At 35.7% G+C, this 72,089-nt stretch overlaps 3 protein-coding genes across 3 annotated transcripts in view; all 3 read right to left on the reverse strand.

The window, feature by feature from the left end:
- Positions 1–22,533: 22,533 nt before the first annotated feature.
- On the reverse strand, positions 22,534–23,774 carry LOC122583256. Its single transcript, XM_043755680.1, has 2 exons — positions 23,223–23,774; positions 22,534–23,040 (listed from the first exon to the last, which is right to left on the reverse strand). The coding sequence occupies exons 1-2, from the start codon at positions 23,772–23,774 to the stop codon at positions 22,534–22,536; spliced, it is 1,059 nt and encodes a 352-aa protein (XP_043611615.1).
- Positions 23,775–41,131: 17,357 nt separating this feature from the next.
- Positions 41,132–55,451, reverse strand: LOC122582325 (GDSL esterase/lipase At5g45670-like). The gene is made up of 5 exons (XM_043754694.1): positions 55,192–55,451; positions 54,963–55,087; positions 42,005–42,256; positions 41,673–41,898; positions 41,132–41,552 (listed from the first exon to the last, which is right to left on the reverse strand). The coding sequence occupies exons 1-5, from the start codon at positions 55,430–55,432 to the stop codon at positions 41,308–41,310; spliced, it is 1,089 nt and encodes a 362-aa protein (XP_043610629.1). The 5' UTR covers positions 55,433–55,451; the 3' UTR covers positions 41,132–41,307.
- An 8,086-nt stretch (positions 55,452–63,537) lies between these two features.
- LOC122582807 overlaps positions 63,538–72,089 on the reverse strand; it is a 10,668-nt gene continuing 2,116 nt past the window's right edge. Inside the window, exon 2 of the mRNA XM_043755242.1 lies at positions 63,538–64,012. Within this exon, the coding sequence (XP_043611177.1) occupies positions 63,848–64,012 (165 nt within the window). The 3' untranslated portion in view covers positions 63,538–63,847. The remainder of the gene's footprint in view (positions 64,013–72,089) is intronic.

Below are 72,089 nucleotides of genomic sequence, written 5' to 3' on the forward strand. Positions count from 1 at the left end.
AGACGAAAGAAGACATTGCTAGACAAAGTTCGATGCAGCTTGAGGCCTCGGAGATTCACAACACACAGATTGCTCAATTAAAACATACGCCATCTCCAGACGAAGCAGCTAGCTAGTTGAACTTTTTCAGTCGCGCTCCATCTACAAATTAAACGATATGATTGGCGTCACTTATTCACAATACAAGGAATATACAAAGGCTGCATTAATAAACTGCATATAAGGAAAATACAATTATACAAAGGCATATAAGGAATATACAAAGGCTCCTGGTCAGATGCATATTATTAACAATACTAGTGGAGTAATATAGATCTGCATGAATTGAAGCCTTTAAAAACCACGTCCAAAAGAGTACGCAGCATGCATTAATAAACTGCACACATATGAAGCTCCTATCCACTGTACGTTGGGCCACCACTAACTCCGCTAGGAAGGCAATTGGCTGCACTATGGCGTCGAAGGACGGATCCATCATGGGATCATGGGGTCAGCTGTCCCTACTTCCATTTTGGTACAATGTAATTTTTCAAAATTTAAATGGTATATGTGTATTTTTTTTTCTCAAATTAAGAAAAAATATAGGAAATACATACAAAAATCTTCATTGCCGTAAGTTTGTTCTTTGGAAGTCATTAGTCATCGAAACATTAATTTTGATATAAATTTTCCATCAATAGAATAAAAAACTTGAGTTGTTTTAATTTTTAATAATCATAATAGTATATAGAATATATATATATATACAAGCTAATTACGTCATAAAAAATTATATTTTTTGGGTTTCCTGCATTATTGAAGAAGTTTTAATTTAATAAGACCTTGTCTGGCACGCGTGATCTTTAATTATTAAATATAACTTGTGGTTTTTAAATATGAGTGTTACACCCGGTGTGAGGAAATAAATTCTTTTAAGGATCCATTTTCTATATATTCCGAGCTAGGTTCCAATTCTTTTACATTTTTAGATACAATCCTTGTAACTTTTAAAATCCCCCTAGTAAAAAAGAATTCTGGCTCCGTCTTTGATGACGTCCTTAATCCATCATTAGCTGGCAATGGAAAAGATTATCTACCGTATGGAAACTATGCACACGACGATATATGGCGAATGCTCAACCGGGAGTCAAATATATTTTAGCATTTATTTCATGGCATATGCATGCTAATATTTACAAAATATATAACATGCATACAAGGTTACATATTCTCATGATTTAATTAGTCATTCTCATGGAATTAGTCAAAACAATGACACGTCAGCTTTCCACTAACCACTCGTTTGAATGTTTGACCGTTTTAAATTCACTTATTGCAGCGAGGGTCGCTACAATAAGTCTGTCGGGACCCATTTTCCGAATAAGAGCGGTCCACCCATCCATTCCATCATTTTCATCCGATTTTCATCTACAATTTCAACCAAACCCATCCACCATAACACCTCCGGCTACTAACAATCCGGCCACCACGACACCACCAAAACACCTCTTATTTTAACAATCCAGTCCCCTTGTTGTAACAATCTGGCTACCACGAAGTTTCGGGATCATCACCTCGCCAGCCACCACCGCCAGCCATCACCGTCAGTCTTACATGGAAGTAGTATTAGTAGCGACATCTGGACTTTTAGGAGCCCGCTATTTCCCGGCCGCCGTTCGATTTGTATAACAATGTTTAGTGATTTGTTAGGAGCCCACTAATTTGTTAGGATTATTAGTTTACTTTAGGATTTTAATAGGTTTGTTAGTATAGTTAGTTTTGTTTTGTTGATAATTTAGTGATTTGTTAGGAGCCCACTAATTTGTTTTGTTAGTAATTTGTTAGAATATTTAGTCATTAGTGTTAGGTGTTTTAGTGTTTGGTTAGAATATATTGTTAGATGAAAAATTACGTAGATTAAAATTTGTTAAAAAATTGATTAAAATAAATAGTCAAGATTATGTTAAAAATATATGTATCGAACTAAATACCCAAGATTATGTAAAAAAATTGATTAAAAAAAACCTACTTAAAACGTATAAAAAATTAGTTTAACAAAAATATAGATAAAACTATATATAAAAATTAAGTTAAAAAATATGACGTGTAAAAAATTTAGTTAGTTAAAAATATATTATAGAACTAAATAGCCAAGATTATGTAAAAATATTGATTAAATAAACTACTTAAAACGTATAAAAAATTAGTTCGAAAAAAATATAGATAAAACTATATATAAAAATTAAGTTAAAAAATATGACGTATAAAAAATTTAGTTAAAAAGTTAATATAAAAACATAGATATAAGTAAAGTATATTTAGTATAAAAAGAATATTAAACATTACGTAGAAAAAACATATAAGTAAACTATATTAGTATACAACACAAGTAAATATATAAGTAAAAAGAATAAGAATAAAATTAAAAGTATAAAAGTAAATATATACTGTATAAACGAAGTTCTAAAAATTATTATAAAGTAAAAAAGATATATATAAAAGTAATAAAAAAATAAGTTATAAAGTTAATTAAACTTTTGCATAAAAAGTATATAAAAAAAATATAATTGAAAAGATATATATAAAAGTAATAAAAAAAAACCTTGATCATTTTGTTATATGTATATGTTTTAATTTTGTTATATGTGATAATTTTGGATCTTTTCTTAAACCTTCATTTTGTTACGCGTTGAATAAAATTTTTGATAATTTTGTTATATGATTTGTATTTTGCAAAAAATGTATAATATGATTTGTATTTTGCAGTATAAATGGCTACTTACCATGGCGGTGATGGTGGTAATGAAGACCCATGTAAACCATGGTGGAGGATAACATGGGGCTGCAAAGGCAGCGGCGGTAAAGAAAATGGTTGTTTATAGTTCATATTTTAATTTTATACATTTTTACTAATTTTTTTTTTAATTTTTGGTAGCCCGAAGAAAGGGAAAGGGGAGGGGGCCTTGTCAGAACTTAAATCTCGAGGCTGAGTTCGCTAAAAGAGGTCGTCTGTCGATAGACTTTAACACCCGCAATCTAAAAACGTGGCAGGCGATCGGCCCAAACTATAGCATGTACAAGAGCCTCATTGGCACACTGGTCCGCCACATCCCTCAGGCCTACGACTGTAAGGACCATGTGCCTGTCGAAAGAAAGGAGTTTATCATCCCGACATTAAACGTAAAATATTTATAATTTATAATTTCTTCTTTGATGTTTGTATAAAATTTTAATTTCGCTAACTATTACTTTTATAAATTGCAGACGAGGTTCAAATTGGACCACTTCATTCAGATTCCTAACCCCGAGGATCCTATCAAGTAGGGATTTAAGTTGTGTGTTGATAGAGACTGCTCAGATCAGTATCGGCTCCGAAAGAGCCAGTTCAAGAGAGCCCACTTTTCCAAAAAGGGGGCCCTGAAAGCAGTTCCCCAGTTAAAACAAGCTGTTCCCCTAGAGGGTATGTCGCAGGAGGACTGGAGAGCTTTGTTGGGGTACTACCAGAGGGAGGACCGGGTCAAGAAGTCGGAGACAAACAGCACGAACAGGGGCAAGCAAGTTCTTGCGGGGACCCATGGTCGTAAGTCTTACTCTCAGTACGTCCACCAGGAGAAGGTTAGTTATGAAATATATAAGTATTAAATATATATATACTTGTTTTTAAAAGTATAAGTTAAAGAATGCATATTCTTATGATAAATTGATGTGTTTACAGGTTGAAAATAACCAGGAGGTGGACTTGGTAGATTTTTCGAGATTAAGCACAAGAAGAAGAAGGATAAAAAGTGGGAATACCCCATGGCTCAAGAAATACATGTAAGTGTCTCTCTTTAAGGTTTTTTATTTTTTAGTATTAAATGTTAATTAATCAACCTTATGTATAATGTAACGTTTTTTACAGACTCAGCTCAAGAAGAAAAAAGAGGAGGCTGAACAGGACCCCGTTCCAACACCACAGCCTGACATTGTCATGGAGGTGCGGGGACCCCAGGCGGGGCATCGTCGAGGCATAGGGCGGGTCATCAGGCAGATGGGTACCCAGGCGTATGACTATACACATCTTACAGAGGGACAGGCATGTCCAGAATTCGACTTGAACAATGACCCACTTCAGACTAGCCAGAATTCCTCCTTATTTGAGGAATTATTTAACTATGCTAGTTATGCACAGACTCCTGATCCTCTTCAGCCGGCCCAGCAGTTGCCCACAGCCCCTCAATTCTCAGCCGGATCGTATCATGTCAACTTGGATAATGATTGATGATATATCCATACGGAGCTCTAGCTCCGTATCCGAAGTAGAAGCAGAATACGAAGTCACCCTCGTACACGTAAAGTTACTTATACATATAATGGAGCTTGAACTCCGTTCAGCATAATCATTCCGGAGCTCTAAAGGAAATAATTACCTAGCTCCGAGGAGATGTACAACAAAGGGTGGATAAAATCTATTCCGTAATTAAATATATATCGAAGCTCCGATATACTCAGACACGGCTTGGTAACAAGATTGCCACAAATCTCCTCAAGAAGGAAACAAGATATTCACAAAGGAGGAAGAGATTTACCCTAATTCTCTTACCCTTCTCTCCAAGTTATCTACCCTCTATATAAATAGCGGAGGAGCCTCACGGCATATTCATATTCATCCACACAATTTGTATCCATCATACGAACTATACACTAAAACCCTTTCACGAGTTTATTCGACCTCCGGATAAACCCTAAACAAATCCTAATCAAAACCCTAAGTCGACTTAGTCATCAAACCATCCGGCGTAAAGCGGTCTCTCCGACCCTCTGACCGTAAGGGAACCGCTGATAAACACCTACAACCCAACTCACACCTCCGGTTGAGCCATAGTGTGATTATTTGATCAAACAAATTGGCGCCATCCGTGGGACCCGCTTGAACGCAAAATCGAACCCGCCGTCAATCAAGAAAACTACATATGGCCGACCGAGATTTGGAAGGTACCGTAAATCACAGTGGCAGCTCACTTTGGGCCCTCCCCAAAATCGGCAGTAAAAGGAAGGATGCCGAGGGTGGCGTTGCTGACATAACCTTCGGTTCTAAGGAAGTCGGCAATTTCTCAGAAGATCCACTGGTGATACAGATCGCAGTCTATGATATCCTGGTCCATAGGGTGTACATAGATGGAGGAAGCGAGTTCAACGTTCTTTACGAACACTGCTTCATGCAACTTCCTGATACAGTCCAGAGCTCGATAACCTCCCCGAAGGCACCTTTAAATGGATTCGCAGGAGAGCGAACTTGGCCGATAGGCGAGATCCGCCTGCCAGTCCAAATTGGCCGCCCTCCGACGGTAAGGACAAAGAATCTAGACTTCGTTATAGTAAGGTCCCCTTCGCCCTATAACGTGCTACTGGGAAGACCTGCTATGAAAAGACTGGGGATTGTTGCGTCTACAATTCACTCCGTAGTCAAATTTCATACCCAGAAGGGGTGGGGACGATAGAGTCCCTCCATGGCCCCGGGAAACACGTCCATGATGTGAAGCGGGCCCGGGAAGAAACAAAGGTCAGCATCCTTACAATCACGGAAGAGGACAAGGATGAGGGTATTGCCATAAACCCGGTCTTCCCGGAACAGCTAATCATGATAGGGAAGCAGTTGCCTCCAGAGTTTAAGCCAAAGCTCCGAAAACTGTTAGAAGACAACATGGATGTCTTCGCATGGGAGTACTCTGATATGACGGGGATACCTCGGAAGATACCAGTCCGGGGTAAGGAACTTATAACAGAACACAGGTTGAACGAACATAAGCACCTAACCCCAGTCCATCAAAAGAAGAGATCCCTGGCGGCGGAAAGAGACCAAGCTGCATTAAAGGAAGTCGACGAGCTCCTGAAGGCCGGGATAATCAGGGATTCAGTATACCCCACCTGGGTAGCCAACCCGGTCATGGTAAAGAAGAGCGACGGAGGATGGTGAATGTGCGTGGACTTCACAAACATAAATATAGCAACACCAAAAGATTGCTACCCCCTCCCCGAGATCGACTGGAAGGTTGAATCCGTAGCGGATTTCAGGTTAAAGTGTTTCCTTGACGCATACAAAGGGTACCACCAGATACAAATGGCCAAAGAAGATGAGGAAAAGACATCATTCTACACAAGCAAGGGAATATATTGCTACACAAAAATGTCGTTCGACCTCAAAAATGCAGGAGCCACATATCAGCGGCTCATGGACAAAGTCTTTCATCATCAGTTAGGCAGAAACCTAGAAGCCTACGTGGATGACATGGTCATCAAAAGCAGAAGTGAAAAAGACTTGCTGACGGATGTGCAGGAGACCTTCAATACGTTTAGAGGAATCAACATGAAACTCAACCCGAAGAAATGCTCCTTTGGTGTGGAAGAAGGGAGATTTCTAGGATACTACATAACAAAGAAAGGGATCCAGGCTAATCCATCAAAAGTCAACAAGCTTTCGTAGCTACTCCCGCCAACTTCGATAAAGGAAGCACAAAGCCTGAATGGGAAATTGGCAGCGTTAAGCAGGTTCTTGTCTAGAGGTGCTGAAAAACAGCTTCCATTCTTTAAAATACTCAAAGGTTGCATACATAAGAAGACTTTCAAATGGACCATCGAAGCCAGCGAAGCATTTGAGCAGATGAAGAAGTATATCGCGGAGCTTCCAACTCTGACGTCCCTGATAGCAGGAGAGACTTTGTATATATACATTGCGGCATCCGAAGAATGTGTAAGCTCCGTACTACTGGCGGAAAGGGACAAAAAGCAAATCCCTATCTACTTCGTTAGCCGGATTCTGCAAGGAGTTGAAGCGCAATACCCGGAGCTCGAAAAACTAGTCTTGGCATTAGTCCACACTGCTAGAAGACTCCGACGATACTTCCAGGGCCACAACATTGTGATTCTGACAGACAAACCAATAAAGCAGGTGCTCCTCAAACCCAAAAAATCGGGAAGGATGGCCAAATGGGCGATCGAGCTCAGAGAACACGACATAGAATTTCGTCCTCGAAGCTCCATGAAAGGTCAAGTGCTTGCAGACTTTATAGCAGAAACCCGGCATAATAAAGAAACCGGGGTTACAAGTCATTCAAGCACACTTACCGTCACCGAAGAAAGTGATGGCAACAAATGGCAGCTATATATGGACGGAGCGTCAAGCAAGAGTGGCTCCGGAGCAGGTCTGATATTGATAGGACCTGATCAGAAGGAATATACCTATGCGTTGCGATTCAAGTTCAAGACAACAAATAACGAAGTAGAATACGAAGCACTACTAGCAAGGCTCCGGATAGCAATGGATATAAAAGTCAGACACATACACATGTATGTAGACTCGCAGCTAGTAGCCAAGTAGGTTCAAGGGGAATTTGAACCAATGCAACCAACGATTAAAAAATATTTAGAAAAAGTCCATGAATTGATAAATTGCTTCGGGTCATTCGAAATAGAACACATAAGAAGGAACCAGAACCAAAAAGCGGATGCGCTCAGCAAATTGTCATCCCTGACATTTTCTCATTTAGCTAAAGACGTCCTAATAGAAGTTCTCGAAGATAGGTCAATAGAGGGAAATGAGGTACTAGCAACAGTTGCCGAAGACCCGAATAACTGGATGACACCCATAAAGGAATATCTAGTAAGTGGGCTTCTCCCAGAGGACAAGAACGAAGCACGGAAAATAAGAATTAAAGTGCCCTAGTTCAAATTAATGGACGGAGTCCTGTATAAAAAAGCCTTCCTGACACCATGGTTAAGATGTGTTGGGCCAAATGAAGCAAACATGATAATAACAGAAACACACGGGGGGATATGTGGGCATCATGCCGGACCAAGGACAATAGTAGCAAAGATACTACGACTCGGCTACTACTGGCCAACTATGCATTAGGACGCATCAGCAACGATACGAGTATGTGTAAACTGCCAACTACACGCAAATGTCAGTAGGATGCCCAAACAAGACATGACCTCCGTTATCGCAACCTGCCCCTTCACACAATGGGGAATAGACATAGTCGGACCATTACCAGCAACACCATCAGAACATAGGTTTTTAATTGTCGCGATCAATTACTTCACCAAATGGGTAAAGCGAAACCGCTGATAGAAATCACTGGGAAGAACGTCGAAAAATTTGTCTTCGAGCATATAATTTGCCGATTCAGGGTGCCACAAATCATCATCTCTGATAATGGGAAGCAATTCTCAGAGGGCACATTCCCAGATTTCTGTTGCTGGTTAAAAATACAGCAAAACTTTACCTCCGTATAGCACCCCCAAGGTAACAGAATGATTGAAGTAACAAATTGCGATCTAGTCAAAGGCATCGAGAAAAGACTGGGACCTACTCGAAAAGGGTGGGTCGACGAAATACCCTTAGTATTGTGGGGACTAAGGACCACACCAAAAAGGGGAACAAAAGATACCCCCTTCAGCTTGGTATACGGGTCAGAAGCAGTCTTACCAACAGAGCTTCAGGTCTCTACCTGCAGGGTATCTAACATGGAAACGGAGAACAATAACGAGAATCTCCGAATAAACCTCGACATCCTGGATGAAAGAAGGGAAATAGCGGCAATCCGAACAGCTTCCTACCGACAAAAAGTAGAAAATTACTACAACAAAAAAGTACGGAAGTCAACCTTCAAGCCGGGAGATTATGTGCTCAGACTAAATAGTCAGAGCGGAGAAGAAGACAAAGGAAAACTTGGCCAAACATGGGAAGGACCATACAAAGTAACCCAGACCTACGGAAACGGAGCATACGACCTGGTCAACATGGAAGGCAACTCAGTCGGAAGGCCATGGAATGCAGTAAACCTCCGTCGTTTCAATCACTATGGACGAAGCTCCAAAAAACATGTTATCATCCAATTTGGAGCAAGTCTTTTAATATAATAAAAATTTCTCTTAAGCGAACAGGGTCGCAACCCTTCGCAAATAATACTTATGAGTACGTACAAGTAATTAAAAAATACCTGAATGTTGGAGTAAGAGGACGCTTGTAAAATCCAGCATAACCACATCACAAATCTATATATATAAGTATAGATAAAAGCTTGGTTAAAACTTAAGCACGCAGATATAAGTCTTTAAAAGATATAAATCAAAATGTGCAAAGAGTTTAACAAACAGAAATATTAATGTTTAAAGACATTAATTACGATGAGCAATGGGGTTTCTTCTGGAACAATTCTTCAACAGAGGCAGATTCATCAGCAGAGATATCTTTCATGAAAGGGAAATCCATGCGGGCAAGAGCATCTTCGGCTGCTAGCACTTTTCTCGCAGTCTGGTCAGAAAAATCGGGCGCCAGGGAAACCAACCCATCCCTGGCTAATTGAGTCAGGATCGATACCCTCTCCTGAGCACGATTGGCATTTACCACCTCCGCCAACAACATGCCAGCCTCTTCACTTCTGATCAGCTCGGTACAAACATAAGGGATAACCTCAGATTTAACCCTTTTCGACTTCAACTCTGCGGCAGGAGCCCTTTGATTAGCCCCCGACAGCTGGCCCTCAAGCTCAACAACACGTGCATCCCTCTCGTCTACGGCCTTCTTACTGGATTCACAGTAGGCACCCATATGATTTATCTTCGCTTAAGCACCCTGCAACTGTTTTACAAGAGCAACAGATTGCTCTCGCTGCTCAGCTAGCTGCCTCTTCAACAAAAGTTGATCATTTTGTAAACGGTTGATAAAAAATTGCTCCCCATGACAAGAATCACAAGCAGAAGATCCCTCCTCACGATTGCGCCCCCTCAAGTTAGCCAACTACCCCTCCATATTCTCTTGTTGTTGAGCCAATAAACGAAGACGAGCACCTATAACCGTCCCGACCACAGTATTCATATAAACAAGCTGGTTGTGAGAAGCCTGAAGATTCCCTGCATCTAAAGTCATAAGCTCTCGAATCCAATCCTTTGGAACAAAGTGTAGTAAAGCATTCTCCGCTACATCAGGCTCAGGAACATCTGTCATGCAACACAATTATGAGCACAACCTGAGGATATAAAAATAACAACAAAAAGATACTTACTAAGTTTTATCTCCTCAGGTCGAAGTTAACCTAACAGCAAAGTATCAAAAATAGATTGCGGTTTCGCTTTTCCCTTTGAAGATTTGGAAGATGACCTCGATGAGACTTTTCTCTTCTTGGAGGGAGTAGCAGCAGGTGGAACTCCTCTTTCAACATCAATAATCTCATGCTCAATGGTCTCCGCAGATGACAGATTCGCAGCAATCACAGACTCAGCTACCTACGAACCAGTATAAACTCTAACAACGGACCCTTCACAAACTCAGCCAATGTAAACTCTAAAGAAGAATAAAGAGCCATATCAAGAGATATTCAACTTAAACAAAACCAGTAAAAAGGGAAGGAATAAAGGCACTTACCAGTTCCTTCAACATAAATTCTAAAATCGACTCCTTCAGGCCAATGTTTCGGTATGCCGGCCTGTGCAGCACGACGTCAGGATAGCGGTCCAATTTGACCGGATTCTGTAGAAGTTGATGATACAGGGGCGATTCAAGGGCATGAGGAGGAGCTGCCTCCTTAAACTTCGTTGGCTTCTCACCAGCTATCAACGGTTCATAAGCTTCAGGAATCACGGAGCACTTAATAAAAACAAATTCATTCTTCCACCCCCGTACATCAGTACTACCAGGAAGAAATATCTCTACTTTGGGTTTCATCTGAATAGTCACCCAATCACCATCATCACATAAATCAAAACAGGCAGAAAAGAGATCTACGGTTGGCTCGCTATCGTTAGCGCGACAGAGGATCTCAAAACCAATAATACGGGCAATGCCGTTTGGATGCATATAAGAAAAGGGACAGTTATAATGGCTAAGAACATTAAGGAAAAAGGGGGAGAGAGGGAACCTCATATTTCCTCAGATTACATGGGCGACATACAGACCCACATAACCTTGAGGCGGGTCTGTGACAATTTGGCCAGAGGACGGTAACTGAACCGCCTTATCACAATCTGCCAAAGACGTGGTACAAAACCACCGCAACCTCTCATGGGTAATAACGGAAGACAAATCATTCCGCCCTACCTTTACCATTAAAGCGATAAGTTCAGAAGAAATAAGAAAGATCGTGTGAGTTACCTGGAAACGAAGGAATATTAGGGCAGAGCGATTAAGGGCGATTGGGGAAATGATCGGATCATAACATACAGGTAAAATACAAAGGTATTCCCCTTCACTATTTTAATTTTTCATTTTTAACTCTCGAGATATTTTGGAGTCTAACAAAACTGCCAGCCGCTGCCTCTTTCTTTAGATTGGGGGGCTTGATGATATACCCCTACGGAGCTCTAGCTCCATATCCGAAGCAGAAGCAGAATACGAAGTCACCTTCGTACAGGTAAAGTTACTTATACACATAACGGAGCTTGACCTCCGTTTAGCATAATCATTCCGGAGCTCTAAAGGAAATAATTACCTAGCTCCGAGGAGATATACAACAAAGGATGGATACAATCTATTCCGTAATTAAATATATATCGAAGCTCTGATATACTCGGACACGGCTTGGTAAAAAGATTACTACAAATCCCCTCAAGAAGGAAACAAGATATTCACAAAGGAGGAAGAGATTTACCCTAATTCTCTTACCCTCCTCTCCAAGTTATCTACCGTCTAAATAAATAGAGGAGGAGCCTCACGGCATATTCATATTCATCCACACAATTCGTATACATCGTACGAACTATACGCTAAAACCCTCTCACGAGTTTATTCGTCCCCCGGATAAATCCTAAACAAATCCTAATCAAAACCCTAAGTCGAACGAATCGACTTAGTCATCAAACCATCCGGCTTAAAGCGGTCTCTCCGACCCTCTGACCATAAGGGAACCGCCGATAAACACCTACAACCCAACTCACACCTCCGGTTGAGCCATAGTGTGATTATTTGATCAAACAATAATGATGATGATGATGAGGTCGATGATGCTCATCATTAGTATTTTGTGGTTATGAACAATTTATTTTGTGACGTATGAATTATGCTTGTGGTGTATATGTGTTTATCTTTTCGGATGTGTTGATGATGATGTTCATAATAACAAAAAAAACGTAAAAAAAAATGCCTCAACTATATAAATAAATAATAGCAAAAACAGCAAATATAGTTATAGAATACGTCAACTATTATTAGTAATCATGATAACAAATATAAGTAAAAAAATACATCAACTATATCTAGTAATTATAATAACTAATATTACATACATTAAAGAATTACGAACAAATAACTATACAATATAAGTAAACTATTCAAGGATCTCATATCCCATAGGTGCCTTATTAGCTTGAATGTGTCTGTGGTACTGAGTCAAACGGTCTCTGTACTTCGGATGTCTTACCCAGGCCTGCGATGCAGGTTTATCATGTCCCCAAGCTGAGGTGTAAGGCATTGGGCAGTCCTTGTCTAAAAAAACCGTAACAAACTGTGTGGACCCCGATACCAGGGCAATGCATATCGGGTCGTCTATGTATAGCTCGCCTGGCCCCTTCCAAAAAGGAAAACATGTGATGTTCTCCTCTAGACTTAAACAGATAATTATTACACCCAAAGCATTAGACAGAAGCATAGCGCAATATGGATTCATCATCCAATAATCTTGTGGGCGACCATTTGGATAAGACTTTGATAGCAAACTGTGTTCGTCACTTTATTTTTTACACCAGCTAAGTTGGAATTTGGTTGTCGTTTAATTAACACATAACCAAGCTGCAATGCTGTACTTTTGGCCCAGTTGAACAATTCTTCGTGTGAATCGAACACCGAAATTAGTTTTTTTTTAAATTATCATTAAATTGCATACTTATAAATATCTAACATTTTAAATATGCAATATTATATTAAGTGGGAAAGTAAGTGATTATAAAAGTTAACAACGATACCTGATCGGTGTGGAAAACCCTGGCGTCGTAGTCAAAATGAGGGGCCGCATCTGGTATCTCAAATTCTTCATCTAGCTCTTCTAAGTGAAGCTCAAAACCTTCCGCACCCATTTCGTCCCATATACTTTCAAAATCCATCTGAAATATATATACCTATACGTAAACAGTATGAAAAATTCAATGCTTAAATTTTTTTAAAGATTATAAACGAACCTTTATAACTAGTAAATATATATATACTTACTATATTTAAACACATATACATATATATATATATGTATATATATTTGAAAAAAATACATATATACACCTATATATATTGAAAATCTAATATATATATATGTATATATATATGTATATATATATCTATATCTATATATCTATATATATCTATAAACATGAACATTTACATATATATATTGAAAGCCTATAGAGAACATACCTGAAACGAAAAACGATTGTGGTTTGAAAATGATGCTACGCGAGTTTACATGTATAGAACTGCTCGTACATTGTGGACAGTCCACAGTGTACGGGTATGTATGATGGAGTTTTTGCAGCGACCCTCGCTGCCAAAAGTGTGGTCAGGTTACTAAAATACTGGTTGGGTCACCAGGCGCCTTAATTAATTGCATATGTTGGTGCATAATAAGCACGTGGATGAGGAAAATTCCAAACATATTTTATTATGGGATCTGACTCTATAAAAAAGAAAGATGGAGAAATTCAGCTACCTACGAGTAAACGAAAAGATCGTTAGCGGAGCTCAAGAAAGTCACCACCAGATAAAAAAAAAGATACGAATATCTACCGACAACTCATAGATATTATCGCACAAGTCATATCCAGAATGGAGATAATTGCGACATAGATAAAAGCTCTCCAGTATCCTGCTATATCTGCACAAGTTACGAAGGTTATACTTATGATCTTCGGTACAAGCTAGCCTCTGACCGAAAATATACATTCAAGATGTATTACTTGAGTTCGTTCAGGAGGAACATCACAAATATATCTCACAAGCTAATGCACCCAGCCGGTCCTGAGGATTTGGATGCTCAGGGCTTGAAGGTCGAAAATATGCCCATTTCAAAAGCTTCCAAAAAAATACAACGCATTTTTTTTAGGGTTTGGAGCCTAGTCAAGCTAGGGAGGCCCGGTGATTAACAAGTGCAAGAGGCTCAATTGAGCAGGGCACCAAATTTCATACGGGCACCAATTTGTGAGATTCATGTGTATATTTATATTTGTAGTCTATTTTACTTGAGTTTAATGTCGATTCTTGTGTATAAAGCCCATAGCTGATTTTTTTATATATAACTTATCTTATCTTCTAGTAGCTTTTAGGGATTTTGAAATTCTTCAGAATCTCTCTTTGTAGTTTCACTTACTAGTAAGTTAAACTTCTTCTATTATTATTAGTTTCGCTTTCAAAAATAATACTAAATTTGTTAATTGTGTTAATTTTAATTAAGTTTTATTTTTTTGGGTTTATTTTTAGTTTCACTCTTCAAGGTTTGTCTTCCTTTAGCTATAAACCAAATGAAATTTTTAATATCTAATCGTGTATAGGTATCACGAGACTAAACACTTATGTTAAACCATTGGATAATAGCAGTTAACAAAGAAACATGGGCTCGAGACAGAGATGCTCGAGTTACAAGAAGTGCTCGACTTACAAAGGGCAAGCATGAAGTACACTGAGATCGAAATCGAGCATCCGAGATATATATATGTATATAGAATTTCAAATTAAAGGAACCTACTTACTCAGGATAGGAATCCTCGAGATAGAAGGATACCCGAGATATAACAAGGAGCTCGAGATGTGACAAGAAAAGAATGGCTCTGGATGTGACGAGAAAGGAATGGCTCAAGATGGTGGAGCTCGAGATCAAGATACCTTTCAGTTGATATACATATCGAGATCTAATACCTCAAATATATATATATATATCAATATTCAATTCCAAATTAAAGGGCAAAGCTCGATATATGGAGGAAGGGCTCGAATGAGAAAGGCATGAGATATAACACATTGGAGAGCTCGAGATACGGAAATATATGTATATACATATTTAGTTTAAATTGGAGACTATACTTACATAAGATGTATGCCCTAGATGTGGAAGGCTCGAGATATGACAAAATATGGGAAGCTCGAGATGTAACAAGGAAGGAGGAGCTCGAGATATGGTAACTCGAGATATGACAATCACAAAGAGGGCTTGCTAGGAGATGCCTCGTCGTCGACGACCTTGCTCAAAATATATACAATTGAGAGAATGGGGCGGCTGGTCATATTTGAACCTAATGGGCCAGACTTCTTCATGGGCCAATATAACTCTTCTAAATCCCTCCTGCCTTTTCACGCCCTGCTCGAGATATATCAACATATACTCGAGATATGACAATGCATCTTTACTTAAATATATGTTGCTCGAGTACTTGTTGCTCGAGTAATGTATGAGACACACTAAAATGGTTGTTAGGCCTTTCTAACACATGGGCCTGGCCCAATTCACTTGCAATTCTTATACATTATATCTTACTTGATATATATGAGCACATTTATAAATGAACAGGTTTACAAATACGTACACGTTACATTATTACTACAAAAGTGATATTTACTGTACGTGAATCTTAGAAAGAGGTTTTTCACCCTCCTGATTATTCCTATATAAATACTCATGCAAGGAATTGTTAGGAAAACATTCAATTCAATCGAATTCAATGCTTACAGTCAATCAAGAACCAATCATATCAAATTCATCACACAATCACTATCACCTTAGACTCGCTAAGAGTTTGTTAGGTCGTACTGATTTATCAGAAGTCATAGTGATTATTCGTCACTGAGCCCAATTAATTTAGGTTCAAACATTGGCGCCATCCGTGGGACTCGTTTGTTGAACGGATTCCATTACTGTTAAAATCAAAATCACCATTTCGTTTCTCTTTTTCTTGGTCTTGCATGGCCTGGGAAGAAACTCCACTCTCAAAAATAACCTCACCTGGGTACCGAGTAGATCCGAGTAATCTCCGAGTTCTCGCTACAAGCTAGGGTGCCAAGTCGACCGATTACTCCAAGTACTCTCCGAATTGGTCACTTTGACCCCTGAGTACTCACCGCATACAACCGAGTACTCTCAACTCGCTTGTCAACCGACCTGGGAATGATTAACGACTTCTGCAACCTTGGCAAGTGATGGTGAAAAATCTCAAAAAGATACCACCATTACTCCTCCACCTTTTGTAACTATGTAAAGTACTAGTAGTGAGCAAATCCAGGGTGAAAAAAGAATTTCCAATAAAAATTTATTGGATGTTAGATCGAGACTCCAATATACCTCTGAAGACGTAGTTAATACAAGACCCACCCTAAATTCGGGTACCATAGGGTCAATGTTCTCAGTAAGAGGAACATCATCCTCATCAGCCACCTCATTGGTAGGCACAAGTGACCCTGTCACCAACACCCAGGGATTGTTAAAAAAGAAGGGTTATGAGGCTCAAAATATCATTCCAATAATTTCTCCACTTGCTACACCCTTGCCTATCACATCCTCTTCACAAGAAAGCCACTTGGTTGAATTGCTAAAGCTTATAAGGGAGTCCACCCAACCACCTCCTCAAACACACACCTCTCTAGCTACAACACAACCCACTCAAGATTGGTTATCACAACTCACCAACATACTCAAACCAACTCCGCCTCCACCACCACCCCCACCTCCTCCAACAATCTCTCAGGGGGCTGTGGAGTCTTTGATGTTTTTAATGGTGGAACAGCTTAAGAAGCAACAGCCTTGTCCAGAACCAACACTACCACCAAACCCAGCAAGGGAACTGTTGAAAATATTAAAAGTATTATCTGGTGAAGAGGCATGGGGCAAGCACGAACTGTAGGTATTCCAAGATCAACTGTCAAATCAAGATTCTGTGATTGGATTGCGGAATATCCATTCCCAGATGGCCAAACAATTCCTCTAGTTGTGGGGACTTATGACGGCACCATGGATCTAGAAGACCACTTGGCATTATATGACCAAGCAATACTCACAAAAAATGGTAGACCCGATGGCTTGTCACTTGTTCCCTGGAACATTGCAAGGGCATGCTAGAGACTGGTTTACTGGCTTACCTGAAAAAAGTATAAAAGATTTGAAAGATTTGAAAGAAAAATTTGTTGCTCATTTCTTTCAACAAAAGAAGCACCAGCGTAATCACTTGGAAGCCCACTTAATAAGACAAAGGGAGAATGAGCCACTAAGAGATTTTCAAGGAAGCCATTGATCGAGCCTATGATTACCTCCGTTCTAGAGAAACCTCCACGTTAGTAAGTGGGATGATAAGAAAGGATAAGTCATGGGCAAGACCCTCTGGAGGGAAAAGGCCTTGTTTTGATGTTAGACGAGATGGCCGCAGGGAGGATTACAGAAGAGATACAAGAAGAGATGAGCATCCTGATAGACGAGATAAGAGGCCAGTTCAATATGGTAAAAGTGCCCATCTTGTAGACTTAACAAAGTCGCCAAAAGAGATTTTAAAAACCGAGAGGGTAGGCTCAACCTTCAAGCCCCCTCCCCCTCTCAGATTTGCAAAGAAAAACATGAATAAGTATTTTGACTTTCATGAGGATCAAGGTCATCATACTAATGATTGCAGAGAACTCCAAGCAGAAATCAAGAGGGCCTTAGAAGAAGGAAAGTTAGAGCATCTTGTTCCTGGAGCCAAGCAGGGAAGATAAACTCTTTTGGGACCTAAAATTCATGGGACGGTCCTGAAGCTAGGCAGCTCATCCCTACGCCGATTTGATTAAGTAAATTAATGAAACGTTACAAATTTACAGTCTAGGAGCTCAAGTTCGAATTGAAATTACAACATATGAATCACCTAAAATGATGTCTACATGCGTTTTTTGTTGCAAAATCATCAATTGTTTTGTCATAATCTACATTAGCCAAAAACCTACTTTCAATACTTAGAATTGCTAACCCGTTTAACCGCTCTTGACTCATAGTACTTCGTAAATAGGACTTCAATAACTTCAATTTTGAAAAACTTCGTTCTCACAAAATACCTATTTAACGATCCTTGTAAAGATTGAGTAAGTTCATCTTGTATTTTTTTTCTTTTTCTATTTTGGGCACCGGATGATTGTTTACGATGAAACATAACTATTTAATTTATAAAAAAACTAAAAAACAAATATATATTATATATCCTAAACACCTAATAAAGTTTTAGAGAGATATCACCTAAAAAAACTCATAAAGTGTCTTGCTTCTTTTCTTTTATTTGGTGGACTCTTGTCTTCTTTACCTCCTGAAAATAAAAAGAATAATTTTTTTTTTAAAAAAGTACATAAATTATGTGGCTTACAAAGTGATAAACACAAGATTTATACAACTAGTGGATATAAATAAATTTATTAAATATATCGTGGGAAAAAAATATACCTTTCTATCTTTCTTGTTGAATGCTGAGTGTTTAGAGTAAAATCAGTCTCCTCCGTAATTTAAATTATATGTTGATTAATGCCCTAATGAATAATGATAAAAATAAGTCAAGAATAAAACAATCTATTTAGTGAAAAATATGAAAAAGATGGTACTGATCGTCGATTGATACAGAAGCCTCCAAGTTTTAATAATTTAATTAAAAAAAGATGAAAACAATTGAAATTGATATATGTCTTCGATATTGACGTTTTAGATATTCAAGAATATTACTCCCGAAGCTTCGTAGTTTCCTTATATTATTCCTCCCGTCCTCCGTGTGTGTGAATAATAAATGGGTCAGGCTTATGAACATTTAACTAGACCTACTCTATATTACTATGGACTTAAAACCCATTGCCCTCTACCCATCTACTGCTCAGGGCTCAAGCCCTTCTGGCCAAGCAGCAAGGCCGACTTTGAATGCACCAGCGAGATTTTTTTTACCCCATCGCAAACATGCAAATAGGGAATTATTAAAACTCGCACTGGGCTTTTTACGCCCTAGAGTCCATCGGTGGAGAATTTGCTCATAATGGCATTACTGGATAATATATCTCGGTAGAAGTGTTCACTCCCGATAAGATTGTTGGATAATATATCTCGGTAAAAGTGTTCACTCCCGATTAGGTTGCTAAATAATATACCGCGATGATTAAAATAAAAGATCGTTGGAAACGTTGATGTATTCAACCCTACCCGAGCTTGCCAAAAAATAATAGAAAAAAAGGAGAATAAGTGACTTTTGACTATGATGGAAATGGAAGAATAACTATTCTTCCAAGACTACATCTCACCACTAGTCAAAACATATTATATCAACAAGAAAGATGTCATCACTACTAGAAAACTGACGTATTCCCACGGACGAATCCGTGGGAAATCCACGGGAAATGGTAGTTTTCCCACGGATTTCCCACAGATTGTGGCCGCCGTTAAAAGTGCGTGGGAAATAATTTCCCACGAATTTTCCCACGGACACAAAATATTTCCCACGGTTAACCCACGACCACAAATTTGTGAGAAGTATTCCCACGGCATTTCCCACGGCGATACTAACAGATTTCCCACGGAATTGCAACAAATTGTTTTTTTGTTTTTCCACGGATTTTCGTTTCCCACCTTTTTCCCACGGATTTTTTTCCCACGGGTTATTAATATCGGATTTCCCACGGACGCCATTTTTGAATTAATAATAGAATTTTATTTTTTTTAATTAATAATATAATTTTATTTTGCATATATGTATTTATATATATATACACTAATATATTTATATTCTCAATTACCATATACAATAATTAAGGTTAACCATCTACTAATACATCATATTATCATAGCAAATGAAATTAATAGAATAATATTTATAACAAATGTTTAATCCAAATATCTTTTAAAATATCATGTATAATCTATCTACAGATCACAATCTATAGTTTATTTCTGTCCATTTGTACCTTATTCTCCATTTGTACGACAACTCCGTTCATAACCGTAAACCACATCCATCACCGTCTTCCTACTAAGAGCCTCTCACCGTCACACATCACAAAATTTGGTGATTGAGGAAGCTTCATCGTAGTGGGTCTTCGAGCAATGAGTTCTCTCAGATTCTTTGGTGTTTTCAAAGGTGTTTTAGAAACTTCTCAAACTTACTTGATTTTAAAATAATCAACAGATGTTGGATTTCTTCATAAGAACTCGAAGAGAGTAGATGGTTATTTATTTTTGAGTAAAAGTGATAGTTTGTTGATTTTTAAGTAAAAGTGATGGTAGTTTTTAGGAAAAGGTAGTGGGTAGACTATTGATTTTAGGAAAGTGGGGTTTGGTTTGTGTTTGTTAAAAGTTAATGTGAACCGTTGGATTGTACTAGATTTTGGGGTGGATGTAATTCATGCACAATTCAGATCCGTGTGAAGAATAAAGGGAGGTTTGGATTGGTTGTACCATAATATATTTATTTTAATATTCCAATATCTATTTTATGAATCGTACGGTAATGTTCCATGGCAATTTCAGTTTTCAATGGTAATTTCATTTGTTCACTACTATGTTTCTATCTTAGTATTTTTTTTATATCAATTTTAATAATGTGGCAGGTTTTTAAAGATACATATGATAATATATTGGGTAAATTAAAAAGATGGTACCTGGCGAATACCCCAAATTTCACAATTCATACCTAATTGCACAAAATTTCTCGAGACATACCCATGGTTTGCAATTTTGCACAATTGACATACCTACGGCTAACGGAGGTGGATGGAACGTTAAGTTGGGTTACGTGCCGCTCACGTGAAGGGGTAAATTACATCTATATCCTTTTGGCTCCCTTTATTAACTTTATTTTCTATTCTTTTTCTTATTTCTCCCCCAAATCAAATATAGGGTTTGTTTTTAACCAGTTTGCCTCCCAAATCAAATTACAAGGGTTTTCAATTAACCCGAAAATCCAATCAAATACAATGGTAATATGTTGGTGTGGAAGAAAAGCCACAGTACGAACTTCATGGACTGATGCTAACCCGGGTCGACGATTTTACTGTTGCCCACAAAAGGTGAAGTATTTACGTTTATTATTTCCTTTTTTTTATCTTCAAAATGTAATTTTTTTTTGTTGTCAGGGTTCAAATTGTAGATTTATAGGCTGGGTTGATCCAGCTATGTGTCCCCGATCGGTTGATATCATACCTGGGTTATTGAGGTCGAAGAATGTGGTTGATTAGAAATTGAAAGCTAGTGAGTGTCAAGTTACAAGATTGAAGATGTATTTGGTGATAAGTTGGATATTTTTCTTGCTTTTCATATTTATTTTAACAACATGAATGTAATTCGATATTTATTAGTTAATTAAGTTTTCTTGTATTTTGTTTAATTGTATGAATCGTATGAATATTGAAATGATGTATCAGTTTTGTTGTATGAATATTCAAGGTTGTAATACTTTTGTTGAATGGTTAATGAAAAGTTGGCATTACTCCTCTTAATCAAAAAATTGTGTATATCATCTATAATTTACTTGCATAATACACCATTCATGACAAACATGGCATTAAGGCAAGCATAAAGACTGAAACCTGCAATATTACATTGTCTTTCAACAAGCACCATCCAAAGTTACATCAAAAGAGTATTAGTACAGACCATACAACAGACTACAATGTTTGAAACATACCATCCAAAGTTACATCAAAAGAGAACTAGTACACAGAACATAAATAAAAGTCTTAAACATAAATAAAAGTCTTAAACTTGCAAATATTACATGGTCTTATTCAACCACCATTGCATCATCTGGGTGGAGGCCTGGTCCAGGGATAACGTTGGCAAGCATGTTCCTCAGAATTCGTTGACTTTTGCCTCTGACCTTCTTCACAAGTACTTTTCCACCAGATTTCTTGCTTGCAACTTGACTGCTTCCTACTACTTGAGTGGTTCCTGCTACTTGACTGCTTGATGCAAACTGACTACTTCCACCACCTTCAGTGGTTCCACCACCTTGTTGACTGCTTTCACCAACTCTACATGTTTCTTGACTTACAGTTGTGGCTTTCTTTGCAACTCTGGTTTTCTTTGATTGACTTCCACCACCTTGGGTGCCACCACCTTGTTAACTGCCTTGACTCCCACAACCTTGACTCCTACCACCAACTCTGCCTTGACTGGATTCACCACCTTAACCTTTACATGTCCTTGAATTATGCCCCCTGTTACCACAATTCTTGCATTTCCCAAAATTGATTTTCCTTGAAAGTTTTCCATCTTTGGCTAAGGGTTCATCCTCATACAATCCTCTTCTTCTCTTTTTTTTGGGCCTGCCCACTGGATTGTGATGAACTAGAGCTGTTAACTTTATTTGAGAATTGGATTTAGGCCATGTTGTTGTCCCAGTAACTGGATTCACTTTATGTATGTAAGCATTTTTCCAAGTATCCAACCAGTAACTTCTATGTGCCCACTGTTCAGATATACCCCCCTGCTTTGTGTGTTTCAATATGGCCCAATTTGTTGCACATGCATGTTTACAGGGGAGGCCAGTCAATTCCCATTTCCTACAACTACATGTCATATTCTGCACATCTACAACACATTGATCACCCCAAGGTGCACTCACCTAATACTTAACACCACCATTCCAAATAACCTTGCACTCATTTGCTTCCTGCTTAGTTACATTCATTATAGACATGGCTGCTAGAGTTAATGGACCCTTAGACCTATCAATAACCTTCTGAACTACCACAATTCTTTTCATAAGGTATTCCCTAATGAAATCTACACATGCAATGATGGGTTTCTCTCTAGCACCTACAAGTTCTTTGTTTAAAGACTCACAAAGGTTATTATGTAACATGTCTGACTTACATCTACCAGAAAAGTGTGACCTGGCCCAATGTTTGGGTTCAATTTTAGCTAACCAGTTGTATGCATCCACATTCAACTTCTTAAAGGATTCCATGACTGTTGCAAATTGAGGTTTAGTAGTTGCAGTTGCACATCTCCACAAATGGTCTTTGTATGCCCTTCCCCTCCAGTGCAACTTCATGTTTTCATGAATGTGTTTCAAGCAATACTTGTGTTCAACAGCAGGGAACACATTGTTTATTGCTTGAATTAGACCCTGCATGTCAAACAGATGTAATTAACATTTGTAGTTAGAATTAGGAATAAACCCTGCAATTCTACCATATTTAATTAACATTATAGTTAGAATTAGAAATAAACCCTGCAATTCTAACAGATTTAATTAACATTGTAGTTTATTGCATAAAAAACTAAAAACAAAGTTAGATAAATAGTTACCTTTTGTCTATCTGTAATGAAAGTAAAGTTTGAATTAGCTGCCAAATCAAGATCACCCCCAAGATATTCAAGGAACCATGTCCAGGAATGCCTATTTTCTGCTTCAACCACTACATATGCAACTGGGTAGATGCCATTATTTGAGTCCACTCCAACAGCTGTCAAAACTTTACCTGGGTAAGGACCCTTCATGAAAGCACCATCCAACCCAATCAAATCCCTTCCACATGCTTTGAATCCTGATTTAAGAGATCCCGGGCAGATGTATATCCTCTTGAACTGCCTTGTTGGGTCATCTGGGTTATGTGTTCTCTCTACTTCTATTTTCACAGTGGTACCAGGATTTTGTAACCTTAACTCCTCACAATAATCTCTAAGCAATGCATATTGACTATGATAATCACCCTTGCAGTCTGTGTTTGCTTGTTGTTTAGCCCTAAAAGCCTTCATCCAAGATACATTGACTTGCAACTTCTGCTCAAGTTCTTCTTGAAGTGCCCTTGTTGGAATACCTGGATTCCTATTAATCTGCTCTCTGATTTGTATTGACATGTACTTAGATGTACAATGCTTTATCTCTCTAGATTCCAAACAAGTGTGCGTACCCTTAAAAGTCTTTATTATCCATGTTTGTTGGCAATTTACTACAATGCAAAACCCAAGGACATTTAGGGTTATCATTGTCTAATTGGTCCACTAGATTTTTTCCTTGCATTTGGGCCCAAGTGATTGGTCTTGTGGCCCATTATAAGGCCCAACACATGCTGGGACCACTCCATCACATACTTCCATCACTCTCCTTTTATCATTAAATAACAACTTAATACATCTTCTACTTTCAACTGCATATGAATTAATTAGTTCTTTCAATTCTCTTGATTCACCAAAAACTTAGACCAATATAAAATGGTGCATTATCACTTGCAATTGACTGTTGTTCCTTTCTCAATGCTTTCAACCTCCTAACATTAGCCTTATCAATGTCATCACCATCAATATCACTTCCACTCTCAAAATATTATGTGCTTATTACATGAAGTTCATCATTAGCATCAGGTTCATGCAACTGGTTATTCAGTAAACCACCACCTAGACCCTATTGAGACAAATTTAAGGTGTAACCAGACATGTCCACATTGACATCAGTTAGCACATTATCAACATCTACAAGCACATCATCAGGTTCTTTTTCTTGATCTCCAACATCCTCATTCTCATCATGACCCTCATTCTGTTGCATTTCCTCATCTTGACTTTCATTAGCCCCACCTTCACCATCTTGTTTTTCCATCTCAAGCTCACTTTCTAGTACTAACCTCCTAGCCAGTTCTTTGTTTGTTAAGTCTCTAACACTTTTTCTAGCAGTCTGTTTGGTAAGTCTAGGAGAGGCACATGCAGTTTGTTTCGTAACTCTAGGCCTGGCAGCAAGCAACTTGTCCATATGATGTTCAACAACAACATTTTTGCATTTACAAACCCCATCAATATATTGAATCATGCTTTCTAAATCTTCATCAGAGTAAATTAGAAGCCCTCCATATGTCAATGAGCAATAAGGTTTAATAAACTCGAAAGACTTAATAGTATCATTACTGTAACCCATTTTGCTCAATATAACTGGCATTTCCTTCAAAGAAAAAGTTTTCAAATCTACATAATCTACATAAGTGGAGTTACCAGAGTAAGTGCATATGAAATTTTCCTCTTCAACCGTACCTCCGTGATAAATGTTAAGTGTACACATACTAGGTTTTCCATCTGCAAATATAAAATTAAATAAATCGATGAAATAAATTAATTAATCAAAAAAATTAAAAAGGTAGGTAACTAGGGTTATATAACACAAATATTATTCAAAAAATTAACGTATTTACCATAGATTTTAGCGAGATCGTACTCCGGTGCACTTCTTGGCCGGATTATCCAACCCCACATTGTTTTCTTTCAAAAAATTTTTTTTAAGTTTATTAGGTATGAAATGGGGATTTAGGGTTTTAATCGGGTATATATTGGGAAGGAAAATGATAGTGGGGTGAAGGTGGGGCTGCTTTTGTGAGTAAAATACGAATTTACCCCTTCACGTGAGCGGCACGTGACCCAACTTAACGTTCCATCCACCTCCGTTAGCCGTAGGTATGTCAATTGTGCAAAATTGCAAACCATGGGTATGTCTCGGGTAATTTTGTGCAATTAGGTATGAATTGTGAAATTTGGTGTATTCGCTAGGTACCATCTTTGTAATTTACCCTAATATATTTACATATTTAAGATAAATGATATTATATTTTTGAACATTATACAATACGATAAAAAAAATATATATATTTAATTATAGATTTAAATATTCGTTTGATTAATGGATCTAAACTTTTTAATTAGAATATTAGAATTTTATGTTAGACATTGTTATGTTATCTGTATTGTATTATGACAAAATAAGTAATGTTTATTTATATTAAAAGATAACTCATTTAATCATTTAATTTAAATATAATTAACATTTGGGCATAACATGATTCATCGATAAGTATAAATGTGTATATCTAATCATTGGGCCTATTGGGCCCAATATGTTCACTACTTATATAAATGGGCCAAATAGGCCATGTGAGTTCGTCATTCACTTGAATGGGTCTATTGAGCCTTAAACCTTGTTTGTTATCTCATTAGGCCTATTAGGTCTGATATGTTTATCGATCATTTGATCGGGTTTAACATGATTCATCAATAAGTATAAATGTATGTATAGATGTATGCATTATTAACGTATATACAAATGTATGTATGTCTAATCATTGGGCCTGTTGGGCCCATTGATGTTCACCACTTGTATAAATGGGTAAAATGGGTCATGTGTGTTCGTAATTCACTCCAATGGGGCCAAATGGGTCATAGAATTTCCCTTTCTTTTTCCATCTAGTACACTCCTCCCATATATCTGGATCAAAAACTGGATAGTCTGATTCATTAGTGCCATGCTTCTCAATTAACTATCCTTCTACCTTTTCCTATTATATAAAGTATCAAAAATATAATATCAAATTAGAGAGGATGTTGCTTTAATTGATTCCTTATATTTAACTTCACTTAGATACAAAATAATCTTGTTATAATTGATTCCATATACAACTTTTGTTGTTAGTGGGCATATTAGGAACAAAAAGATAATAATATATTTTTCAAGTACTAGACGCATGGTGGTGATAGCGGCAACGAGTGGTGGCGGTGGCACTGACGGCGGTAGTGGCGGCGGTGATGGTGGGGGTGACGTGTGGTAGTGTTGGTTGTCATGTAGCCATTATTAATGTAAAAGTAATTAATGCAAAAAAAGTAGTGTAGTTATCATAATGATTGGTGATTTATGTTGTGAATTATTTTATTAAGTATATTAGATGGTTATACTTAATGAATTAAGTGAAGGGTTAATTGGATAGATGTCTTTATATTATTTCATTAACGAGTATAAATATATTTTAAAAATATTAAATCAAAACGACATATGACTTTTTATAGCTTACACCACATTCTTTAAAACTCTTTCAATCTTGTTTTCGTATATTTGTGATAGAATAGTATATATCGTCTATGTATGTATGTATTACATTTACACATATAATATATGTAGGTCCTGTACGTATATATAAGTATGTATGAGATGTAGGTATGTCGTGTGTACTAATAATATCTATACTTATGTATGACATGTATGTGTTTATGGATAGATGTACAATCTTAAATACATTTATATGTACATATACATGTATCATACGTACAAACATATATACACGATACATATAAAATGCAATATATGTATGTACGTGTATGTTTAGGAATTACATATACGTACTTACATACAATGTACAATGATACATATACTATAAACACAAGAATTATATGAAATTCTCACAATTTTTACATGGATTTCCCATGGATTACCCACAGAATAACATAATTTGTGGGAAATCGATGGGAAATTCGTGGAAATCTTTCCCACAAATTACCCACGGATTGCCTAAAAGATCTTTTGAAAAATATTTCCCATGGAATTCCCACGGATTATATAAGACGATGGGAAATCCGTGGGAAATCCCACGGATTACCCCGTAGATTATCTTAGAAAAATTTGTAAAACAATTTCCCACGAAATTCCCACAAATTACCCAAGGAAACAAATAATCCGTCGAAAAATCGTTCCCATGGATTACCTAAAGTTTTCCCACGGATTTTCCACGAATATGGAAACTTTTCTTGTAAATAATTTACCACGGATTTCCCACGGATATTTTTATCTGTGGTTAATCCGTGGGTAATTTGTAGGAAATCTTTCCCACGGATTACCCACGGAAGTTAGAAAAAAATTTAATAAGTGCAAGTTTCCACTATTTCATATTTCGTGGGAAATATTTTGAATACTTCTTTACCCACGAAATGGAGTTGGATTTATATAAGTACGTACAAGTAATTAATACAAAATTATAAGTTGGAGTAAGGGACGCCCATGAAATCCAACGATACTGGATAAATCATGATAAAGATAAAGCCCAGTATATATCACAGACAAAGTCTTGGCGACAAAAAGATCAATAAGACAAGTCTTGTGCATATTTCAACCGCTTGGAATAAGTCTTGCAAACGCAAAAGCCAATAGATAGCCTGATCAACATCTTGCAAAGGCAAAAGCCATTAGATAATCCAAATAAAGGCTGCAACTCTAGAAGACGGTTACTCATCGGAGCTACTAAGGAAGACACAACTCAAGACACGGGCTTCCAGAGATACAGATAAAGGAGAATCCGATTTGAAGTAACCGATTATTATGAATGAGCGCCTCTTACATCTTAACTGATTCAAATCGACAGCTCTTGGAAACTTTGTAAAAAGTTTTGGCTTTATGTGAAACTGTCAAGATGTGATGGAGAGCCATTTGAACAAAAATACAAGACTATGCTAAAACTCTCTAGCACGACATTTATTATAGAGAGTTAATGCATGTTAGCTGAAGGAATAATTTTAAAACCTTCCTGAAGGCTGAATGACAAGCATCAAAGGCTTCCACAAACGAAGGTGCTTTCAGCCTTTACACATCAACACATTAAAGAATCTGAAGGGCCCAACTTTGTCTTCACATCCTACACCAACACAACAAGGCCTTCCAAGCACTAAAAAACTCCCGGAACAACCTACGATGTTCAGATTACACAGTCTACAAATGGCGAACATAACAAGAAATATGCACAAATACATTTATTGTGCATTGATATGATCCGATAAGGATACTGGTGGAGTAAAATTCAAACAAATTTTGGACGACGATTCAACATTGATACATCGCCTAAATATATTTTCTGCGAAGGAGATCGCAGTTAGAAGAAGATCATTAAGAGCAATATTACCTTCAGCAGCAAGAGCTCGGATAAACCTCGCCTCAACATCTATCCTAAATATCGTCTCATAAGCCATATATATCCGGCAAAAACTTTTTTCAGTAACAACGGAGATGAAGCTATACACTGCATCATTGCACCACAAACCCATCATCAGAACCTTCCAAAGAAAAAGTGACGTAACTAAGAAAAACATTGAGTTCTTATATTAGTTCAAAAAACTTCTTCATCACCTACGGACATGGCATACGAGAATAAACAGGAACTTGGGCGACATAAAGAAGCATCTTATTTGATCCCATATATGATAGCTTCATATCCGGGTTAGACCCATCACAGGGGAAATAAGTTTGGGATACATAGATTTTGAAGTGACCTAGTGTAGATGCATATTCGTTGTGACAATCGCAACATAGATTTAATTATCGTTTATGTTTTAGGAACTATGTTTGTAATCATTTAAAGAAGAACTTGTGTTGGTATTTAATGATTACAGTTGAACTTCAATATTATATCTGTTTGTGTTTTGTATTGTGTTTGTGTGTTCTATATTGTTTTGCAGGTACAAGAACATAGAATCAAGGTTTATAAGTGTCGTAGAATTCTTAAACGATGATTGGATGTTATGTACGAGCCAAACGAAGTCAACCAAAGGACCAAAGGCACGTCCCTCGTGCTGACGTCAGCACGAGGTAGACTGGTTGTTGTTTATTTCGGGCTTGATCCTTGATTAAGGCCGAAGCCCACACGAACCCAATCCCTTCTAGTATAAATACAAACCTAATCTACAAAATTAGGTAGATCTTTTTAGGGAATTGTTCACGAATTTACGAGTTAAAGCTACTTGTTGCTCGTGTCACCTCCTACACGAACCATAAGCTTCGTGCATCTCCTTAGGTTGATTAAATACTTGTTAATTGACAAAAGGCAATAGCAATCTAGTTATCTCAAGAGGATTCCGCACACTTGACATAACGAATCAAATCTTATTACGATCCACGCAACAATAGGGTACTTTACACCTAGGAAGCTCCGGGAGAAGTATGGTATAAGGAAGCTCAGAGTATCATGAGTTTATTGACGCAAGCAGACTCAGATGGACATAAAAAGTCTCATCTGTAGATCATCATGCCGACAAAAGTTTCTAGCAGTCCAACCATGACATTGAGGTAATTCCCCTAATTATTATAGCAGAAAAAGCCAGATAATCAAATGTTTTAATGGTCAAAGGACAACGACGGAATGGATAATACCAGGCAAAAGACATCAATTACGGAGAGCTTACTCGGATATGCAGCCAGTTGATTTTTCTTGGAGTCTAACACGACAACCTCTTGCCAGTCTCTCCTATTAGACTATGGGGCTTGATGATATACCATATACGGAGCTCTACCTCCGTATATGAATCTGCTACGGAGGCTGCTTAAGGATTTTTCCGCCAAAATTACGGAGCTCACCTCCGTTAGGAACAGAGCTCACCTCCGTCAGGATTACGGAGCTCATCCGTCAGAACGGAGCTTCGCCGAATATGAAGGAAATCTCTTATTTTATTCCTCCTAAAGAAAAGGTACATTCTCATATCTTTTACTATTATAATATAATTAATTATAAGGCATGTAAATCCCTTAAACATGTCCTACGAATCTTTTCCTAAACTCTAGGGTAAAACCCTAATGACCTAACTTATTCTTTAAGATTACCCATCTTATAAATAGAGGACCTCCTCATAAGATGGAGGCATGTTCTCTACACCCCAAAACACCTAAGGTGGCCGGCTTCTCTTCTATAAAGAATTGTCCACCTCCAACTCAAACACCTTCGATACAATGGAGTAAAACGGCTTCCAAGCCCCCTGACCGGAAGAGAATCGCCAATAAATCATTCAAAACCCCTCCCCATTTCCTATCGAAGGTCCATACGATTCTTTGATCAAACAATTAAGTTGTTTAAAGGCTTACGCAATCAAGGTAACTTGATGTATGTGGTCCTCTTCTTAGGAAGTGGGAGCCGACTTTAGACATATTCATGAACAATAGTGGCCATGTTTAGGTGGCCTACCTTAACTCGTTGCATGATTAAATTAGTTAAAGTTTATTAATTTTGCGTCTTTTATAAATGGTGATGCAAATTTATTTTGGGGAAAAGAATAAACTTGACTAAGAACTATCGAAATAGATATGTCTTAATAAAATTGGAGTTTTATAACCTTGAGATACACGAGCTCACCCATTTGAAAAAAGGTATAAGTCGGACTACGCTAGCCTCCTAAAAGGGCGGGTTTTTGTATGCGTCCATCGCAAACCTTTGCCCTTGCGCTTCTTTGTGCGTTCAAATGAGCTACCGAGCTCTCTTGTGTTGTTAAGACTATACAAATGATTTTATTAAACATTATGTTATGAAGATTTGCATGAGTCTTCATACGTAAACTTTTGATTCATATCAAATGCATTACCCATTTAAAGTAAAGTCATTGTCCCCCACTTTGCTAAGAACACTTGTCAGTGCTTTTCGCTCCTACATGAGATCGTAGGAGAATTGTATCTCTTCAAGGTAGATTACCACTCCACAGTGAGACTGGTGGTGAACTATTTAGATGTTCTTAATTGGGCGACTTAAAGCGAGTTAAGATGTAAGATCCTTGACCCGTGGCATAAAATGGGACAAAATATTATTACAAAACACTTAACACCTCTTTAAAGTGTTGTTGTAAGTCACATAACTCTAGGAATTGCATGAATGCAATTATTGATCATCGATTACCTTTTGAGTACGTCATTTCTAGCTGATCAATAGATGAAATGATTGTATGTCAATTGGATCCTAGCTTAACGAAATTAATTGTTAAATGAATTTAACATGGGTAAATTATATTTCTTAAGGATTAATTATCGAAACTCTCGATAATTGAACTTGAATATGTTTTGTAAATGGCTACAAATCCATCACAAAACATACACCAATCAACTTTCAGGTCAATGCTAGAAAGAGAAAAACTTTATGGACCTAACTTCAATGACTGGTTTCGTCAGCTGAGAATAGTGCTAAGAGCCGTGACGAACCATCAAGTCCTTGAAAAGCAGACACCCGTTGTTCCGGGAGCCAATGATTAAAGAGTAGGCTAAATACAATACTCAATTTGATAGACATAGTGAGCTTGTTTGTTTGATATTGGGTAGCAAGACTCCCGAGCTTCAACAATCAATTCGGATTGCATAATCCGTGTGGTATGATCAAGGAACTCAAGTCTATCTGTAGAAAACAACTTGAAGAGAAATTGTTTGAACTAGTTGAAACACTTCATGACTTGAAAAACGAGTATGGAACACCGGTTAGTCCTCATGTACTCAAGATGAAGAGGTACTTTGAGCAATGGAAAGGTTGAACTATGCTTATCCTCCGCCTACTACTATTGGCATGATCCTAAAGTCTTTCATGGGATTTTGAGGAGTTTGTGCACAATTATAATATGCATAGCATGAGTAAAACCATAGCTGAACTTCATGCCATGTTGAATGAGTGTGAGAAGAAGCTTCCAAAGAAATCTGCTACACCCCAAGTTCTGATGATCAAGGGGGGAAGGTTCAGAAAGCAAAACAACCGTAAGCTAAGGGCAAGAACTTTGGTAAGGGAAAACAAAGTGTTTTAATCATAATACCTTAAAAGATCCCTTAGGCAAAAGAAGCATACGGCTACAGACCAGGCTTGTCATCACTATGCTAAAGTGAGACACTGGAAGAGGAATTGTCCTATGTATCTAGCTGAGTTGAACGAGAAAAAGAAGCAAGCTGGTTTAACTACCTCTTCAAGTATCTTCTAAAATTGAATTTATTGATGTCAAGTTTATTAACTTAGACTCTATCTACCTTTGGCATTGTCATCTTGTTTAATTTTGTCAAAGAAACGCATTTAAAGATTTTAAAGTGAAGAGATCTTACAATCAAATGAATCATTTCATAAATGCGTGTCTTTGGCATTATCATTAGCAAGAAACGCATTGGAAATCTTCAATGTGAAGAGATATTACAATCAAATGATGAATCATTTGATAAATGCGTGTCTTTGGAATTGTCGATTAGCAAGAAAAGCATTTAAAGACTTTAAAGTGAAGGGATCTAACAAATGATGAATCATTTGACAAATGCATGTCTTGTGTTTTAGACAAGATGACAAGAATACCTTTTCCACATAAAATTGGAGCGGGCTAAGGAACTACTTGGACTAATACATACCGATGTATGTGGCCCATTTAGACATGTGTCAAGGAAAGGTACTAACTACTTCATCATTTTTATGAAGGGTTAAGTGCATGGGAGTGTAACTAACTATGGCCGGAAAGTTATTGTGTGCATGAACTTACAAAACCTCTATTGTATGCATGAACTGTACACCCGTGAGTTGACCATTCAAGCTTTTCGAGTCAAAATAAATTTGTCAGTAAATATGACCTCGTAATTTGGATTCAACCTCGTATTTTAAGTCAACATTTCAATTTTTAATTTGGCATCGTAAATTAGTTTTGGCATCGTATTTGGAGTTAGCCTCGTATTTGAGTCGGCCTTGAATTTAGATGTCCGCATTGTATTTGGGACAGCCTAGTATTAAGGCCTTGTATGGAATCTTCTATCTTACCCTAGGTATAAATACTTTTTTTCTTTCTCAATTCCTCATTTCCACCAACTTAGCTTCCAAGCAACAAACATGCCCCTACTACCCCCCCCCTTTTTGCTACCCAATATTCCTTTACTACCTCACCATCACTACCCCATTTTACAAAAAGTTTTAATGAAATCTGATGATATACCCATACGGAGCTCCAGTTCCGTACCCAAAGCAGTTTCATAACACGAAGTTACCTCCGTACAGGTAATAAGTACATATGCTCATAACGGAGCTTAACCTCCGATTAATATCCCGAAGCTCCGAAGGTAACATATACTCAGCTCCGAGGAGATGTACAAAAAAGATCGGATAAAGATCTTTCCCATCATAATTCTATTAAACATATCGAAGCACCGATATACTCGGACACAATTTGGTAACAAGATTGCCATAAATCTCCTCAAGAAGAAAACAAGATATTCACAAAAGAGGAAGAGATTTATCCTAATTCTCTTACCCTCCTCTCCAAGTTATCTACCCTCTATATAAATAGAGGAGGAAGCCTCACGGCACAACATTCACACACGCCATATGCACCATATTCATACGCATCGAATATAAATCAAATCCTCACACATAGTTTATTCGACCTCCGAATAAACCCTAAACAAAACCCTTAAACCCTAAGTCAGATACAAATCGAATTAGATACAGCAAAACCATCCGGCGTAAAGCGGTCTTCGACCCTCTGACCGTAAGGGAATCGCCGATAGACACCAACAACCCTACTCACACCTCCGGTTGAGCCAAAATGCGATTATTTGATCAAACAAATTGGCGCCATCCGTGGGACCCTCTGTCCTCAAAACCGAACCTAGCCACGATCAAAAGAAAAGCATTATGTCAAACCCAGATTCCCTACCAGAGAAGCACGGATTGAAGATCGCTCACGACTACGGTGAAGATGATGGCAAGACTTTCCCCGATGAAACCGTCAGCTCCCCTGGCATTCAGAAGGACGACGATCCCACGCTTTCTCCCAATCAGATGCCAGATCGATTGGCGCCAGGAGGTGGTAGACGAAAAAGTGATCGACGCCCGTCCCCAAGAAGAGAGGGACATCGGTGAAAGGGGCATTGCCTCAGGAGGAAGAGAAGGCACCGCACAAACTTCTGAGCACACAGGTCAGGATAGTCCCCCGCCTTGGGCGCAGGAACCTCCAAAAGAAAATAGGACCCAAGATCCGATCCAAGGAACCAACTCGATATAAACGAGGGAAACAGGCCAGCGGTCGCCCAAAAAGGTCCTAGGTGAAAAGACCAAGTCTCAGGACAGATATGGAGATAGCTCTAAAGCAGCGAAGGGTCCGGGAGTAATCTACCCGACCTACCCTACTTACCCAACACACCAAGGGACCCCCCCCCCCCGGGCGGGGGGACTATGACAATTAGTACGACGCAGCCATATCGACCAATATACCCGTCGTACTATCACGGGGGCGCTTCTAGCCGAACGGGACAACGCAATCCCAGCCCGCAGGAATGCTGTCCTTAGCTGGAGGTTGCCCAGTGCAAATACAGGGATCATGGTACTACCCGTATGTGTTTGCGGCACCACAGCACCCCCAGGTAGACTCCCCAGTTGAAACCAAGAAGGGCAGAACCACTCCTGTAAAATCGGGGCCTAAGTACAAGGGGTCATGTGTACAGTTTGCAAAGAAGCTACGCCAACATGTACCGCCGGTCAAGCTGTTAGATGCCCACGAGCTTCCCTGGTATGATGGTACCTCCAAGGTCAACACCTTCCTCCAAAAAATCGACGATGTAGCCGAGCTCGAAGGATGGAGCGACGCAGAGATCTGTCATGTCATACTCTACCTCCTACACGGAAAGATCAGGGATTGGCTGGAAAACCTACCAGAAGAAAGTATGCATGACGCTGAAAGCTTTAAAGCAAAACTGATGGAAGAATTCGGTTCCCACCTTCAGGCACATGAAATAAAACAAGAGGAGGGTGAAGAGATAGAAGATTTTCTGCAACGGTACGGAGATAAGACACGAAACCTAGTGCGTCTATCTGAACAAGGGTGAGTGTCTCAGGCTATACATGGGCTCCGATCGAAAAAACTGATATGACATATGTGCCTCAGCAAACCAGCCAGCTATTCAGATTTAGTCAACAAGTGTCATGAATGGAAAAGTGCGGAAGATATAGCGGAAAAGGCTATGGCCAAATAGAAAACCACCAGAAAAAAGAGCGCAAAAAAGACGGAAATTGATGCACGGGTGGAAGAACCATCTCCCGTTTCTAGAATTAATGGCTATAAGAGAACGATCGCTAACCTCCGTAAAACTCCATCGGAAATTCTATCCACGGAGGAGATAGCAAAGACGTTCGTAAGACCGGTACCACTATCAGGGAAAGGAACAAGAAATCTTGACAAATTTTGTTGCTTCCATAACGGATATGGTCATAGCACAGATTACTATAGAGAACTATTGAGACATATAGACGACGCTGCCAGAGAAAACAAGTTGTCGCATCTGGTCAAAAGAACTAGGCCGAGCTTCGATGAGCCAAAGCCAGATGAACACCGAAGAAGGATACTATCAAATACATTGATCAAAGAAGGGCCAAAGCATTACCACTTCGGTGATCTGGACGGATAAGGTTCGGTAGACCCGGTACTGATAAGGGTCAGCATAGGCAGCGTGTGCCTAAAAAATACACAAGTGGATACAGGAAGTGGACGCGAGAAAATCTATGAAAAGAGCTTCCTCCGACTGCCAAAAAGACTGCGAGAAACTATACTATCGCTAAAAGACGAAGTGATAGGATTCGCCAGTGAACGAACTCGCCCATTGGGACAAATATGGTTGGACGCTACCATCGGAGGATTCCCATGGCGCAGGACCGCGAGAATCTTGGCAGTAGTGATAATAGCAAATTCACCCTACGATATGTTGTTAGGCAGGGAAGGGTTGAGAAAGTTCGAAATGATAGTGTCCACAATACATGGACGCATACAATACAAATCTCGCGGAGGGTTACAGACGATAATCTCCCCATTAGTCATAAACACAAAGGGTAAAACCTCCGTGCCCCTGTATAAACGCAACCGAAGAATTATCTAGAAAGGCCCCAGGGGACAAATGGGGCCCACCACAGAAGAAGGATCCTTCGAGGCGGAAAGCACAGAAAGCTCCGGAGAAACGGAGGATGAAGACGACGTCAAACAAAAGACTTCGGATGGCATCAAGACCGGTTGGAGCATGATCTCCTCTCAGGACAAGCCAAATTAAACGAAGCAAACAGGGCAGCATAAAAGTAGCAGCTAGGAAAAATACAAATTTCTTTTTTGTAAAAATCCTCCCGCCATGTACTTACAAGCTCCCGAATAAATAAAAACGATCGTAATATTATTCTAAATGCGCATAAAATTTTAATTTTTGAATTCTTAAGGGGACGCCCATAAGACTTTTCAAAACAATCATGAGGTAATAACCCATGAGGCTAATGCATAAGTTACTTATTCCTTATGATTGAAGTACATAAGCGTTAGTACGTGAGACATTCTCTTAAAAAAGGAATGCAAGCATGAGGGACATCATTCTCTCATCAAAGAAAAACAAGATAGATGGAGTAACACGGAGAGAAAGAAAAGTATAGGTCATTCAAATATATATCATCAAGTTTACATTCCTTGAGGCCTAATGCTATACAAATAAGAAATAGAGGCATCGGGATTAGAGGCTATCCGCTGGATATAAGGATAAGTCATATTCCTTAGCGCATCTTCAGCATTATCAATCCTCGCCTCTCTGCCAGCAAACCTCTCCCTATCACCTCCAAGCGTGATTATCCCATCACGCTCTAGAAGAAAGGCAAAAGAAGCCCGGGCATCAGCCCGATTAGCCTCCACCAACTCATCAAGGCTACGATCAAACTCAGGTCGCCATCAGCACTCGGAAGACATGAGGAATGACACCAAAAATCAGCTGTCGGTTAGCATTCCTGGCATCCTCGAGTTCCGATTCCAACCTATTGATCATAGTAGCAGGACCTTCGGAAATGAGAGAGGCAATACGAGCATGGGCAACGTCCAGACTCTGAGTAGCTTGAGACAGCGCATCCTGCGATTTAGAAAGCTCCCTTCGCAGGGACACACCTGCTGCCGAAGAACTCGTAGAGGACTGAGAAGCTCTAAGGGAAACCAACTCTGACCTATTTCTTTCCAGACTTTCCTCCAGATAGCACATCCTGACATCAGCATCAGAGCTAACCATGCCAGCAGTAAACAAGGCCTGATCAACAATCCCAGCAAGCCGTTGAATAGGCATAGTATCCAACATAGCTCTTAGATGTCCTGGAACCATCATATTCAAAATCTGCCGGCAAAGTTGAGGGTCAGGCAAGTCACCAATAAGGGAGATCCCTAGGAAGCAGCAAAACAAGAATTAAAAAGCAGGAAGAAAGCAGTAATCAAAAATACCTTACAAAGTTAAGGGAATACCTGCTCCAGAAGGTGCTTGAGCAACGGTTGTGGTAGCTCCGGAAGTACCAACAATAGTTGCACACCCCCAAACGAAGGTCTCTCACCATCAGAAGGGATAAAGGGCCTTCTACCAACCACCATTCCCCGAGGATTCATAATAAAAGTGTCCTTAAGGGTCAACTCTGCAAACGACATCAGAAATAACCGTTAAATACCAAGAAGAAGGCAGAACAAATAAAGATGACAGGGATAGTACCTTCGCAACACCAGATCAGGACAGACATATCAAGAGAACCTTCCCATGATAACGTAATCCTAGCAAGATACAGGATTACATTGGGATGTGCAATCAGTGAGAAAGGGGAGACAAGCACTTGGCGGATCAACTCACTCTCTAAGGAACGCCAAGCCAGATCACTATCTCCAAACGACAACCTCGGCACCAACCTACTTCTATCCAATATACCCCGAAAAATTGGATGAATATACTCCTCACTAAAAAATAAAAACCCTAGTCTCTTCTCTACCATATCAGAATCCCCTATATCAAATAACAACCTACCAGGTCTCTTCTCTACCATAACCCACCCATCACGGACACAAAACTTGAAAAAATACCCAAACAAACTTATTCGGGGTTCTAAATCGAACGCTCGACATACAATGATAAACGACACCATAACAGTGATAGCCAGAGGGTGCACCATGGACACATGCAGTTCATAATAATCCAGTAACCCTAATAACCAAAGGGATAAGGGAAACCTAAGATTACCACCGGAAAAGGGAGCGGTGTACATACCGAAAAAGCCAGGAGGCGCATCAAGAATGGATTCCGACCGACCCGGAACCCTAATCTCAGGATCATCAGGGCGGCAGAAACATTGGCGAAACCAGGCGGCATCGCCCTCCGTCATATCCGAATAAGTGGTACTGATAATACGAGAATGATTGCGATCCATGGTAAAGATGATAATCGTCTGAGAAAGGAGAAGATCGAGAAAGAGAAAAACGGAAGAGGGAACGGTTGAAGTAAAGGAAGATATTGGAGTCGTCAGAGAATAAAAAGAGATGTGGCAGATGGTTTGAAAAAATGGCGCACGGATGACCCTAACCATCGATTAAAATCTCCCCTCGAGATAAGCGTATCCGCATTAACCTATCGGAGGTAACACTACAAGGCAAGGCAGAATGACGTATTTACCCATAAAAAAAAAAGAGAAGGGGGATGCTTCGGAGAGCTGACCGCATCATTAGCAGTCTCAGGAGTTCTCATTGAAGTCCCGAAGGTATGGTATTAAGATTATTTTTCTTTTTAAAGTCTAATGCGATATTTTACAGATAAAATCTCCCATCGGACTAGGGGCTTGATGATATACCCATATGGAGCTCTAGCTCCGTACTCGAAGCAGTTTCATAACACGAAGTTACCTCCGTACAGGTAATAAGTACATATGCTCATAACGGAGCTTAACCTCTGATTAATATCCCGGAGCTCTGAAGATAACAAATACTCAGCTCCAAGGAGATGTACAAGAAAGATCGGATAAAGATCTTTCCCATCATAATTCTATTAAACATATCGAAGCTCCGATATACTCGAACACAGTTTGGTAACAAGATTACCACAAATCTCCTCAAGAAGGAAACAAGATATTCACAAAGGAGGAAGAGATTTACCCTAATTTTCTTACCCTCCTCTCCAAGTTATCTACCCACTATATAAATAGAGGAGGAAGCCTCACGGCACAACATTCACACACGCCATATGCACCATATTCATACGCATCGAATATAAATCAAATCCTCACACATAGTTTATTCGACCTCCGAATAAACCCTAAACAAAACCCTTAAACCCTAAGTCAGATACAAATCGACTTAGATACAACAAAACCATCCGGCGTAAAGCAGTCTTCGACTCTCTGATAGTAAAGGAATCGCCGATAAACACCAACAACCCTACTCACACCTCCGGTTGAGCCATAATGCGATTATTTGATCAAATAAAATCCAACCTTAGTTTTGTTTAGATTTAATGTCAAGAACAATGTTTCTACCTTCTAAGCATCATTACAAACACCTATTATGGTTAGATTTGATGTAAGACTCAAAACCTTTTTTATGCTCTTATTTTGAATATTTTTGGTTTATCTTTCAATACACACACTATACCCGCCAAGTATCGAACTATTTAAGTCCAAAACGTTTAGAATCATATACTACAGCTTTTGTCAAAGTTTCGTGTGATTTTGTTAACAAAATCTTGAGATATAAGAATTTTTGTACATTTTTTTATAAACTTTGTTCAAATGGGTTTTCGGGTTTAAGTCCGTTTTTCGAGTTTCCGACTTTAGTATTGTTTTCCCATCATATTAAGGAGTCTAAAAGTACAATCTAATGATAAAAACACCTTCCAAATTGAAAGAAACGATTAGGGTTTTCTAGAATGAATTTTGGGAAAGAACAACCCAGTTTGCGACCCTGTCGAAATGTGACCTCGTATTTCAAATGTGACCTTGTATTTCCAAATGTGACCTCGTATTTCATTTGTAACCTCGTATTTCAAATGTGACCTCGTATTTCCAAATGCGACCTCGTATCTAAAATGTGACCTCGTAGTTCATTTGTGACCTCGTATTCCAAATGCGACCTCGCATTTCATTTGTGACCTCGTATTTCCAAATACTACCCCAGATTTACTAGTCTCTCAAATTTAGCTTCTCAAATATACATTAAGTTAATATTTCTACTGCTGTTAAACGTAAAAACAATATTAACTTAATTACTCTTTACATGTAATGTCTACATTCACGTCAAGTACCTGCAAAACATAGATAATAAACAAACATATAAACATATGCCAAGGTAATATTATTGACAAACGGTAATTTAACAAGATAAGTTACAAGACTCGAATATAAAATACATAGACACATCTAGAATGCTTTTGTCACCCAGAAATATGCACCAACAGTCAGCCTACATAAGAATTCTCAACGATATAAATGAACGACCACATCACAAAAATATGTAAGACATTCATGTGACGTTCGATCGGTCATGCATAAATACTCATCATATCATAGTTGTCTGATGGTTCACCCGTTGTGAGTTGCTTAATTGTCGACGTGCATTTTTGTATTGGCGTGAAGCTTTTTCTATTCCGTGCGTCCGTATGTTGTTGAAAATACAGGATTTGAGCTTCAATGTCATCAACAATCTTTAAAAACAAGCTTTTACTCATGCGATAAGGATGATGAAAGGAGATGGTTCCACGTTTTTTCATTTCATGGTGAGCGGCTTCCGAACCTTACAAGCATACCGCCGGACCATAAATTTGTTACCAGCGTCGGTTTTACCGCCGGTATATGGTGCCATTAAATCATCAAACCGCCCACCACTCCTTACCTTTTAGTAGCATAGAAATATAGATGGAGATGAATTTATTTATATTGCAATAAAACTTCTCGTGCATTTTATTCCAAGATTCGAATCAATATCAAGCACAAGCTAAATATTTTTGAAACTTAAAAAAAAAAAAATTAAAAAAAAAAACGATACCCCTCGCGTTTGCTCCATGATAGAAGGGAGTTTGGCCCTGCTATTAAGCATCACTGACGTAGCCTGTATCGTTGCTCGCAGATGATGAAATAGCATCAAAAGAGTACAATGGATAAAGACTTTCATATGCCTTTGTTCCGTCTAAAATGCTCACTCTCTCGGTCGGATGAAATGAGTCCCAAAAAAAGTAGTTTTGTCGATTGCTACATGGGACTTTATTCGGAATACAATTCCCTTTGCCATTCGTGTTCGAAATTTCACAACAAGGTGTATCTGTAACATTGATATCTGCACATATAGATACATTGGACACTAAATTAATGAGTTTCTTTTTAGCATCAGACATATACATGTGTGTTAACTTTTATAAGATTATCAAATGATACCAAAAAATGACATACTACTTACCATTAGGATACCCGTGGAGAGTGTTGATTAAGACGAACTTTGCATCAATGAGTTTATTGTTTAGATCATCGATAGTGGTATTAAGACGCGCATTAAATAATAAGATCGCGTTATTAACCTCTTCCACACATGAGTTTACACCATAAGTGGCCATCATCCCCGGGGTACAACCACATTGACCAGGTGCAAAAATTCCAAACTTTCTGGCTCCATGTCTGTACAATTCCTGTGGATTGAACTTGTTACGTCGTTTTTGTTATCAACATTTATATTCTATATAAAACTTATATATAGTGACTAATTAATTTGGAGATCGATAATTGAAGAGGAACCTGAAGTTGTGCTGAATATTGTTTGATGAGGACTTGTGCATACTGTTCGGGAGTGTATCGAATACTTGTCTGATAGTATTTGGGAACAAAGTAGTTGTTAATGTAGTCGTTGTTACCCATTCCGACGGTATATATGCACTGGCTTAGGTATTTCCTTGTCTCCACAAGACTTCCCTTTCCAATCAAGTAGGATAGTCGTAAGATGGTGATCAAATGATTTTTTATCTGGTTTCCCAAGCATATTCTTCCACCCTAAAATTAGAACCACGTTAATGTATTGATTGAGCAAGTAATTAATCGAAATGCATACAAACAGGACTCAATAAACCATATGTCATGTAGATAATTCAGAAGAATCAAATGCATTACTAGAAATGAACACGTGGAATGTACATAAACTGAATTTTTTATAGGTGTTTAGCCCGTTTTTGTTCCGTAATGATTTTGATAAGACAGAGTTATAATAATATTATTTCGCGGACATCAGTCATCAACGTGCCCTAAGAATTACTTCAACAAGAGTTAACAATAAGTTTGTTGGCTCATCACCTACTTTGTATGTCAAATATAGACGGAAAATTAAAGTGAAAGAAATACTTATAACCAAATGGTAACATAACGGGTATGTAACCTACATTTATCCATCTATGGATAGAGCCAAAAAGGTGTAATTGTTTACACATATTTCTCTTTCACTCAAAATGACAAAAATTAGAAAAAATGAAGAAAAAAAAAAGCCATGGAGACAATGCAGAAGAATCAAATGCCAAAGCTCTTCATCGATAGAATGTTGACAATCTTATCACATCCGGAGGAGGAGTTATGTGATGACCACGGGTGACCATGGCAACCCCATAATTTCTATAAAACTCTATATTTCTAGTACTATTTCTAAATATTTAATCAGTTTTAAGGTAATTGGCAACCCCATACTAGAGTAACTAGATTAATACTCGGTCGGTGACCGCGTTACTAAGTAAACTTAAAAGCCTAGCTTATATCTAACTATAAAGCTTATTATTACGTCGATCATAATGTTAAAAGGAAGTCTTAAACTTTGTATACTTTTTGATATAACATATATAGAGTAGGTTTGATATTTATTAAGATTGTTAATAATTAACCTTACCCAAAATTAGACTTGAACTCATACGGAAAACTGGGTTAGAGTCGTAAGATCTCAACTCGGTAATCTGCCAACTTGCTTTCATTTGGTCGGAGTCGGGTTGACCTTTTTGGGTTATTAGGTCAACCTGTTAACCCAAAATTATAAAAATTTATATAATGTTTTTTAATAGGTCGACTCCACCAATTTATTTGATTAGACAACAAACACTCATTTGAATTGAAATCAGCCCGTTGACCCGTCAACTATAATAAATTTTAAACTATAATAAATTAACACCTAATATTGATGATGTGATAATCCATGTGTATTAAATACGAGCCTAAAATCTAATGTTCTAATAATTGGCTCTAATGCTCTAATAATGGAATGATGAAGATACTTATATAAAAGTTAATGTTTAGATCGTGCATGTAATATGCAAATAATTTGAAAGTAATTACCATTAACATGTAGTATATAATTATCATGATCAATGGTTAAAACATACAAATCATTTTGAAAATAATTATCATGTACTGAGTATTAAATAGTTACTATAATTAAAAAAACATATATTAAATTAAATAAAAATAGTTACCATATCTAAAATAGTCAAATTTGACTTTTAGTTTATTTATTACTTACCATATCTTGAATTTTAATTTCAAAGGCTCAGATCGTTTTGCTTATTAATTTCAATGGTCCAAATCAAAACTTAAATTTATTTTTTTTCTCTCTGCTCTACCGGCAATATATATATATATATATAATTGAAATTTTTTAGTTTTAACTTTAAACTTATTAGTATCATGAAAACTGTTCGGCAACCCATGCTACTCCACCACATCAATTTCAATGTTTTGGAGAAGTGTCTGCCATTCATTCGGATGGAGATTCCCTCAAGTTGAAAAAAACTTGAGGGGTCAAGTTAGAGAGATCATGACCTTTGATTTATTATCAAGGGCTAAGATTCAAAGATGATTATTGAATCTTGGTCCTTAATTTTAATCAAAGTGTCAATAATTTCCCCATTCTTATATATAAAAGGCAACCTTCTGATGATAATTGTTCTTGTTGTCCATTATTTACTAAGTGTAATATGGGTTTTGCAATTTACATATATTGTAATTGTGAATGTAGTCCTGGATTATATCTTAGGGCCTTTTTCTTTTTCTTTTTGAGAATCGCATATATACCAAAATACACTATCAAAATTATAAATATCCCCAATAGAAATTCAAAATAACAAATATATCCAAGTTTATTTTTTAACATGGATTAGACAAATATAACCTTAATTCATATATACTACAGTATCATGTTCTCTTGACTCCCCTGCCAATTTATTCGCACATGTAAAATTTGCCATTTATTCTAATATCTAACTCTCCTGCCTTTCTAACTTGACTTCAACACAAAGCTATTACTTTCGCATAATAAAAAATGGGGAGTTTTATGAGTTGTTTGTTAAAGGTGTTCCTCCATATTCCAAAGTGGGATGTGGCATTTGGGGATTAGTGGCGGTGCTGAAGATGCCAACCATCACTGTATATAACCCAGCGACCACCCCTGTATAATCATGGCAGCCACCACCCTTCCCCTAAACAGTCGTCACACGTACCCTTTAATTGACTACCGATGCCGATTGCCGCCATGCCGTGATTATATAGATCAGTCACCAAGAAATATGTACAATGGGGTTGTGTTTCCAAGCAATCAGGAGGTTTCAAGCGAAAAATGTGGGTGGATGAGACTAAAAAGGTAAAGACATAGGACTATGAAGTGTGAATATGACAAGTTATTTCTTGAGTAAATTACATTTTTCGTCCTTGAAGTTAGTACGTTTTTCACTTTTGATCCCTAAACTTTAAAAATTACAATTTTGACCCTAAAGTTGGCCAATTTTTCCAATAATCGTCCTTTGGCCTTACGGTGTTAAAAAATGGCCATTAACGTACGCACGTGCTAGACACGTGATGGCACTAATGTCATTTCACCTTACACCGAGGGACGAAAAGTGAAAAAATAGCTACTTAAGGGACGTAAATTGAAAAAATAGCTACTTGAGGGACGAAAAATGAAAATCATACAAATAAATTTATTCTTCCATACTTTCTTTTCCGATCATCTTCTCCGATCATTTTTACCGATGGAATTTTCCGACTAGACATTTATTTTTCGATGATACCTAATAAAAACTCGACTTTGAATCCAAATCTAAACCACAAACAAAATCATTTACTCAAATTCATGACATTCAAAACACAACAATAAAACAAATTATAGTTCAAACATGTCAGTCATCTTTTCTTTTTCTTTTTCTAAATTTTGATTTTAATTGAAAGGGGGACGGTGGATGGTAGTGATTGTAGGTGGCGGCGGTGGTTGGTGGTGATTCTAAGCAGCGACGGTTGGTTGGTGGTGAATGTAGACGGCAGTGGTTGGAGGTGACTGTAGATGGCGGTGTTTGGTGGTAATTGTAGGCAGCGGTGGCTGGTGGTGATTGTAGGCGGTGGTGGTTCTTGTTGATTGTAGTGGCGGTGGCTGTTGGTAATTATAGGCGGGGGTGGCGGTGGGTGGCAGTGGCTCGTGGTGGTTATAGACGACGGTGGCTGGAGTTGGTTACAGACGACGATTGCTAGTAGTGACAACTGTTGTTGGTGGTTATTAGGTGGTGGTGATTGGAGAGGCTTGGGGGTAAAGGGGAAATAAATGTCTAGTCGGAAAATTCTATTGGAAAAGACGATCGTAAAGATGATCAGAAAAGAAAGAATGGAAGAATAAATTTATTTGTATAATTTTTATTTTTCGTCCCTCAAGTAGCTATTTTTTCACTTTACGTCCCTCAAGTAGCTATTTTTTCACTTTTCGTCCCTCAAGTAGCTATTTTTTCACTTTTCGTCCCTCAGTGTAAGGTGAAATGATATTACTGCCCTCATGTGTCTAGGACGTGCGTACGTTAACGGCCATTTTTTAACGCCGTAAGGCCAAAGGACGATTATTTAAAAAATTGGACAACTTTAGGGTCAAAATTAGAATTTTTAAAGTTTAGGAATGAAAAGTGAAAATAGTATCAACTTTAAGGACGAAAAATGTAACTTACTCTTATTTCTTTGTTGATATTCTTGTTAGCATGAATTAAAGTTTCATAAAAATGGATATAATGGTCATAGAATAAAATATATTAGATGAAAAGGATGCAAGTGGTAGATCTCTGTATTTTAAAATATAGTTGGTTATATTTGTTATTTTGAATTTTTATTGGAGATATTTGTAATTTTAATAGTATATTTAGATATATATGCAATTGTCTCTTTCTTTTTTTTTTTTTTTTGCCTAGTGAATTAAGTGATTGAATAAATAAAAAGGTGTCTATTTAGATTAAATAAACAAATTTGTTTTTTGTTTTTTAAATAAAAAAACAAATAATATCTATTAACTTAATGGGTTAAATATTTCTTATTTAGTTAATTAAGTCATTAGATAAATACGACCTTATTAAGGCCTTGGCCAACGACCCATCGATGGCTAGTTTGTGGCCTGTGTCGACGAGGAAGCCGTTGGCAGCAACCTGTTAGCGGGTTCCGCTAATGGAGCTTTTTCGTTGGGTGGAAGAGGGAGGACGAGAGAGGAGCGGGGCTTGTAGGTCCGGTGGTCATACAAAAACAAAAAACAAAAAAAAACTTCTTATTTTTTAAATTTGAACTAAACATAAACGTTTGTTTTTTTTTTACTTTATTCCTTTTTATTTAAACAACCATTTCACCTTCATTTCTCATTTCACTTTCAATTTTCAAATAACACACACACATACATTCCTTTCTATCTTTCAAATCTTTATTTCATTTTCTTCCCATTAACCAAAATCATGAACAACAACAATGAAAACTTTAACCAAAATCAAACCGTTGGTGCCGATATGTGGCAACAAATTTTCGACTACCCGGCACCGGCGAGTTCATCAACCAACCAAGGCTAAACAAGTCAACCGATAAGTTCTTTCAACCCGCTGCTCCTTAAGGGTCCTTCTTCAAGTTATTGCGTGAACCCATTTTCACAACCATTTTATAACACTCACAATCCAATTATGGGTAATAATTGGAACGAACAACAACGAATGACGTTAGCCCAAGCTCAAATAGCTTTCCAAACTCCTCAACACCAACACCAACATCAACCACAACAACCAAACCCAGTTAATGCACCTAAAGAGGGTAGCGTCGCATCTGCTGATGATGAAGATGAAGTTGAAACGGTTGGTCCTGCCGGGGGAGAAGGAGGCTCGGGAAACCGCTTGAGAAAAGGAATTGGGAGGATGACGATACGGAATTGTTGGCATGTTGTTGGGTGTATTTTTCGTAGGACTCGGTCGTGGGTAAGAATCAATCAGATGCCATGTTTTGGAATAAAATTATGGAAATGTTCAAATGGGAAACAAGATTTGGCGACCGTACGAAAAGCCAAATACATGGAAAATAGAACAAGATAAAAAAAGGTGTTATTTTCGCAGGACTCGGTCGTGGGTAGGAATCAATCAGATGCCATGTTTTGGAATAAAATTATGGAAATGTTCAAATGGGAAACAAGATTTGGCGACCGTACGAAAAGCCAAATACATGGAAAATAGAACAAGATAAAAAAAAAAGGTGTTAAGGAGTTTGGTGCGGCGTTGAAGAGAGTTAATGAGCAGGCCTGAAAAAGCGGAGCGGATGACAAACAGGTGTCCGACGCAGCCATAGAGTTGTATAAGAGAACGACAGGGGAGAAACATTGGCATTACCAGAATTGCTATGACCTTCTTCATGACGTGGTCATCTTTTGGAATGACAACGCCTCGAAGAGTAGGCAACCGGCTCAAACAGTAAATTTGACTACCGATGATGCGCCTCGTGGTTCGACGCCGGCTGCAAATGAAACGGGTCAACCACTTGAGGGGTTATTTGGTGATGACCCGATTAGGAGACCACTGGGTCGTAACGTAAGCCGGAGGTTGTCTAATTTGTCCGATGCAACATCTAACCGGTCATCGGGTTCAGAAGCGGCCTAAACTCTTACTGCGTATCTTCGAATGCAACAAGAGGCTTTGGAAGATGCCCATATTAGGGATGCCATGAAGTTTTTGGCAAAACCGATTCCAACATGTCTGGCGAGGAAAGACTTGAAGGCTCACATGGCATATTGAGCACACCTGTAACAAAAGTGGGGGAGGTTTTATGCCGATGCCGAAAAACACGAAGACGAGGAAGAGCCAACGAGGACAAGGGTGACGAGTAGCTTTATTTAGGTTTAATAATGTAGTTTAATTTTATCTAGGTTTAATTTAAATGTAATGTTTTAATTATGTACATTGTTTGTTATGTTTTTTTTTAAAATTTAATGTAATGTGTTTTCATTTAATGTAATGTTTTTTTATAAATAAAATTAAGTTTTTGTTTTTTATTTTGATATATTAAAATAAAATAAAAGTTGAGGAAGATGTGAGGTTGGTAGTGAGTGGGGAAGATGTGATTTAAGAGAGAGAAAAGTTGATGTGGTAATGAGAAAGAGGGATGAAGGTGTCTTGGATTGAATTGGTTGTGGCCTAAGTCTAGATTTCATTACTAGTTAGTGTAATGATAAAGTTAAATATTGTATTCAGGTTAGTTTCATTAAAAGTGTCTTTTTTTGAATTTCAAAATCTTACTTTTTAATTATGATCTTACATATTTTTATTTGTGTTATATAATAATTAATAAAAGTTATATGAATTGATTGAATATATATATATATATTTGCTATAATTATTTTTGAATATTATATAACATAAAAGATATATATAAAGTCAAAATCCATAACAATGATTTTAAACATTCCAAATGTGATGACAATGTGAATCTCCTTTGCATAAAGAATGTATCATACGATTGCATAGCATTTGTTTACTTTACTTTCTTATTTATTAAAAAATTTTGAATTTAATTTACATGATAACTTAAGGTTTTTTTTTTCTTTTTCTTTTTAACAACTAATTTATCGCAACGTAATAATCTACTAATAAACTAAAACAGGATTGAGATTTTCTTTAACCGACATGTGGCATACTCCTTGATCGACGCGTGTCCTTTTAATTATTTACTTTATTAAATTAGCTTTTTTAACTATATATAGATTGAATTTTCTTATTAGAATTAGAATTAAACTCTATCTCCTAGGTTATTAATACAAAAGACATTATAATCTTATTTGATTGATCGTTTCTCATTAATAAATTATCTCTTGCTCTTTCCCAATTTTTCAACTCTTTATACTTATCTCACTTATAATAAGTTATTAACATGAAGATTTAAAAATTTGAGTTTACGATCCGAAATCACAAGGCTATTTGTCGTCATCCACTATGCTTACAAGTTCCGATTTTGATGTGATTCTAAAAATTTAAGGTAAGTCCAAAACTCTAACTAAACATATATTATATTTATCATTACTGTTTATTATAATTTAACTTCGATCATCGATTTATTTTAACCAAAATTAATTTCATACCCACAAATCTTATATAGTATGAGGCATATTCAAATTTTTTTTATGATACAATCTATACAACTACCGTAAATTATACGAGTATTAGGACTAATAAGGATATATAGTGTGCGTCTACAGTAAAACTAACACATAAAATGCATTGTGCAATTTTTAGTTTTGGAATATTTGAATTGCGTAAACTATTTCCCAGCGACACACTCAAACTACTGTACTTGAAATAAATACTTTTAATAGGTACGTAATACGTTGTATATTTAATAACTAGTGCTCAGGCACGTTCATCGGATAAGTAGTCTTAAAATATATAAATCTTATAATAATTGTGAAACAAAAAATGTATGATCAATATCACAAGTTAAAGAATACGAAAGCTAAAGAAAAAACATATGAAAATTAACTCCTAAATATTGATTTCAGTTTACTTTTTTTTTTCAACTTTAGTTAAACAAAAAGAAAAAAAAGTATATGACCAATATCACAACTTAATCAATACGAAAGCTAAAGAAGAAAGATATGAAAATTAACTACATATAAATATTGATTCCAGTTTACCATTTATTTTTTCAACTTTAATTAAATAAAAAGATAAACGAAAAGACTCTTGACTTCTGCCCCTTATCCCGTGTGAAGTCCAGGTGCCAAAATCAGAATAGGCCAAGAATATGATTGGGCCTTCTTTTCTTTTTATTTTGTATGTTGTAGTCCGTAAAAAGAAGATTTTTATAAGATTTTTTTATTAAAGGTCGGCTATTTCTTATTAAATAAATTTTAAAAAAATTAAGGATTAATAAAAAGGGAGTATTAAGCTAAAGGACAGGGATTAAAGATGTCAACTATACCCTCAATCTATTTTTTTAATTAGATTATAAATAATAATAATGATAATAATAATATAAAAATATATAATAATAATAATAATGAAAAGATCGTGCAAACAAACTTTTTTTCTTTAAGAAAAAAATAAATAAAAAGTTTTGTCTTACATGTATACTAGTACTGGTATTGATAGTAAAGCGTGATGTATATAAGTCTAACTTGATTATTTAGATTAATTGAATTATATGTAAACTAATCTGAATACTCCATTGAATATCTATCTATATAAATATTAAAACAATAGTTATCCTAGCATTTTAAAGTCTTCTACAATTTAAAGTTATTTTTAAAAATTGTCACATAGGTCTTTATCCTATGTGGCATCTCTATATTTTTTTACAATATATAAATCTACAAAATTATATTATCTAAAACTATTAAATTAAATAAAAATAAAATCTATATGTAAACAAAATCTTACAAAAATAAAAGTAAAAATTCACATTCTATATCATAATAGAAACCGTATGAATTTAAAATCGATTTTTAAAATTGAAAAATATTTGGTTTTCAAATTATTTATTTCTTAATTTTACTATCCAATATAACCAATATAATATATCACACTGTAATATAGTTTTTTATCATTTTCGTGGTGGTGATTTTACGTTTTATAAAAACTATTATCAATTATTAGGTGAATTCAACGTAATTTGAATTATAGATTTGTTCTTTGTAATCTAATTATAATTTGAATTTGGTTTCTAACTATATATAATTAAAGCTTTTCAACTTTTACGAATTTTATTATTTGATTAAGTAAGTTTTATGAAACTATTTTCTTTGAAAGAGTGTGATGATATTCTAATAAGTCACATATCACTTTGCAAAAAAATAAAAAATCGTTATGATTTTACATTACATTTAGATTTTAACTTCATTTTATGTTCATTAGTATTGCATGAAGTATAATTTATGATAGTTAATATGAATATTTGATAATGTATGTTTTTATATAAATGCAAAGATTTTCATTTAAAATTTAAAAATTTCCATTTAATTGTAATATGAATTTATATGTACATGCCTAAATAATGTATAGTTGTTAAAAGTTATTATAAATATTCATATAACTAAAGCAACATTTTTAAATAGCCGCACATCGTGCGGGTAAAATACCTAGTAGATGTATAAATGATTAGTTTTTAATATTATAATAATTAATTACATAGTTTTAGAAAATTAAACAAAGATTTACATCATTAATTATTTATAAAATAAAGTTAGCGAAATCAAATAAACACATTTCTTAGGAGATGTTTGTCATTGCGTTTACAAAATAAATTTTATGTTTCCAAAACAGATTATGCATTTTCAAAACTGCGTTTTGAAAAAAGCGTGTATGTACATGCTTCTAAAAAACTGTGTTTTCATAGCAGATAACCACTTTTTCATACAAACACTTATTTAAATTATTTGCGTTTTTACAAATTGAACAATTAAATAATCACTTTAAATCGTAAACCCAAACACTTAGATAAACATGTGTCATTACAACAAAATGTTATTTGTTCACATTTATTTATTCGTACTTGTGAAATTTCTGTAATTTGTTGACATTTAAGAATGTGTAAACGAATATTTAATAGGGGATAACTGTAGAAAATAGAAAGCACCTTTCGATCAATTCACGAAATTAGCAGTGACCTTTAAAAGTTTTACTTTTTAGAAATGAACTTTCATTTATTCCCGAAAATAGTAACATTTGACACGTGTACATGATGACATGGACATTTTTTTGATTACGTGTCATTTTAACTATGATTTAAAGGTCAAGATCTTGTCTTATTTATTTTACTTTAATACTTGTTTTACAATGTTTAACCTCTAAATAAATATATCAAATGTTCATGATTAAAAGTACGAAAGCTAATTTATAAAGTTCTTTTCGTAAACGAAGTTGTGAAAAAGATAACTAGAGAATTGATTTCTAAAAAGATTGACGTTTGCTCATACTATTAAGTCTAAAAATTTTCTTTATATATTCATAAATTTGGAAAATTTATATTTTTTTAAAGTTTATTGACACTTTCAAACTTTACAAATTAACAACTTTTTTATATTTTTTAAATAAGGAAAGAAATAAATTTAAAGGCTGTATCACCTTTTGTACTTGCTTAAACTGATGTTAACATTACTAAAAGGTTGGACTTTAGTCCTTTTAAAACCTCAACCACATATAGTTTTGTGGTGGGTAGGTAACTCTAGACTTGTATCGACTTGTATCTATGTAGAGCACGTGCCTATTCGTTTACTGTATCTTCTTATTTAACGATCCCCGCATAACGGTGAAAAAAACCTGGGAGTCGTACATTAGGTACATGTAGATTAAAACTATATCTATCTCTTTATCTCTACTTTTTTCTTTTTTTTTTTTAACAGCAAGGGTCAGACCACAGTTATCCGAACTGATTACCGTGGACCTAAGACCCATTTACCTCCCCCTGTCCTCCCCACCCGGTAAATGCTTCATTAAGGCCTTAGGAAACCTACAGCCTGTAAATCTCATGCCTGAGAATATTTTACATAAGACCTTACAGATAAACGTTCAGGTGTCCAACTATTGAGTTAATCATTGAAGGACTCATCTCTACTTCTTTATTAGTACATTGCAAATCAAATCATTTGTTTCCTTCAACTTTATGACCAAGTAGTTGATAAACTTAAAAAACCTTTTTTTTCTCTTTTTTTCCCCACTAATTTAAATATTTTTATTTAAAATATCTATAATACGATATTACTTAGTACGTATATTCCTCGACTTTTAAAATAATTAATTATATCACTTTCTTTCACATCAATCACTTTTACATTAATACCCTCACCGCCACCAACACCGCCACCCGTCACCGCCATCACTACTCGTCGTCACCGTCACCACATGGTTGTATCGTGTTGATATTCGTCTAGCCTTTTTTAATGTTGATACAGAATAAAGATCCTATAGAGGTAAGTTAGAGGAAACTTGAACTATGTTAAAATTAATTTTTTTCTAAATCTTGTTAATTGATTTTATACTAAAAGTTGAAAATAAGAACTTGAGACGATCTTTGTCCGTTGATAAACAATTAAACAACATTATCAACAATTAATCGGGTTTTGTGCCTCTCATTTCAACAATATTTTAATATTTTTTGCCTTTTTTTCCTCAGTCTATCTTCTTCTCATGCTTCTGCTTCTACACTATCCTTGTATTTTGGCCCATGTGGTAAGTTCAATTTTGAAATCAAACCAAAATTATTCATGAATACTCCTCCAGGCATTTTTATATTTTTTTAAAAATCATGAGCATATTAGTTTTTCATTAAAGTGTTTCTGTGATTGTATTATAAAACCATGGACTTTGCACCAAAATTTTAATTGACGTGTATTTATAACAATATTTTGCGATTTCACTTATATTTTTAAAACCTAATCTATAACAGTGACTGCTTTTACACATTATTATTTTAATATGGTTATGTTTTGATTCGTGTAATATATTAAAAGATGCTTATATGTCAAAGCTATAATGATCATAATTCATATTATTTTATAATACACATATTTATACTTTGTTATGATTTATGTTGAATAATAAGATATATCTGTATGACAGGTTTCAAAATCAGGTTACATAATGATTCAAAAGTGTACTATTTGTTAAACGATTGATATTTGAGAAGTTTGAGAAGTTTTATTAATATTATAAGGGAAAATGATCCGTACTGCAGACTTTATCTAAGCATATTGTCACTTTAAAAAAAGTTATAAATTAAATCTTTCAATTTGATAAACATACATAGCTCTCCTAAATTTTACATAATCTCTATGTTTTACCTAAGATAGGTACTGCATGTTTTACCTAACATTTCTCCATATTTTATTATTAACATGGATACTCCTAAATTGCCATCGAATGATACTCGAGACTTCCGAAATCCTTTATTATTCCACGCTTACAGATATGAGAAGTTGAACTTGAACTAAAGTAAAAGATTCTCTTTGCAGATTCGTTAATACGTTGATTCAGTTTCGAATCTTCCGATCAATTCCCGGGGCAACGACCGGGTGACGGAACTAGTTACTGTTTAATTACCGTGGCTCTCTGTTCAAAAAGCGCTCAATGTGGCGCATATATAAAAGTCTAAAAGATCTAAGATGTTAATTGGGGTAAGTGGGGATGATGGATATACAGTGATAAAAGTAATGTTAATTATGATCTTTATTGCGATAAAAGGAAAGTATGAAAGTGGTGGATATATGATTGAGATGTTACATGAAACTGATGTATGCTTGATGTTCAATAATGATACTGATATATTAAGCAAATTTTACTTTTGCACACTTTTAAAAAATATGTGGAGTATTGTAAGTTTCGACATGTGCAAATATGTACAAATTGACATGTAGGAAACTTTTTCTTTTATATTTTTGCATTTGAAAATGTGAACGTTTATTGAAAAAACGTACCATGTGTAGTCCGGTCTCATCTCGAATTCCAGCTGCGCCAGACGCATAATTTACCCCGCTTATAAGTTCTTCCCCTTTTGCAGTTGCAAACGGCGGAATGGAACTCTTGAACCCAAGTAATTGAGCTGTTTAATTAATACGCAAAGGAAACAATTTTAGAGTAGCTAAACATATATACTTGTTTTCCTGTATACATGCATAAACTTAAGGAGATATATAATAACTATACCGATAACATCAGCAATATTTCGGCCATTGCTAAACCGGCCGGTTGGGCCATCAGGGAAGTCGATTCCATATGGTGGGAAGTTAACTTTGGCTTGCGTAAGAAGATTATTGTTGTTACCATTATCCATCAAGGAATCACCAAATATGAAGTAGCAAGGGACTTGAGGATCGCCATTGGCTATTATTAACAGTGTTAATGTAAACACCAATAATAATGCCAAAACATGAGTGCCAAACCCCATGTCAAAGTACTACTAATATCTGATAATTAAGTTGCATATATAATTTGATTCGTGTGGCGATAATTATATATAGGTAGCAGATCGATATATATCACCTACCTCTACCCGCATATTTAATACGTCTGGCCAGACACCAATTGTAAAATCAATCTACATATATTTACATATTAGCAACATTACTGTTTAATTGTTCGTAACCTATAATAACACTTCGCAATTCTAAATATCAAGATCCAATTTCCACCCAACGGCATTTTGACATGTCCTTTTAATTGGATACTCTGCGGTCGGGTTGGACATTGGCCTAGGATGAGTTAGGGAGAAGTTTAAAGTCTCAGATTCGAGCCTTGACAATGTATGGTTTTCTTCTTCGAGCGTTTTCTTATTCGAGCCTTGACATTGGCCTAGTGTGGACTCAATTTAAATAATGTATGTCATACCTCTTAAGTAACTCACGCATTTAAAATAAAATAATAAAATAAAGCGTACAACTTTTTAAATTTAACTTGGGCCTAGGTATACACCAAACCTATCTTTCTGTTTCGAAACACCATTCAAACTATGTAAGTCACGTATAGGTCTTCATTCGTTATCGATAGGTTGTCATCAATACATGTACGCCAAGTTGTCACACCCCGGCATAAGTGGAACCAAAGGAAAGGTGAATTCTAGAGAGCACATGACAAATTATTACAAATAACCTCTAAATGTGATGTCTTTGAAATATTAATGATGTATAAAACATGATTTTATAAGTATAGTAGGACTTATACTAGAAATTCTACAACATAGATTACTTAATTCAAAAATGCTATGAAATTATCGTTCTTTAATGAATACATATGTGACTTTCAAAATATATTATTCTTCTGTTTATACTCTGAGTATTTAAATTGCTGAAATACACTAAAATAAGTTAATATAGAGTTAATGAGTTCATAGGTTTTTAACAAAGTAGAATGAAAGTTTTTGATATATTAGTTTAAACCAAAAGAAAAATATTTATATAGGAAACAAAAAGTAAAACCTGGGAAAATAAAAACCCAAAAGGTACGCACTATGACAAAAACACAAAAACGGTACGAGTTGCAATATGTTGGAACGAGGTGGCGTGTCGTGGAACTACTGTTCAGTATTCACGTCCTTATAGGGATGAGCAAAATAACTGAAAAATCAAAACCAAACAAGTACCGAAATTCGGTACCGATGGCGATTCGATTTCGATATCGGTTTCCATTTTGGGACAGTATTGGTTACGGTACTAAACGGTTCGATACGGGGAAACCGAACATGGATACCGAGTTTTTAAAACATGAATATACCAGTAATGGGTTGTAGCGTACAATGGTATAATATACACTTCTCATCTAAATTTAGCTGTCAATGCTCAGGAAGAAACCACTAATGTTTGCATCAATATCAGAAAGTCTAAAGATAAAAACATGAGATAGAACATGAGGTCTAAATTGACATCATACTATGAAGTTCATGGCAACAGTTGAGACTTTCTCATGGATAGTTTGCATTTAAAATGTAGGAAGGATTTTTTTTTTTTTATTCACATGAAAAATCTGTGTTTCAATTTAGACTTTTAATTAGTTAAGTTCATGAAAAATTCACGTGCAGCAAGAAGAAACTTTTACAATTTGCGGATATCTTTAATAAAAAAATATTAAAACAAAACCTTTAATTCAAAAATAAAGTAATCTCGACATTTTATTAATTTTCTTTCTTATTTATCTACGCTTAGATCAGGATGATGACATCATGACTCAAACTTTAATCAAATACTCTTTTAGTCCTTCAACTATGGATAAAATGTTTTAACAATCCATATTAATTATTAATTAATATTCTACTAATCATATGTCTAACTTTTTAGATAACTTTTAATATATTTAACTTTTTGAATTTTTTTTTATTCACATCATAATCTATGTTTCTTTTAATTTTATTTTGATTTCATATTTGATTTTTTATATAAATCTTCTTATAGATTAATATTATTAAAACAAATATGTTTTCTTGATATGTTAACAAATAATTATTGTTTTAAAAAACAATGTCGATTCATCTTCTAACTTATTTAATATTTGATTTTCTTGATCAGTATTAACAATTTTATATATTTACACTTGCTTAATTTGTGTCAAGTAATACTATGATCCATCTTTCATTATAGTTAATTTTTCGTATTTGATTTTATTACAAATAATTAGTAACAAATAATTTAGTATTGGATTATGGTTTAAATTAACATTATGTTATGAAGTATGACTATACGCATGATGATATACGATTAAAGTTGAAAAATAAGGTTGTTATTGTTTATAGTGAATCATTTGAATGCGCTCATATAAGATATTATGTCAAACAATCATTATCGTGATATGAAAAATGTATGAACATTATATATCAACTACACATCAGCATAATAAAAATTACATATTTGCTTCCATATCACTACATACAATATCATGGCAGATCAAGTTGTGTTCGATATAATAGCTGACATCGATGCATTCAAAGAATCTTGGAATATCTGGGTTAAAATTGTCTTACTTTAGAAACACACGTATAAGTGCAACACAAAAATTGTCCCATTCGAGTCCCTCTTTAATGAGGAAGGCGCTAGGGAAATCAATAACTTCGTTATAGCTTCAATGAAAAAGATTACATGCATGTGGATCCTAAGCATAAATCAGCTTCTACAAAACCACTACTATTTCTGTATCTAACTATTTTGTGGATAGCGTGAATCGTTATAACTTTTTATACTATACGTAATTAATTGAAGAAAGCGTATGTTGTAATCTTTAAAAATATAATTCTTTGTGATACTACATAAAAACTAAAAAAACACTTGTCAGATGGATGAGAAACTAATGTCAAACCTTAGTCTTTGAAATTACGAGTATATTTATACAATGGTTGATTTATGAAAAAAACAACTGGTTTGTTTTAATTGTTCTTATCTTATTTATTATTCTGTCATTTTTAATAGCTTTTAAGTTTTTATTATACCATTGCGTTAGCTTTTTATACGTATAAATGTAATTTTTTTATAAGTTTCTTCCACGTTTCACGCAGGTTATAAACTACTTATATACGAATCTTGTTTGCGTATATACTCCGTATTATATATGAGTAGTAGTCTCAATACCCGTACGATGTACGGATTGACTATATATATTACTTCGCTAATTATTTTTATAAATAAATTAAATTTGAATATGCCAATCACATATTCACGTGTTTTTACTTTGTTCAATACTCGTGTTAGTCAAATAATGAGAGATATTTATTATAAATATATATATTTATCACGATCTAAAATTATTTTTGATAATGGTAACTTAATAATCTAAAATTATGATGATAAAACATAATTCGTATCATTAAATCTCATGTTAACTAAAGAGGTTTTAGTTCAAAGAGTTATAATCCTCAAAAGCTACAAAAGACTTTAACTAAAATTTTATATTCAAACTATATAAGAATCAACTGTATACATATGAAACTGAGAGGTAATCAAAAAAGATCACGACTTTTAATTGACGAATATGAATTTGAGGTAATACTACTATGAATTTAAACTGAATAAAATAATGATACATACCGACATACCGTAGGTCAAATTAATGGCACCTCCAAATCTCCAATACATCTACATAGGAAGTGCTTGCATCCTAGTGTCTGAACAGACGAGGTTTTACTTCTAATTTAATGTCGAGCCTTCTGTAGCGATTAAATTGGCGGATTTTTCCTCCCATGTGGTCCATGACTTCGTGGATTGGTTGCTAGTGACTACCTGCCCGAATGAATGTAACGGCTAGCCGTCCCGTGACACAAACTTCAAAATAATCTACATAGGCTTTATGATTTTCGTACGTATGGTTGCTAAGTTGGTTTATATAAAGATTTTTAGTATAAGAGTTTTAGTTATATTAAGTATTATATAAAAAATAAGGTAATTATAAATTTAACAAGACACGTGTCGCATAAATAAAACGTCATGTGTCAATAAAAAGAATTTTAATCCAATTTTAGTTTATTGATAGATAAATTAAGTCTATCATTATTTATAGTCTTTATAAAAGTCATATGATTATTATGTGAATACCCACTGTTCAAGAAATCGATTCAAGATGTATTCCATAACTAAGCATCTAAAATCCAAGTTAGTGCAACAAAAATTCGGTACCAATCGGTATGGAACCGAAAATAGCGGTACCGTAACGATATCTTTATATTCGGTATGGTATCGATTCTGAGTTTGGGAGAGTTTCGGTTTGGATACCAATCGATTCGGTACCTGTTCGATATGATTCCTATACCAATCTCATCCCTATTCCGTACGTTTTAATAAAGGTATTAATTAATTGATTAATCAATTAATTTGTTGGTGAGATTTCTATTCCAACATCTTCTGCATTATCCATTTAGCTCCTTTTACTTAAATATATTTTGGTAAAAATTGTCGATTCGAGTCCCTCACATATATATCATTTTTGATTATGCACGCTAACTCTAATTACCTGCACTCAACCCATTCAAGTTAGAATCAACTATGTTATATAGGTTTTTCCATGTTAAAATTGATATATAATTATAGCTTGTCCTAGCTGCAACACACATATTTTAGAACTTTTTCTAAATTTTAGTTTAAAAAGAATTCTTACTTGTTATAACGTTTAAATACTTTTTATTTAAATACCCTTCATAAAAATTAGTGTAGAAATAATGAAATATTATGAAATTGTTTGGAATATTGAACTCACGTTTTTTATCAAGGTTAATTTGTATGGTCTGAAAATCTAAAATCTGAACCCCCTTAATGTGTGTCCAACTACGCACAGGGGTCCATGCCAAATAATTGAATTATTATTTATTCAATTTAATTTCCATTAAAAACTTCATGACTAATAGTTGCAGAACTAACTAAAGTTATCAAAACCGTGCTGGCGATTTTTATGTGTTTAAAAACGTGTGCACTTTCATCTCAAGCTATTAAGGATTTTAGCATCCATGATCCCTAGTTTCGTTGCACGTTTAGTCTATTTTGACGGTTCCGCCTATCATCCTTCGTTCAAGCACTCATGTGCCCCTCATGTGAGGGGTAAATATCATCTTTTCAAAAGAATACTCCGTTAAAGCACTCATGTACCCCTCACTTGAGTAGGGATTGCACTTGCAAAACATATTAAACCACATGGAACATTCTTTCATTTGACTGTTAATATAAGCAAATTAAGATAATCACCAGTAAAGAATCAAAACTCACCTAAACAAATTCAAATCTTTGAGACTTAGCGAGTTCACAAGTCATGCAAAAAGCATCATACCTAGAGGGCTTTATTTGGATTCAATTTACATGGTTAACACGTACAACTCAAGACTAAGAGCGCGGTTGGTATTTTTACCATTTACCAGGGGATAATGATTTATTGGATACTACTCACACGACTCTAATAGAAAGAAAGGGTAAACTCTCTGCTATATTTGCTGAGCTTATGACGTTCAAATTAACTATACATGACGTTTGAATGATTTTTGGTAAAAAAAAATGAACATGCTCCATCCTATGCATTAGATCTCCAACAGGGATAAGTATTTTCTAAAGACGCGTTTGATTCACAGAATATTTTTTGAAGAAATGAAATTTGATGAAATGTAATTAAATTCATTCAATTTGTTTAGTTAACAAAATGTATCAAGGAATGTTTTAACACTATAAGTAAAATGACATTTCTACCCTTTTTTTATATATTAACTAATTCCCTTTTTAAGAAAAGTATATATCAAAAACATTGATCAATGTAAGTTTCAATCTTTTTCTCCTTCCCTTACAACCGTTCATTTCCATGCCTCGTGATTAACTCTCACATATCAAAACGACATTAATTTGTTAGTTTCTCTCGCCTCGTGACTAACCTAAAACGATTGTAAAAGGTTGTAATCTAAGTAGTTAAGAGACTAAAATTTCGGTGTTACGGTGAAGCACTGATATTTGAAATATCGGTTATTTCAGTGGTATTTCGGTGATCTTGATATTATGAAAAATATTATACATAATTATATATATACCAAAAAGTTGCAATTATACACACAAATAGGAATTATATTAAGTAAATACTCAATCTAAATATCATTCAAGCTTAAAAGTGTCAATCTTCGATAAATTAGTGTTAATATTTCAAAATTTTACTGTTTCTTATGTTGTTTTTTAGTTTGGAAAAAAATAATTTAATAAAAAAATCTGAAAAACTAGTATACCACCAAAATCTGGACCGAAATTTGACCGATTTCGGTGAGATTTCGATAAATTTCACCAAAAATCTCGATACCGAAATTTTGGACAAAAATCTATACCGGTATACCAGTGGAGGACCGAAAACCGAAATACCACTGGTATACCACCGAAATTGACTACATAGGTTGTAATTGCTCTTGTTGAAGGTTGTGGCAAAGGTGGGTCGTTTTCCGACGGTGGGTGGTGTTGGTGGTTTCCGGCTAGGTTGGTGGCGGTGGTTATTTCTGGCTGGGTGAGTGGCGATGGTTGTTTTCTACTGGGTGGGTGGTGGTGGCTGTTTCCGACTAGGTGGGTGGCGGTGGCTGTTTCTGACTGGGTGGGTGGAAATGGTCGTTTAAGTGGTAGATGTATAGAAGGTTTGGGGAAGATGTTTGTAAGGATAGAATGGTATTTTGAAGATTCTAAGTCTTGATGGAATTGAAATCCATCACACCTTGCCAAAGAATATGGTTGATGTGAATGGGTAATGTTTACGTTCCATAAATTAAATTCCTTCTTATTTTTCTAACCAAACATATAATGGAATGAAATTTAGATTACAATTTCATCAAATTCCGCCAACCAAACTTGCCCTAGAGTTATCCAACTTTATAGGTAATGGATAATTCTCAACCTTTGGATTAAAATCAAGGATCAATAACACAAGATTCAAACTTAGTTTTTAAATGTTAACCTTGATTTTAATCCAATTGTTAAATCGCTCCAATTCTACAAATAAAGTTGAGATCAACTTTGGAGGATTTCAATCCGATAAATTACCATAGAGAATATATTATTATTAAGAAAAAAAAATCCTGATAACTTTCCCACAAATTTTAGACATTTATATGGGATATCTGTCACAAACTCCATTAAAGTTTCTCACAGATTTGAAATCAGTCGAAAATCCTTCACTAATCAGTCTGAATAGGGCATAGCTTTGATTTTTAACACAAAACCTTTTTTCCCGTAAGCATTCTATCAGGAGTCCGCATGAAATTTCCAATAGATTTTTTCCGGCGTAATAATGGAAAGTTTCTGGTAGTGAGTGTTGGTGTTGTTTCCAAGCTTCCCCAACTCTAAACCTTCCATAAGACTATAAGTATGGTGAAGCTTTAAGGGTTTGTAGGATCACCAAATCCTCTTCCAAAACATGATAAACTTGGGTAAAACATGAGATGATTTGTATAAAAAATGACTTCATGATACTCATTCGGTTGATGGCAGCTTGGGGTCCATCCCGTTTCAATTAGGTAAGAACTTTAAAAATATCTAAGAGTTGATGAGCGAAATATCTCGCACCTTCAAAAGCTATTCAACTAGTTACTAGAATTTAATTTTTTACATTCAAACAATTGACCAAAGTATTTGTATACTTAGACACGTCCTACCACTGGTTGTTACGGGATGAATAGATTCACAATTTAATACGTTTGTTCAAATTGAAGGACCAGCTCATATGTAAATTAAAACTTGGAAGATTCATCGGCTTGTCTATAAGCATTAGCAGCCCAAAAAACAAACAATCGTGAATGTAATTCTGCAATTTATTTGTCTACTGTGTATTAACCTTGTTTACCCATCTGTTCTAATATTCAAAATATATAAATAAAACAAATTCAACAATCAAGTAACCAACACAACTAATTTGCCTCGAGGTGATATATGTTAATGATCTCTAAGGGAAAGTTTAGTACACAAGAGGAACCCTTGGGTGGGTGAGACGTAACTAGAACACGAGAAAGGATGAATAGTCATGTAGTATGATCACTAACAGCATCGTCACCATAATGTTTACCGAATAACATATAGGTTGGGTCAACAAGATATATCTTAATGATTTCTTAGGGCCAGTTAAGTACACAATAGGAACCATTGGGTGGTTAAATGTAACTAGAATACAAGAAGGATAATTAGTCATCTATGATGATCATATCCAAACACCACTATCGTGACATTTTGTGATATGGGCTTTTGACTAGTCATACCAAATTTTATGCGATTACCAGCGATGATTTCACATAGCAAAGAGAAAAGGAAAAAAAAATGATAAAGCATGACAAAATTCTACTGTCATCATGTAAAGCTATGATTTCAATTTACAGAGAAGTCAGTCTACTTACTCATAACTCGCTCTTGCCATTAGTAGAAGTGTATTGCAGAGCAACATCTTTTAGTATCTGAATCACACCTTTTAAATCACTGCTACCCAACTCAAGGCAGTCCTCCAGCAGCCCACCATCGACAATTTCGGTTCGTACCATCTCAACAGCATCCTTCAATGGACCCTGAATTTGCAACATACCAATTTTAAGGGAACACAAAGCATTGTATGACCTTAACTGTAATTTAAGAACCTAAAAACAAATTTAACTTTATTTTCACATGGTCCAGCAACAGTAGAAGTGGATAGAAAGTTAGTTGAACGACGTATCCTACAATAAACTTTAATTCTCTTCAGATCCTTAAAGGACACAAAACCATAATTATATGATGCTGCTTAAGATCTTCCACACTAGTTGTTCCTTGACCAAAGATTATTAATATATCAAATAACACATAGTTATCTGTCTAGAAACGTTTAACCATACCAATACCTTTTGCATTTCCCCTTTATATATAAAATAAACGCTATACCCTATTTAGACTCTTTTTATGATATTTATAACTTAAAGCACTTTCAAGGTTGCAAAATTCGCTACTCTGAGTCAAATCGATTGGGACTTCAGAAAGGCTACTCGGACTAATTGGGAGTACTCTCATGAGGATTTTTATTTTATATGTACTTATAATAAAAATCTTAATAATATGTATACAAATAGACTAGATATATAAACACGATCCTTCTAATACTTAAAACATATAAAGATTCATATATATATATATATATATAGGTGCAAGTTATTTTAGGACAACTTATTTTATGACCAATTTTAGGACATGTGTTTTTTGTAACTTACACACCACCATGATTATCTCCGACCACAACCATGATTTTCCGGCCACCGCGTCGCCGGAAAATGATGTGTAAGTTAACTTAAACATGATTTTCCGGTGGGCCCGTCACCGGAAAGTCTCAGTGTTTTTACAAAAAAGTCTTGTATATCGTAGTAGAGGATGATGATGGTGTGTAAGTCACAAAAAACACATGTCTTAATTGGTCCTAAAATAACCCACCCCTATATATATATATATATGGGGGAGATGAATATGGGATTGTCCCTCATCTAAGCTTTAGATGGGGAACCCCTCACATTTTGATTTTTTTATTCATTAAAAATCATGGGGTCCAAAGTATTCCGTAACTTTTTAACAAATATTAATGAATTTGTTTGTGAGGGGTTCCCCATATATATATATATAGAAAAGTTTCATGTGAGAACCATTTGAATTGGATGAACTATGAGAACCTTTAAATTATAACTTGATACTCATATGTGATTGGTATATGTGAACAAATTTGTTCACAAATAAACAGATCTAGTTCCAGTTAATATTAACATTGTTCATATGTGAATAGCTGATGCGAAACCGTTTTCGATATTATTTTCATTAGTTATAACTCTTTAGTTTCCTACGTATTAAATATAGTTTATTAATTATTTGAGTTACTTTGTCATGAATATCCTTTATAAATAGGATGTAACTTTTGTTAGAGAAATAGTTTTTGATTGATATAAAAAGTTTTTTTCTTTCCTCCCTATACACAAGTGTGTGTTAGTGTGTGTGAAATTGCCTAATTATCGGTATTCTTTTGAATCAACGATTATTAGAAGTTCCTGGGTATTCTTAGAATCAACGGAATCAATTAGTTATCTTAAATTTCCGTCTGCGTTAGCCGGTATCAGAGCCGAAAATCCTGATCAAGATAATGATGATATAATCTATGATTCTCTACCCATGTATGATGAATACAAGGATGTAGATTGGTATCTTTGGTTTGAGTGTGATGATTGTCAATATGGTGAGAAGACCAATGAAGAAGATTACACGCCAATTCAACAACTACCCAAAAACCCGTTTCCGTTCGTCCAGATTTGTGCAGTTGCGGAAAAACAGGCGCCACGGATTCGTTCGCCTTTGGATCTCTCTGATTTTTGGATATGTGATCCAAGACTCATCCATTTACAATCTGACCGTTGGGATTTTCGATTCAAGCATTCTTCAAGTAGATATTGTTGTCCGAAGTTACTGCTGTTTGTTAAGGATGGGAATTGCTGGATGATTGGTACGTATGATTTAACCAAGACTAATCTAGCTGTGTTCAATGTTTCAAATGATCAATACATGGAATATGTCAAGAATAAGTACTTTATTGGGATGGAATATATGATGAGGTTTGAAGGTGAATTACTTGCTTTTGTTGAGGCCACGTTGGTTGACAGAGAGAATTTGAAAGATTTCCATCTTCCAAAAGATGATATAATATTTTTGTTTCTTTCTCAAGCAGATAATTGGGATATATCCTCAAGTATTTTTATTCTATATCAATTCAACTTTTGGGTGAATGGAAAAGTGGTGGACAAAAAGTTACTGACGATTTGACATCCCATTCAATCCACGCGGTTAGATCCAAAAAAAAAATCTCAAGGACGAGTTATTTTCTAAAGAAGGGGAGAATGATGCGGAACCATTTTCGATATTATTTTCATTAGTTATAACTCTTTAGTTTCCTACGTATTAAATATAGTTTATTAATTATTTGAGTTACTTTGTGATGAATATCCTTTATAAATAGGATGTAACTTTTGTTAGAGAAATAGTTTTTGATTGATATAAAAAGTTTTTTTCTTTCCTCTCTATACACAAGTGTGTGTTAATGTGTGTGAAATTGACTAATTATCGGTATTCTTTTGAATCAACGATTATTGGAAGAATTGTTCCTGGGTATTCTAAGAAACAACAGGTTCGATTATTTATCCCTTTTTTTCTCGCTGCGTCAATAGCTATCACATGAACCTTACCCTAATAGTAACAACTGATTGGGTACATAAATAATTGTTTTTTGTTGTTAGGAAATTCAGTTGTTGGTGTTTAAGATGGTGTGAGAGCAGCACGGCTGCTGTTAACAACATAGGATTTTCCCTTAATGTATATAAATTATAATAAAGTACCACTATGCATATAAATAACTTCGTAGTGACAGCCCATACATAATCAAAATCCATATTATTAAATAGATTAATGTGTTGATCCGTGTGATAAGTGTTCAGCGAATGAAAACTATAGGCAAGTCATTTGTGCACGTGATTATTTGAAAACTGCAAAACATAGGTACACAACCGCCATTCTCTAGTTGAAACATTCAATGAACCAATTCAACCCAAAACCGCCTTCCTATATATATATATAGTGAAGAGATCAGGTGAGAACAAAAATGTTGGTGAGTACCGTGAGAACCACTAAAAAAACATCTCTAAGGGCTGCTTAGCCCTTAGAGTAGGGCTACGCCCGTACCGTATCAAACCGCCACCATCTCTTGGATCGCTGCCAATCAAAGCCATATCATTCCCATATGCGTCCGGTGACAGCCCCTTTAGAACGGATGAGGGCAACGCCCGTACCGTATCCATACCTTTTCAATACGTAACTAGTGTTTTCACGACCGGACCGGACCGGTTGGATCGGTTGGGCCAGGGACCGGAGGTTCTAGCGGTCCGGCTATGGGTGTTGTATCTGACAAGCACTCGGCCGGCCGGTTGGGCCAAAATTCGGTGGTTGGACCAGTGACCGTCTGGCCGACTATTCACAATCTCGGTCATTGATTTGTGTTGCCATTCCGTAGGAAAAGAAAAAACATAGAATCTCTGCATAAAAGATTTCCCGATGGATTTCCGGTGAGATTTTGAAAAGAAAGAAAGTTGGCAGTTAGATCTAGAAAAGGTTCGGCGAAGGAAGGAATTTCCAGCGACCATGGATTCCAAAACAAGTCCTATGGCGGTGGTATAAAAGTATATGGATTTTTAAATGAAACTTGAGAAAGATGATATATGTCAGCTATATATAAATCGAGATTTGAGAATAATCGAATATTGATTCCATTTGTGTAGGCAAAGAAAAAGGAGAGTTAGATATGAATGATTTATTGATTTGTGTGTTTCTATCCTATCAAAGAAGCCGACAATTTCAATTCCATCTATCTAAATTATTTACTTTATTACGAGTAGTATTTTTTCTGATTGTACAACTTGTTGGATGACAAGTTGACCACATAAAGAGAAATTGTATTAAAAATATTATATATATCTATCAGATTTTTCATTTTTTGGTATTTAATATATTATATGTTCCAATTAGATTTATATAAAGTATATAAAAGTATATATGCATATAACAGTTCTTTAATCCGGTCCGACCGATCCAACCAGTAACCAGTAAGAAGACCGGTTCACTGTCCGGTCCGGTTATGAAAACATTGCACGTAACCCATATAATTTTTTACCAAAAAAAAAAAAATTTAGAATTGGTTTTTGTTAAAAGAAAATAAAAAACAAAAAAAAAATTCAAAAATTAAAAAACCACACAGAAAAGAAGAAAGAGGGATGGAACTAGTGGTTCTCACGGTTCTCTTCCAAGTTTTGGTTCTCACATTAACTCTACCCTATATATATATATATATACTAGCACGTTACCGCGCAATGCGGCGGTTTTCGTGGCGACGACTGTTTGGTGGTGGGGGACGGCTGTTAGTTGTAGTTGCGGCGTCGAATGATATTAGATAGTTGATATATATAAAGGATTAATGTGGATATTTTAAAAGAAAAAGGGCTGATAATGTTATATATCCATGAAGGGTATTTTAGTCATTTTCCCCATGTAACTTTCAACATGAGGGTTATTTTCTTTATTATATAATACGAGCATGGTACCCGCGCAATGCGGCGGAGGTGGTGTAGAAGACGGTCTAGTGGTGGCGGTGATGGTACTGTTGGTAGTGGTGGCGGTGTCAAGTGGTGTAGGTTGATGTAATTGTGATAGTGAAAAGTTTTAGAAGATAAGGGTTTAAAGTGTTAAGTATTAAAATAAGGGTTTATGGTGTAAATTAATTAATTAAGGGCAAAGTTGGTAATTTATAAAACACTTTCCATAGTGGGTTTTTATTAAGGGGCAATTTGGTAAATTCCCCTGTGACATTTGAGTAACTATTTCTAAAAATGGAAGGGGTGATAATCTTTATATAGGAGTATAGATATATCTATATATGTATATATATATAGAGGGTGACAATCAAATGAGAACACTAAAAAACTACATTTTGATGCATTAAAAGTCCATAAAACTGACATAGTGCATAACTAATTATCATTATTTAAGTGTTTAACAACACATTGATCCGTCAAAATCGAAAAAATCACGTTTTTTGTCGGATGCATCATTTTGATGAATATGCATCCAAGATGGATGCACAAAACAAAAAACGTGATTTTTTCGATTTTGACGGATCAATGTGTTGTAAAACACTTAAATAATAATAATTAGTTAAGCACTATGTTAGTTTTATGGACTTTTAATGCATCAAAATGATGTTTTTAAGTGTTCTCACCGTTCTTATTTTAAAAGTGTTATCACCGGAGTGTTACCCTATATATATAGGGGAACAATCAAATAAGAACACGGTGAGAACACTTAAAAACTACATTTTATGCATTAAAAGTCCATAAAACTAACATAGTGTATAACTAATTATCATTATATAAGTGTTTAACACATTGGTCTGTCAAAATCGAGAAAATCATGTTTTTTGTTTTGTGCATCCATCTTGGATGCATATTCATCAAAATCATGCATCCAACAAAAAACGTGATTTTTTCGATTTTGACGGATCAATGTGTTGTTAAACACTTAAATAATGATAATTAGTTAGGGCTGTAAACAAACCGAACGAACACAAACGGGACCTTGTTCATGTTCGTTCGTTTAACTTAACGAACGGTTCACGAACAGATTAACGAACAAAATGACTTGTTCATGTTCGTTCGTTTGTGTTCATGAACGACTGTTCACGAACACAAACGAACGAGCACTAATGAACGAACACAAACGAAAGAAATATTTATAAATTAAGTATTTTTATTTTAATTTTTTCTTAAATAGTTAGGTATTAATAATATATATTATATAAAGCACATATTTATATTTGTAAATGAACATAATGAACAAATGTTCATGAACATAAACAAACTATTGTTCACGAATATTGTTCACGAACAACGGTTCATGAACATAAACGAACGAACGTTCACGAACAGATTATCGAATGTTCACGAACGTAAATGAACGAACGAGAGCTTTGTTCATGTTCGTTCATTTAACTAAACGAACGAACACGAATGAACTTCCCGCCGAACGGTTCATGAACTGTTCAGTTCGTTTACCGCCCTATAATTAGTTATGTACTATGTTAGTTTTATGGACTTTTAATGCATCAAAATGATGATTTGAAGTGTTCTCACCGTTCTTATTTTAAAAGTGTTGAGTGTTACCCTATATATATATATACACACATTTAGATTTATATAATTTTTTTCTATTGATTTGGTAATGGTCTCTTTTTAAGGTTATTTTTTAAGTTTTACAAACTAAACACTTTAACATTATTTTTTATCAAAGTTGTGTTTACATGCACTTGGTTTTATTGTTTATATATTAGCAGTCCTAGAATTTGAATTTTATATATTGATGGTTATGACTCACTCTAACTTTATTTTAATTTTTTAACCTCTTATTTTGTTGAATTTTATTTGCCCATTATAGTATGTTATTATTTTATAACTAAGATACTTTTGGTTAACTTCCGGTGCATCTTTCAGGGTTAATTTTTGCCTCAGGCAGCTAGCATTTTTAGTATATATCAGTATGGATTTCATAGCTTAACCTCTTTGGTTCGGTGTGAGGCTACAACCTACACGATATTGTTGAGGTTCAATATCGTTCTTTGGTACTTTTACTTGCACTTATAGTTTTGTTCAATCGTGAGTAATTAATAATCAATTAGTAAAGTTCAAGAATCTGATTATACAAACCTCAGCCTTTGTGAATCTTCTTATTCCTATGTGAATATATATCATAAAATTTATGAAATAAAGTGTGTTGCCTTCTAATAATTTGATTCCAGTTGATGGACAAGTATTTGTATCCACAATTAGATTATTTGTGCAAGAAAGTACAATATGCAATTAAACTCCTGTATCTATTTTCTGTTACATGCATGGTGATACTAATTTACAAATGCCTAAATGTGCTCTATTACTATTATATGTATTGGTAGCTTCAAACTAAAGATCATCAGATTGCAGTTTATCATATAAGAAAGCTTAGGAACTACTTTTGATTGAACATTCTTTCTTTTATCATCGATTGCAGTTGCAAATATGAGTTGCATATCCATCAAAGTTCTTTGTTTTTCTTTTTCAATCTTCCTGTTTATAGAATATGCATAACTTCAGCAACATAACTTCAGCAACAGAAAGAGTGGTGTTTTTTTAAGAAAGTACCTAATTAACAACACATATTAGCAATTTGTCCACAATGGGACTTGAACCCATAACCTCTTAGTTAATGAGAAGATGATGAGACGTGAAATCCATGAAATCTGTTCCAAATTTTAGTTATTGATTTTTCTACATGGATTCCAAGACTATAGTATCAAAAGATTTATCATTTCCCACTAATTAATAATGAGATACCTCGAATAACGCTAGAGCCAAGTCTGTTTGGTAACGAAAAGAAGGTTTTAACATGTGAAAATTTTGTTGTAATGGAAACATTATACGGGTTACATTTTTGGCCATACATAAGTTAGTCCGTATTTCGTATTTTTGTCAAGGGTGAAACCAAGAGCCATAGATTGATATTCTTAGAAATGGCCACTCAAGTAGGTTTTTTTTATCAAAAGTGTATGTTTTATACAGAGGTTACATCATTCATTGCAGTTGAAGTTACGGATGCTAACTGGATTATAAGTAAATTGAGTCAGCAGCAATCAAACATTTTTATTTATTTTGTTTCGAATAATGGACATCTTATATCACTTATGTCTACCCTTGTGTTCTCATCAGGTTGATCATGGCAATTTCATAGTCTTATTTGTGTCCCTTTCCCTCATCTGTTTCACTTGTCTTGAGTTTGAGACAATTTCCTTTCTTATTATCTACAGTTTAGCATTCTCTAATATGTACGTTTATAGTGTTCTAGAGGAATTAATGATTGGATAAGGGGTGTTTGACTATTGCTCTCCGTTTAGCTAATTGTTTGGTTTTGACATGTTCTTCTAGTGTTTTCATCATTATGGTAGATCCTTTGCATTAAGAATTCCTACTGATATGCTTTGTGAAGACTGAAGATTTTTCTTCTCTTGAAAATGTG

Source organism: Erigeron canadensis, chromosome 9 (assembly GCF_010389155.1).
Source record: "Erigeron canadensis isolate Cc75 chromosome 9, C_canadensis_v1, whole genome shotgun sequence".
Lineage (NCBI taxonomy): Eukaryota > Viridiplantae > Streptophyta > Magnoliopsida > Asterales > Asteraceae > Erigeron > Erigeron canadensis.

Coding starts and splice junctions, on each gene's coding strand:
- LOC122583256 (XM_043755680.1), bottom strand. CDS start 23,774: ATGTCAATACAAATCAGAGAGCAGATTAATAGGAATCCAGGTATTCCA. Junction 23,041..23,222: donor TCATTACAGATAGACAAAAG/GTAACTATTTAT, acceptor TTTGACATGCAG/GGTCTAATTCAAGCAATAAA.
- LOC122582325 (XM_043754694.1), bottom strand. CDS start 55,432: ATGGGGTTTGGCACTCATGTTTTGGCATTATTATTGGTGTTTACATTA. Junction 41,899..42,004: donor AATATTCAGCACAACTTCAG/GTTCCTCTTCAA, acceptor TTCAATCCACAG/GAATTGTACAGACATGGAGC. Junction 41,553..41,672: donor TCTCCACGGGTATCCTAATG/GTAAGTAGTATG, acceptor CTATATGTGCAG/ATATCAATGTTACAGATACA.